This window comes from Carassius gibelio, chromosome A15 (genome assembly GCF_023724105.1).
Source record: "Carassius gibelio isolate Cgi1373 ecotype wild population from Czech Republic chromosome A15, carGib1.2-hapl.c, whole genome shotgun sequence".
NCBI classification, from domain to species: domain Eukaryota; kingdom Metazoa; phylum Chordata; class Actinopteri; order Cypriniformes; family Cyprinidae; genus Carassius; species Carassius gibelio.
The window spans coordinates 16,314,600-16,386,688 of record NC_068385.1 but is presented as its reverse complement, the minus strand read 5'-3'; the positions used below and the strand labels follow the sequence as shown (position 1 = coordinate 16,386,688).

General features: G+C 37.1%; 4 protein-coding genes and 1 pseudogene across 6 annotated transcripts in view; 3 read left to right on the top strand and 2 right to left on the bottom strand.

Moving 5' to 3' along the window:
- The window catches only part of LOC128029356 (dehydrogenase/reductase SDR family member 11-like), a 44,516-nt gene extending 37,305 nt beyond the window's left edge, over positions 1-7,211 (top strand). For 2 of the 3 annotated variants that reach the window (XM_052617118.1, XM_052617116.1), the window contains exons 2-8: positions 5,426-5,572; positions 6,043-6,252; positions 6,342-6,436; positions 6,528-6,657; positions 6,734-6,826; positions 6,903-6,968; positions 7,081-7,211. In XM_052617118.1, the coding sequence (XP_052473078.1) occupies positions 5,441-5,572; positions 6,043-6,252; positions 6,342-6,436; positions 6,528-6,657; positions 6,734-6,826; positions 6,903-6,968; positions 7,081-7,122 (768 nt within the window). In that variant the 5' untranslated portion in view covers positions 5,426-5,440 and the 3' untranslated portion in view covers positions 7,123-7,211. Of the gene's footprint in view, positions 1-5,104; positions 5,573-6,042; positions 6,253-6,341; positions 6,437-6,527; positions 6,658-6,733; positions 6,827-6,902; positions 6,969-7,080 lie in introns of those variants that run through there. The other variant, XM_052617117.1, reaches the window with a different exon arrangement.
- A 3,184-nt stretch (positions 7,212-10,395) lies between these two features.
- LOC128029355 (uncharacterized) lies at positions 10,396-14,562 on the bottom strand. Its single transcript, XM_052617115.1, has 4 exons — positions 13,021-14,562; positions 12,800-12,932; positions 12,265-12,399; positions 10,396-12,147 (listed from the first exon to the last, which is right to left on the bottom strand). Exons 1-4 carry the CDS (start codon positions 13,550-13,552, stop codon positions 10,677-10,679), a joined length of 2,271 nt encoding a protein of 756 aa, XP_052473075.1. The 5' UTR covers positions 13,553-14,562; the 3' UTR covers positions 10,396-10,676.
- Positions 14,563-17,164: 2,602 nt separating this feature from the next.
- On the bottom strand, positions 17,165-22,713 carry LOC128029354 (ras-related protein Rab-34-like). The gene is made up of 11 exons (XM_052617114.1): positions 22,435-22,713; positions 21,872-21,935; positions 21,648-21,739; positions 21,469-21,534; positions 21,249-21,350; positions 21,104-21,168; positions 20,864-20,915; positions 20,691-20,772; positions 20,454-20,544; positions 20,187-20,294; positions 17,165-19,472 (listed from the first exon to the last, which is right to left on the bottom strand). The coding sequence occupies exons 2-11, from the start codon at positions 21,923-21,925 to the stop codon at positions 19,405-19,407; spliced, it is 780 nt and encodes a 259-aa protein (XP_052473074.1). The 5' UTR covers positions 21,926-21,935; positions 22,435-22,713; the 3' UTR covers positions 17,165-19,404.
- LOC128028857 (serine/threonine-protein kinase Nek8-like) lies at positions 21,927-32,804 on the top strand (annotated as a pseudogene).
- A 1,571-nt stretch (positions 32,805-34,375) lies between these two features.
- On the top strand, positions 34,376-67,246 carry LOC128029353 (TNF receptor-associated factor 4-like). The gene is made up of 8 exons (XM_052617113.1): positions 34,376-34,586; positions 34,675-34,819; positions 56,903-56,954; positions 59,054-59,158; positions 59,445-59,606; positions 60,828-60,989; positions 63,725-63,880; positions 65,031-67,246. The coding sequence occupies exons 2-8, from the start codon at positions 34,677-34,679 to the stop codon at positions 65,667-65,669; spliced, it is 1,419 nt and encodes a 472-aa protein (XP_052473073.1). The 5' UTR covers positions 34,376-34,586; positions 34,675-34,676; the 3' UTR covers positions 65,670-67,246.
- Positions 67,247-72,089: the final 4,843 nt, after the last annotated feature.

The following is a 72,089-nucleotide window of genomic DNA, read 5'->3' as shown; positions in this document are numbered from 1 at the left end:
TCCTTGACTCTCGACGACGGGGTCCACAATTGGAGTACCTGGTAGACTGGGAGAATTACGGCCCGGAGGAGCGTTGCTGGGTTAATCGCAACAACATCCTGGACCCCAGCCTTCTCACTGACTTTCACCGAGACCATCCAGACCGCCCCGCTCCCCGTGGCCGAGGTAGACCCCGTCGTCGTACAAGATCCCAGCCGTCAGGAGCCGCCCGTGGAGGAGGGGGTACTGTCACAACCACACCTGCTACACTCCCAGGATCGGACACTTACGCCACACCCACTCGTCCCCAATCACCCGAATTCTAAACACCTGTGCATCATCACCAGCACCACATATAAAGCCACCAGTCACCATCACTCAGTGTCTGGTCTTGCACCGATCTCCTCACTTACCTGAACGACATTAATCTACCTACCTGATCTGCCTTCCCCTCTTCATCCTCATCGGAACTTCTACTACCATCGTCTGAATCACCGTCTGCACCACCACTCACCTGAAGGAAAGTTGTGTTGTTTCTGTGTCCTCCACGTGTCAAGATTCACCTGTGTCTGAAACCTCTGATTCACATTAAATACTGTTTCACTGAATCCTCTGTGTCCTCGTCTGTGTCTGACACTCTTATTGAGCTTTTCCTCAATATTGGACTGTAGAACTATGCAGTTGTTGCCTTTAATTTCACATGGTTACAGTTAATGTTTTCATTTAAGGCCAGTTCTATGTAGTTTGAACCCAATTCAAAAACAAAAGCTAAATGCTGATGTCTGTACATCTATGTTTGTACTGAATGTAGGCTATTTAACTGTGCAGTTACTGCCGTTAATTTCAGATGGTTACGGTTATTGTTTTCAATAGCCAAAAGCCAGTTTAGAAGAATCAGAATGAGCTTTATTGCCAGGTACGTTCACACATACTAGGAATTAGTTTTCGTGACAGAAGCTCCGCAGTACAACATAATGACTGTGACAGAACAAAAAACACTAAATAGAATTAAAAAAAATATATAAATTAAAATAAAATAAAAACGTTTAAAAAAAAATACAAATAGGTAGATAAGGAACGAAAATATACAAGCCTATATAAAAAATATTTAGCCTATCAAATACCAAATAAACATCTTGTTTATGCATACTTTCCTTCTTGCTTGTTTGTTGCTTAAAGATTAAAAAAAAATCGGTTTCGGAATCGGCCAGTTTGCTTGTAAAAAATCGGTATCAGCCATGAAAAATCATGATCGGGGCATCCCTAAAAAAATATCATAATTTGTGCTCTGAAGATGAATGATGGTCTTACGGGTTTGAAATGACATGAGGATGAGTAATTAATGACATGTTTATTTTTGGGTGATCTAGCCCTTTAAAAGCACCTGAACCAGCTATTCAAGTTTCTTGGGAATTTTAAAACAAAAACAAAGTCTTACTAGAAGTTCCAGGCAGGTGTGTTAGAGCTAAACTCCACAGAACAATGGCTTTCCTAGATCAGGTCTGGACACCCCTGCCTTGCATCAAAATACATTGTTCTTGGGAGGCAAATGCATTCATAATCTGTCACTTTATAGTAATACCACATATTTTGTATTTATTGTATTAATAAACCTTATTATGCAAACATCTTCATCTTCAAACCACTACTCAAAAACATTTGCCGACAATTTGTTTTATCGTCAACATTCTCGATAATGTCGACTAACTGATTCAGCCCTAGTGTATATATATATATATATATATATATATATATATATATATATATATATATATATATATATATATATATATATATATATATATATTCTAAAGTCAATACGTTACAGAGAGTCATGCGCTTTCACATCTCCCAACCGCACAAAATCATCTTTTAACGGTGAAACGGTGAAATAACCCGATTACATAATACTAGACTGCAAAGCAAAAGCACCCCGAAAATGAAACTCAAAGAGAAATTAAAGACTTTGACTTACCTGACTGGTACTTCTTGCTCTCTTCCGCACCGTCATCAAATGCGTTGGAAATCGTCACTTCCGGGTACTTTTGAATGACGAAATTAAACCCTTTACGTAAGTTTAACGATTGAAAAGTAAAATTGAAAATTAAACAGTTTAAGTTGATTATGCACAATACAATGGTGTTTTGGCAGAAAACTAAATATATTTGTGTTGTTTTAACAAAAAATATCAGTTTAAAACGAACAGTGCCACAAATCCATTTTTTTGAGTGAAGCCACCGCCCTCAGACAGTGTGGCAGGCCTGCTGCAACTGGGTCTAATTTGCTGGAAAAATGTGCCACAGGTCTCAATTTGTCTCCATGATGTTGCAATAATACAGAAGTCATAAACCCATTTTTCTCATCTATTGTACCATCTGGACAAAAGGTTTGTTGGTGCTGGCAAGAGTTGGCGCAACAGACAGCTGAACCTTCATGTCAGGTCTGTCAGGTCTCTCAGGGGCTGCTCAAGAATCGCATAATTTGTAATATATGTTCTACAATAGGAACACATTCCCATAAATGAAAGCATTTGTTTCTTCGTGAATGGTTTTGGAACTTCTTTTATAGATTTAAACCTTTTTTCAGATAGTTATTTGTTATTTGGTGTTATTACATGCCCCAGCAATGTAACCTGTTGTTTTACAAACTGCAGTTTTGCCAGGCTGACTTTATGGCCCTCCTGAGCCAGATGCTTCAGGACGGTCACAGTGTCAGTCACACATGTAAACTCATCACGAGCACACAAGCAAAGATAATCCATATACTGTAATAAAGCTGTTCCCGCTATCAGGGTCAAATGTTCCTTATTTCTTCTAAAAATACATTAGCTAGATCTACCACTGAGAAGAATGTTGCATCTTGTGGTATCTGTGACAAAATTGTGTTTGGTTTTGGCACTGACGGAGCTCTTTGCCTGACAGCAGCATTCACAGCCTGTAAATCTTGCACAAATCACTACTCTGTGGGCTGACCATCATCCCTTATCTTTTTCACAGGAAAAGTTGGAGTGCGTACTGGAGAATCATTGCATGGCATTATTATTCCCTCTCTAAATAGTGACTCAAGCACTGGTTTTATACCAAGAATTGCCTCTAGTTTTAGAGGATATTGACGATGACACGGTCTGTAATCAGATTTTGGGTTGACCACAACTGGTTCACATCCTTTAATTAAACCCACATCATATTTGTGTTCTGCCCATAACTTTGATGGCACTTCTGCTAATGCGGGATGTATATCTAAGGCACAAATATTTGTCATGCAATGATTTTACCTTTCTCTTTTGTCAATGGGTACCACAACTCTCTCTACCTCGATTTCATGCTTGCACTCCGACATAAATGCTCCCAGACTCTCACTGTGTTTCACTCCCTCCCCTATCTCTCTTTCCAGTCTGTAGCACAAACACAGCTCTACACAAAAAGTCCTAATCTGGGCCATGTCTGTCCCTTGGCCTCGGAGAGCGATAAGTGAGGCACAGAATCTTCTGCCATGAAGTAAAACTTAAGCTGTTTTTCTGTCAGACAAACTGAAACTGCACACGCATTTTCTGTCCAAAACATTTTCTCAAAACGTAAAGGTTCTCCTTTTTCTCCCTCTTTGTCTTTTTCATACTGGTCATCTAGTTCCACTACAACATGTGACATGCGATGCAATTGCACACACATACAAAGAAAACAAGTAGATAGAATAGAAATATATAGAATGTTGAAAGCAATTTTTTTTTTTTGGAAAATAAGTAGTTAGAAAACTAATAGAAAGAGCAAGTAGAGGGTCAAGTGTTTTTATTTAAATGTAAACATGTAAACAAATATGTACAAAACTATGCGAGGTTACATATTTAAATTGTTTACAGTTAAAATTATGTGGCATGATAGGTTAGTCGTAGCCTAGTTCTCAGAAGTGAAGGGGGGGGGGTTGTTCTTGACGTCATGACATATTTCTGTTAAAAATGTTGTATAAAACATATAATTTCATTATAGTTAATTGCTATGTAAAGGCATGTACAGCCGTCTGATCAGCATTAAACTGTAAATACATCTAAAAGCAACCTCATACGGAGCTTCTATCTCTGAAGGCTTGATTAAAACTGATTTAATTGTTAACAGCCTATTGCCATATTACATGTATTCTAATTTAACATTATTGTTTAAGAATGTAACATTAAGGATGACACATATTTAGGCCTTATATGAAATTCTGTTTAAATGGTAAAAAAAAAAAAAAAAAAAAAACACAGTTGCCACTAATGGGAAGTTAATTTCTGACACTGATAGAGTCATTTCTGGTTTATTTCTAGTTGTGAGATTAAATGTAGCAGAAGTTAAAGTCATCGGTTATTTTCCTATCAATACATAGTTGCTGAATTATTTTTAACTTGCTGCCTTTCCAACCTTAAGAAATCCTCCTCTAGACAATTCTGACGAGATCTGATAAAGCCATGACTTTACAGTGCTATGCTTATTTTAACTTTAACCCTATATTGTTATCAGTAATCAATAACTACGGCACAAAGCAGTAGATTAGCTGATGCTAAGGATTAGACAAAACAAGGAATATATTAATTTGTTTCATTTGTACAGATTGACATATAACTGTCCAAAAATAATGTAAATATGTAACTTCATAGTTCTGTACATATTTGTTTACATTGGAACTGTTTGTAAGTGTAACTCCAATTAACTCCAATAATAGTTTTCTGTATTATTTTTCAATTTTGTTGGTTTTGGTTGCATAAAAGCAATGGACTAAATGTAAATGTATTTAGTAATTAATCTTCTACTTAAAATTTCCACCATACCAAAACAAGTTGTTAGCGTTATTTCAAAGGACATTTAAAAAAAAATTCTCATATCGTGATTTATTGTATATTGTACTCTTTATTATACATTACTGTGCATCCGATCCCTCAAAAAACATAACTTGTTACTTAGCCCCGCAATGAAAACGCGGAGGTGACCACATTTTGGATACAATATTATAATATTCCAAATAGAATTATTTGCCTCTACTTCAAAACTTTGATTTGTTATAGCCCTGTTTGCATGAACTTTAAGTTTGAAATTGTTTCACTGTTGCCCCGCCTAATAATATTTCTCAAACCTGTAGCCTACTTTCTGTGGTAAGCTTCGCACTGGGAAAACAGGAAGGAACATTGTAGCCTACATTGTGTGCATGTTGGTAGTGTTTTTGTGCCACGTCTTGCTTCGACGATGGCGAAACGTGATTGGTAAAATTTTGTCAGAATGTTGCAAATAATGTCTGAATTGCAATTATTAAATGTGTCAGCAAAGCCGCGAAAATCTCGGAGGAACTGACAGGATTCGGGGGCGCTAATGTCCAGTAGCAGAATCGGGCATGCATTGTTATTGGCTAGATCAGTACTCCCTGAGAAAGGGGGATACAGTGACTATAACTGCAAGCAGGAGAGGCTCTTCTGTAGCAGTTTTGTGAACTTGTAATGGATCGCTGGAAAGGCAGGGTTGCTCTGGTCACTGGAGCTTCGGTGGGAATCGGAGCCGCAATCGCGAAGTCTCTTGTCCAGCATGGCATGAAGGTGGTCGGCTGTGCCAGAAATGTGGAGAATATAGAGGTAATTTACAGTATGCATTTGTAGCAAAAGAATAAAGCGTTCTGTGCTGTTGAAGTTCTTTTTACTTTTTGACAGCGCCAGTTAAATAATTTACATTTTTAGAAAAACATGCACCGTGCACATTAATCATTAATTCTCCTTTTGGGACAATATAAGAGTGAGTAAATATCATCAGAATTTACAGTCATCTTTTACATTTGACATCTCTGGTTAATATCATTTTAATAATATAATCTTAAAGTTTGAAATGCTATATAATTGCACCTTCTTTAGACAGTATTTCATGTCAAAGAGATCAATGCAGGACAAAGTTCTAAATATTGGTATAATAATTAACCCCTTTATAACTTTGTGCCAGTGTTACATTTTCTGCTTGGTCTGCCATTACTTGCTGTTCCAATGCCAATTTTTTTCTGAGCTTTGTACCCTTCATGAAATGTGAATCTCAATGTCTTTTTTTTCATTTGCAGAAACTGGCAGCAGAATGTGTCAGTAGTAGATTCAGTGGCACTCTGATCCCATATAAATGTGATCTGTCTGTAGAAGACGACATGTTATCCATGTTCTCCTGGATCAAAGTTCAGCACCAGGGTGTTGATGTGTGCATTAATAATGCAGGTTTGGCTCTCCCAGAGCCTCTGTTGAGCGGCAAAACCAGTGGCTGGAGGACTATGATGGATGTATGTACATCACTGGATAAATATGTATTTCTGTTCTGATAACATGCAGCTAGAGATTGTGTTATGGTAGTCCTCTTCATATTTTGCAGGTGCATGTCATTGGCCTGTCAGTGTGCACCCGAGAGGCTTACCAGTCCATGAAAGAAAGAAAAGTTGATGATGGTCATATCATAAATATTAATGGGTACTTGTGTTATTGAACATTTTATACATATTTTATTGCTACCTTTGCCATGCACCAGACAATTCAGTATCTCTAAATATCTTACTTTTAGTATGTGTGGACATCGCGTCCTCCACAACGCTGATTTACACTTCTACACTGCTACCAAATATGCAGTGACGGCTCTCACAGAGGGTCTCCGGCAAGAGTTACGAGAGGCCAAGACCCACATACGTGCCACAGTAAGATAATTAATATGATTATTCAAAATAAATGTGTCTAAACCCTTGCTGGCATTATGTGTTCTTTCTTTAACAGGCTATATCTCCTGGCTTAGTGGAGACGGAGTTAACCAACCGGCTCTTTAGTCAAAACCCAGAAAAGGCTGCTGCTACCTATAAAAGCATAAAGGTATAGACCAATCCAGATACTTGTCCATGTTATAGATCGTTTTTTACCTTTTTAATATCTAAAAATTATATTAAAGTGCCTGCAAGCAACTGACGTCGCAAACGCAGTGGTGTTTGTCCTGAGTGCTCCTCCTCATGTTCAAGTAAGCTTCATACATCAAACTAATGTTTGGTGTCTTTCTGACATTCTTATTATTAGAAATAATAGACTTATAATTGAATTGTAATTTTAGGTTATTCCTTTACTCTCTGTAGATTGGTGACATTCAGATGAGGCCTGTGGAGCAGCTGACATAAACTGAACAGGGAAACAGGATGAAGCATCTCTTTAATAAACATTGTGAAAGTTTGCAGACAATAAAAGATCACAAGAATGTTGTAAATAATATTGTCAAGTCTCTAAATAATATGAAATGCATTTTGTCAAAACACAAAAACACTGTTCTGTCTCATCATGATCTCATAATTACATTTTTCATTGTAGTGACTGAAACAATTTAAGAAAATATGCCAGTGTTAACCATTTTGAGACGCAGAATGCTTTAGGTTCTTAGAAACTCTAGAGAGCTGATATAATACAAAAAAAGGTAACTTTTTATTACTTGCCAGACATGTTTTTATTTTAAAGGAATAGGGAATAGTTGTTCGAAACCTGTATGAATTTCTTTCAGGTGTTGAACACAAAAGATATTATTCTGGAAAATGTTGGTAGCCAAACATTACACATTAGCCATTGACTTCCATATTACAGAAAAATAATATTTAAGTCAACTGCTTGTTTACTATCATTCTTCAAAATATCTTAAGTTCATACAGGTTTGGAACAAGTGGATGGTAAGTGAATGATGACAGAATTGATATTTTTAGGTCTGTCTCTTTAAAGAGTCCTTAAGTATTGACCCAAAAGGAAAGTGGAGAAAGGATAGTTTCAAACACAACTTATTATCTGTTGTCATGTAATAGAATTCACAGCATAACGTCTGAACACGTGATTAGTGTCATAATCACTTTAATTATCCTCGTTTTATGGATCTTGATTTGCTCATATTTTTTTCTCTTGTTTTGAGAAAACTGCGAAAGTTATTTGTTATTGAAATAATGTCTGAGTTCGCATTAGAACTTTAAATCTTGGAAAATCGACTACAGTAAATTGCTATTGGCTGTATTCTCGAAGGTAGTGTTTGTTTACATAAGGGATCGCAGTAAAGCCCATGGGAAACTGATTACAGATTTTCTGTAAGTGTTAACTTGTAATATGGATCACTGGAAAGGCAGGGTTGCTCTTGTCACTGGAGCTTCAGTGCGGGATCAGCAGCAATCGGGAAGTCTCTTCTCCAGCAGTTGCCAGAAATTTGGAGCAAATAGAGGTAATTATACAGTTATGAGGAATAAATTTGCATATGTTGCTTCAAAAAAAAAAAAAAAAAATCACGTGAGACATTGCAGGTAATTTATGCAAGCACCTCACACGAAACACAAGCAGACTACGATGGATGGACGTAAATCAAATAAGCAGTTATTCCTTAGCTGAAATGCAGAATGTGTCATGTTAGTCATGGTCAAATGTTCAAGTGAATGTCTTTGACCTGTCAGTGTGCACCCATGAGGCTTGCCAATCCATGAAAGAAAGAAAAGTTGATGATGGTCATATCATTAACATTAATAGGTATAGGTGTATTTTATTGCACCTTTGATCTGTGTACTGAATTTCTTGTCTATGTGAAGACACAAAAGCATTCAATGTCATTACATATTGAATACAATACACAAATACATATTTTATTTAGTGTTTGTGGACACCGGGTAATCAACAATGCTTCTACAGTGCCGGCTCTCACAGAAGATTTGAAGCAAGAGTTACAAGAGGCCAAGACCCACATATGTACCACAGTAAGAGCAGGAGGATCAGGATTTGCTTCTGTTGAACACTTTATATATGTGATATGATCATTGCATGTCCAAAGACTTGCTGGTACTAAGTGTTCTCTTTCTTTAAGAGTGTATTTCTCCTGGTTTAATGATGACCGATTCTTTAGTGAAAACCAAGAAATAGCTGTTCATACCTACAGAAGTGTAAGGTTATAGACTAGTTTTGAATCCTTTATATACAACATGTTGAAAATCATCATTTACATGTTTAAATATTACAGTGCCTACAAGCAGCTGACATTGCAAACACAGTGGTGTATGTGCTGAGTGCTCCTCATGTTCAGGTAAGCATCATCCATCACTAGTTACATCCATCCATTTTGTGGTTAATGTTTGCTGTCACTTCATCAGTGTTGTAAATATGAGATTAAATAAATGTTTGGGTTAAATAAATGGTTATAAGAATTTGTCAGAAATTAGAATAATCACTATCCTTTGTTGATTTGTATTTTGTACTGCCAGAGTTTATTATGCAAGGAGCGTAAAACAATAGCCTATAGTAAAAGACTCTGACACCTTGTTTTCCTTTAAAAACAGTATAGTGAGGAAAGGTATTTAAAAGCCACTGTTACTTTCCAATGTATTTATAGTGTAAATTACAATCATTCAACTGATTTTTTTTTCTTGCTTTAATTTAAAGACTGCAGCTGTTAAAAATGTAAAGTAAATTAAAATCATTTAGTTTTAAACCAAATAGCCAGATTAGTTATCTAGCCACTTTTTGTACTTTTTACCCGCTTTACATTCATTTGAGTTCCTCTGTGGTATTTAGATTGGTCTGTCTCAGCATGTGGACAGAACACGCAGTTGCTCAGCAAAAACCTCTTGTTCTCATGGGAACACAGTCCCACCCTCTTAACCCCATTTCTATGACCGCAACTGTGCACTGTGGAAACAATCAGGAATTGTCTTTTATGCTCTGTAAGTGATACTATTGTACTGTTTTTGGAATGTATATTATTTCATAATGTCTACACGCTCTGAATGCTGGATTATTATTCTGTGTCTGGGAACCTGGGAGCTGGTATGAGACTCCACATTGTTTTAACACACACTCGTTCGGAAACTGCCGAGTACAGCGGGGTTGGGGAGGAGGAAGCTGGTCTGATGTGAGATGGTGTGATGTACCGCTCAGGCCATAATATGAATAAATTTGGGTGGTCCCTCATTTGAATATTGGAAATATTGAAAAAATGAAACATATATACTTTCAATGGCCCCAAATTTAATTAATCAAGTCCTAATAATGAGGTCCGATCCTCCAAACCCCATAATTCACATTTTCATGTCTAGACCTCTACATAAATTAATTTTGAATATTTAAAAGCAGCTACTTCATATGCATTGTGACACTGATTTAAATCACATCTTCCATTGCATATTTCAAGAACACGTGAGGATCAGCTGATGGGAGATTTGAGTTCAGTGTTACAATACTCATTTAATGTCGGACGGTGGGTTAGGTCCCTAAAGCAGATTATCCTTGGAGAAGAATGTGAACCTTAATTCCACTGGCGAAAACCTAGTAAGGCCAAAGTCTGTGCACTCAGTGCACTCACTAGATTTTTTTTTTATTATTATTTATTTATTTTTGTTTTATACAGGAGAGCAAATGCTGTTATTAATCAGGTTATCTAGAGGAACACTTAACACTTCATTTATTAAAAACAAAACCCATCCTATGAAGCAGAAGAATGTTTTCTCAAAACATTTTATGGGAAGGAACACCAGTTCTCTTATTTACTTTATTCAGCAATCATGTCACGAATCACATGCTTCATAAAAATGATCTGAACTGTCAGTCTACCATAAAGGGAGCTATAAAAACAGAGTAGATAAAAACATGCTGCTTATTAAAACAACGTTGCTGCATATCGCATGGCAGCCTAGAAGATAACCAACCATTTGGAGCTTCTTGAATTTCACTCGCTCTTAATTTTCCCACGCTTTTCTCGGTTTCCTCGCTCCTTGCTTCTCTTCATTTTGGTGTCACTAGGTCTGCGGGTTGCCTTGGACGGAGTGTTAGTGTGTAGAAGAGGAAACATTGGTGTTGTGTTTACCTCTGGACCCTTCAACTGAAACCCAGTGTCTTTTTCGATCAGATTCGGGAGGGGTGTTGTGTCTGTAACGTCGGGCAGAACTGCTTCATAGCAGATTTTGATCACACGCCTTCCTTTGTTGCTTCTTCCACTGGTGTCCTTCGAACTTTCTGTCGGGTTTTCAAGTGGGTCTGATCCCAGGCGCTCTAGTACGTCCGCTGGCCGGACAGTTGCAGAACCCGTGAACAATATTGGATCCTGAGAGCTGATATCACGAGCTGGTTCTTCTGTAGAGGAAACAATGATTTTCCTCATTCTCTTTCTTCCTACTCTATGCCTCAAACTTGGCCTTTTGTTTCTAACAATGGGCGTTTTTAGTGTAGTAGTGAATACAGGTCCCTTTTCTTCCATGTACTGTGTAATTTGCGTCACTTTGTTTCTTACAGCATCAGCTGGACTCTCGGTGGATGACGTTGCGAGGCTGACACCATCAGAAGGACTAGTCGAGAGAGTTTCTTCCTTGAAATAAAATTGGGTGGCCTCTGTGGAAGGGCTGTTTTTTCTTTGCTTTTTCTTTCCGGCTCTTTGTCTCAGCTTAGCTCTGTTCTTATCGCGGAGAGCTGGGGTAATGTGAGCCGCAGGTGAGGAGGAGACTAACTCTGTGTTGTTTGCTTGTCTGTGCTCTAGAATCTCTGGTTCTTTATCTGTCTTTATTGAGGTGGCATTGCTAGCAGCATCCTGATTATCGTTCACTGTCCTCCGAGGATCATCTTTCATCATCTTATTAGAATTTCCTACAGAGTCTAGCTCACTGTTCATGAAATTATTTTCTTTGATGCTAAACCGATTCATCTTCGCTGCTTCCTCCGCAAAGTTGTTCTTACCCATGACCTCCTCTGTTTGACCGTTCGACGGCACACTGGCTGTTCCTTCGTCGACCTTTAACACGGCATCAAGTTTTTTATTCTTCTTCCTGCCTTTACCCTTTCCTCTTTTCCTCTTGTTCTCTTTTTTCTTCTTGCTGGAATTTTTCTTCCTCTTCTTCTCCGATGTCTGGGTTTCTCCTTTACCTGTGTCTGCGGACGAGCTTTGAGAGGTGGAGACTGTGGCGAGCACTTTAATGAAATCCTCTGCAGCGGTCACCACGTTCGTGAGCGAGGGCTCTTCAGGGGTGGTGGTCTTTGATTCAGGGAATGACGACTGTGTTGTGCTTTCAGCGTTCTGATTGTCTTCATCTGACTCTTTCTTCTTAGGAGGAGCGATAGTCAATACGTCAATAACATCAATGCCTCCAAAGTCATAAGCGTTTGATTCTTTAATCACTGCTACGGGAACTCTGTCATACTTTTTACACCTTTATGATGGAGAGAAGAGTTCAAAATTGCATTAATTTGGCTATTAATTTGGCTACTGTAGACTGTACACTAGTGTATATGGAAGGATTTAGAACTAGACAGAATTTGATACTTACACCCCATACCAGTGACGCTCAACACACTGCTCTTCAAATGAAAACTCAAAGCAAGGCACTTCCATCACATTAAAGAAAGCTTGTCCGACCACTCGGGATGAAGTGTCGTTGACATGTCTCAGGCATTCCTTTAAGCTGTAAAATGCAGATATTAGTTTTCATTAGCTAAAATTAATATGGAGATGATTTCAAATTTCAAAATGTCAATTTTTTTCAGCATTGTACATAATGATTTCCATTTGATTGCAGCTCTAACATCAGTTTTTAAAAAGAACTTTCATTCAAAAACAAACAATCAAAAATTGGCAACCTGTTGCAATCTTCAACTGTTTTTTTTTTTACCTTATATACACACACACACACACACACACACACACACACACACATATATATATATATATATATATATATATATATATATATATATATATATATATATAATGTTTTTGAAGTAGTTTTAATTGAAGTAGGCATCTAGCTTGTCATGCTGCTGTCATCCATCAAACACACATATTCTGGACCACATCAAACTTACGCATTGTCGCAGTCGCAGTGGCTAAGGGAGTGCCATTTAAAGTTGGTGTATCCATAGTTGGAGGAAAACGCGTGGATGACGTATGGGCAGTGATCGTGAACGCGACAACATTTGTCGGTCTCTTCGAATTCGCCTGGGGGGAAATGCATCACATGCATAAACACTTGCTACAGTACGGAAATTCTACATTTACTCAAGTCAGTGAATTAAAGTCAACTTACCTAACTGATCATAATGGTCTGCGATGTTTCCTGCACCACACCAAAGTGTCCCGGGATAGGTGAAGCCTCGCTTGGTTCGCGTCTTTTTATTGTTCGCCGCGTCAGAGTTCGGCTCTTTTGCTTGTTTTCCCGTCGCGAAGACGTTTCTGTCGCCTTTTGGTTTCAACTTGTTACAGTTCTCCTTCGCTTCGGACACCCCTGTCAAACTCATCTTCAAATCGGAGCTCATTTGGTTTCTTAGCCCAAGTCTACAAACATGCATGAAGGATTTGACTTGCATTTCGTTTTGGATGACAGAGCAGTCCAGCAGGCGGCCCTCAGAGTCATGCACAGAGCGAACCTCTTGAGCTCCATCGGTGACCTGATGCAGGAGATACTCTCCTACAACCGAGCTTTTGGCGCAAAGAGTGTTGTTGAGCATGTAAAAGAGCTCTTTGCTCAATTTCTCTGCATCTATAGCTTGGCCTAAGAATTCGCCCTTAACAAAGTTCCTGTCTAGATAAGACAGAAACACGAAAAACACGGACCACATCGCGGCGGGCGACACTTTCAGCACCACGGAGTCTCAGACAGCACCACAGCCTCTCCTGTCCTTCGAGAACCGGCTTCTTTCACCGGCTGCCGTGGGTTTGAATATATTCCCGGTCAATGATGGGAGGAGCATGTCATGTAACTAACCATTTCCTCATCCAATGAACATGAATACGCTAATGTGCATCTGTTTCCTCCTCCTGTCATCCGTGTGGCAAGTGTTCATTGTGCAATGATTTCCGATGGATTCTCGTTTCCAATGGATAGAGCATTTGCAAAAGGCAAATTCGTATTTCTCTTATTTGCGAGAGGGAAAGGTTGCAATGCAAAAGCTAACAAACAATAGAGTAAAAACAATACAACTTTAGGTACATCACATCGACAAATACAAAAGCACGATACAGCATAGTTTTCTAAATAAAATGCAAACACAATTTGAGTGTAGGCTCTTTTTAATCAAGTCGTGTTTGTTGTGTGCACGCGCACCGGGATATGAATGGCGGGTAATGGATAGCCTATGTGTGTTTTGACCGTAAGTAACCCCGTCGCTCCCCACACCTCGAGTTTTACTTTGGTGACGCCGCGAGGAGGAGGTTCCCTCGGCGCTTTCCATGGTAACAAGAGATGGGGTGATCCTTCCGACCCAACGAGATTGGGCATTCTAATTTCACAAAAGGAATGGGTAGTGACCTATTGAAACAGTGGGCTTTTTCAGTTCACACCAGTGCAGATCTCCATGCAGTTAATGAACTGCTTTTCCTGTGGATCTTAACTTGTGGAGACTTTAACAGACGCAGGCGCCAAGTGAAAAAGAGTCATTTGAGAAGAGAACGCACGTTTGTCCATATGTATATATATTTTGCAACTGTACATGGCTGTTGCATTCAAACAATTAAATATGTAGCTTCCCATGGCTGTATTAGTTAGAAAAAAAGATCATGTGATTAAAATTGTCCATTCCGGATGAGATTTCTTTGAACTCATTATGATTTATTAAGTTAGCCTATCTAACAATTGGTACAAGATTGCTGAAAAGGGTACAAAAAACAAACTAATAAAATAACCAAACAAATCAGGAATTGAGTATGTGCAAGTCCAAAAGCAAAATATGTATGGTCGGTTTCCAAAGAGTCTCCATTGAGTCCAACAGTGGGCTTTGGCAAAGAAATCGGATTGAAAACAAATGATGTAAAACAAAATCACCAGAGGCAACATGCAACATTGTTGGAAAATCCGCCCGATGTAGTAGGCCTATTAATTTAATTCTCATTAAAAAGTTTGGCCTGGATATTAATCAGCGCGTGATCCGCATAGGCCTACCTGGCGAACTGTTGCTTCACACCACACTGTAATTTTGCAATACGCCTTTTCTTTCAAATGTTTATGATCTACAACATTTCTAAAACGATGGCATGACAGCGCAAAACTGTGCTCATTATATCTGGTGTACAGAGGAATCCATTATCTTAAACTGCACATGATTTTCAGATATACAGGTCAAAAATTTCCCTATATTAATTAAACAAGGAAATAAAACAGCTGCTCAATCAAGATGACATATATGAGAAATCTCTGCAGAAAATACAATGTAAAAGACCAAAAGATTCAACAATAAAATTGTCCATAGAATCATAATTGTGATCTTTTGTGGATCATATGGATGTTCTGTATTAGGCGAGTCCTGCATAATGAGGTGGAAATTCAGTGGAATTTCAATTCATTGGAAAGGCTGCTCCTGGCACCTTGCACTTAAAGACGCTTATAGTCGTCTAAGCTTTTTGTATCAGGTTTCATTATTATAATAAATGTTTTCCATAGTTAGCCTACTGGCATTCATATAAGCAATTAATGAAAGTTATATTCATATGCTATCATCTTACAAGTGTGTAGCCTATAAGAAGCTTTCAGAACCTATCTGAACCTTTTTTTCCCCCTTTTTTTTTTTGACGGTCATTAATTGTTGTAACAATAAAAACTGTAGCTATTTTTTCAAAATTATTGTTAGGCTACCTAAATGCGTTTCTGTTAGCCTACATTAAAGATTAAAGATCATATGAATTGAATTCTTTCCATTTTAAATTCAATATTTATACTTGATTTCTTACAACATGTTGTAGTTCTTTTTGTTTTCTTTATCACAGGTAAATCCAAAATGTCTGAAAAAATTATTGAAAATTATTGAAAATAAAATTATTGCAAAACCTAATTTTGGCCCAACTTAAATACATTTTCAATATATATGTGTGCATATGAACGTGTGTGTACATGTCTTTCTATCCCAATGGGAACTTAAACCTGAATACACACCAACTTATGAGGTTAAGTTAGAAATCTATATATATGAATAAATGTCTATACAGAATTAATTTTTTTTTTTTTTTTGAGAATTTAAAAATGCTGAATGTCTTCTGTTAGGCGTACTGTGGTGTGGAGCGATACAGCTACAGTTGCATCTAAAAAAAATGTTTTAATTCTGATGTTATGACTTACTGCTTAGGAAACTTAAAAAATCAGTATCTCAAAAAAATTTGAATATTTTCTCAATGATCAATCAAAAAATATTTACAAAACAGAAATGTTCAAGATCTCCAAAGCAGGTTTAATTATGCACTCAATACTTGGTTGGGGGTCCTTTTGCGTGAATTACTGCTTCAATGTGGCGTGGCATGGAGGCGATCAGCCTGTGGCACTGCTGAGGCGTTACTGAAGACCAGGTTGCTTTGATAGTGGCCTTCAGCTCCTCTGTATTGTTCGTCAGATGTTACTTATCTTCCTCTTCACAATGTCCCATAGATTCTCTGTGAAGTTCAGGTCAGGTGAGTTCCACTTGGAAGTGGTTGTGTCACTGTGGGAAGGTGCTAAAGTTATGCTGCAAAATGAAATCAGCATCTCTGTAAAGCTTGTCAGTAGATGGAAGCATAAAGTGCTCCAAAATCTCCTGGTAGATGGCTGCATTGACTTTAGACTTGTTAAAACACAATGAACCAACACCAGCAGACGCCACGACACCCCAAATAATCATTGACTTCAGAGACTTCAGACTGAACTTCAGGCAGCTCGGATTCTGTGCCTCTCCAGTCTTCCTCCAGACTCCAGAGATTTCCAAATGAAATGCTGAATTTACTTTCATCTGAAAAGAGGACTTTGGACCACCGAGCAACAGTCCAGTTCTTTTTCTCCTTACCCCAGGTGAAATGCTCCTGATGTTTTCTTCTGGTTCAGAAGTGGCTTGACAGCTGTAGCACATTTTCTCTGAAGACGTCTGAGCGTGATGGCTCTTGATGCGCTGACTCTGGCTTCATTCCACTCCTTGTGAAGCTCTCCCAAGTTCTTGAATCAGCTTTTCCTGACAATCTTCCCAAGGCTGTGGTCAGCCCTGTTGATTGTGCACTTTTCCTACCACACTTTTCCCTTCCAGTCAACTTTCTATGAATATATTTTGATACAGCACTATGTGAAAAGCCCACCCTTTCAGCAGGGATCTTCTGTGGCTGACCCTCCTTGTGGAGGGTGTTGCTGATTGTCTTCTGGACAACTGTAGAGTTAAGTCTTTCCCATAATTTTGGTCACATGTTCTAACCTAGCCCAAGAATTATACTCAAAATTAATCAAGTCAAGTCAAGTCTGCTTTATTGTCAATTCTTCCACATGTACAGTACATACATACAGAGAATTGAAATCGCGTTACTCTCAGGTGCATACAGATAACACTAAACAGTAGAGCCTAAAAATCTAGACCAAATATAAAATATAAAATACTATAGTATAAATCCAGTGGTCTCTCCAGAATGGAAGTTTATACAGTTCCCCAAAAGAGACAAGAGGGCTGGTACCTGCCTCTTATGGCACCAAACACAAAGGGACAGAAGTTTTTATGGCTTGATCCATCAAGAATATATTGCAATTTGCAGTTAAACAATCATTCTTGTTGCACGCCAAACTTTTCTCAGTGTAGACCTATGCATGTACGTTATTGAATAACCTAGCTTTAAAACTGCGTATCTTGAAGTATTTTCTGTCACTCCTAACTTATCCAGGCACTGTCAGATTGTGTAAACTACTGGAAACTAATAGAAGAGTCTGTTAATGTGGTAAAGCCAAGTACTGATGTATGTAAACTCATATATTGTCACTGGTTGAAAATGCATAATCAAATTCATCTTTTTACATATCATATTTGCAGTGATTTGTGATCAATGATCAGTCAACTCTGTATTATTTTACTATATAATCCCATCACATAATGACTGCTTTTTGCATTATTGATGCATCTGATTCTTAGTGACAGAGCAAAATGTGATTCTGATATGTGATGACGTCCTTCAGGTCTGTGGGTTCTTATAGTAGACCAGTGGATTGAGACTGGAGGAACTATGAGAACAGCTATCAAACTGGTGGAGAATCAATGAGCTACTGTTGTGGGTGAGCATAAAAGAGCTAATGCAATAAAAACAAAAGTGTTTTGAGACCTGATGAACTTAACTGCTGCCTCTCTCTACCTGAAAGCTTTGTATCTTTATATGTTGATTCTCCCTTTAGGGCACGATTAAGATACTGACTGGCGAGAGATTATTGACATTCTTGTAACATTACTTGCTGCAAGATGCAACACAAAGGATTTTGACAGCTGTTTTCTGTGAGTGTGTTATAGTTTCTATTCACTTATCACTTATCAGTAGTGTTGATTAAGTTGGTAAAATGAGTGCTGTTATTTCTCTATTCTTTGTAGGCATTGCTGGCGTGGCCATTGAAAACAGTGAGGGAGGAAAAGTGGCTGAAGGAAAACTATAAATATTCCCACTGCATTCCAAATAAGATGCAGTCTCAGATTGACAGTCAATACCTGGAGTCTTTTAAGAACTTTAGAGGTTAAAAATAAAGAAATAAGGGGAACATTTAATGTATTTTTTTTATTATTTTAAAGGGATTTTGCCATTGAATCATTTGCAGGTTGTGACAAAGATTATTGTATGAGAATAAGGATGAATCTTGTGAAGACTGTTCTTTTCATTTCAATTGAAATGGATTTTTCACGTTTGAAGCATTCAGTCATATTGGTCATAAATGGTCTGTTGTTGTTACATAAAATACCAGTAGAGGTCGCTATCAGATTGTAATTACTCGCTTGAAAATGTTAAAATAATCAATAATAATGAATTTCATTTAAACCAAAGATTTGATCAAAATATTAACAGTATTAAGATCAGTATTTCATAAAAAAAAAACATTATTATGATATATTAACACATTTGTGTAAACATTTATGGAGAGGTTTTTAAATAATTAAATAAATGGCTCATTTAAAGAGCCATAGGAAACAAATTATATAAGCCCTAATACTTTTAAAATATTTAAAGCAATAATTTGAACAAGTACCAAAAAAATTCTATATAACTTTTAAAGAAAAATTACCTTTTTAATAAACAGGATTTTTGATATAGAAAAATACATGTATCACTATTATTGCTTTTTGTGCAACTCATGCATGATCCTCTTGTGTACCTTTTAAAACCACGACTGATTGTAAACTAAGCAAAACGTGAGATAAAATGCATTTTTGATGAACAATTGAATAATCACTTATTACTGTGCATAGATCCTTTGGGTAAACCGAATACTGCTTTGCCACAAAAAATGCAAACCACAAGTTTTCCAACAGAGGAATGTTTTCTTTCATCCAGCAGATATTCAGTTTCACCCTATGAATAACAAACCACGCTGCTCTGTGCACAGTCACATATGTGGAATACTGTCCATCCAACTTTCCTTATCTTGTAGATTCTTCCAATGTATGTGTATGTACATTAGTGTGCATGTTTTGCTTTGGTATGTTGGTGCAAATGTTTGCTGTCTTTACTGACAACAGTTGGTCTGTTTCTTCTTGGAAGTTGCAGACATGTTATTTGAGTTGCTGTTGATTTCTGTGTGAAGAAAAATAGAGTTCAATTTAAATTCAAAGACAATATGATCATATATACTATTCTTCAGTGCATCTTTTTCTACAGATAATCACTGCTTCATGATCTTTTATATATAATAACTCTGAAAAGACTTTTCTCTATTCATGAATTCAGAACAGTCAGGCAGGGGAACCAGTAATATTTCATGAAAATACAATTCCAATGGATTAAATAATGTTGTAAAGCAAGAGTTCACTTAAAATGTACTCATCCTAAGGCCGTCCGAGATATAGATGGGGGGGGGGGGGGCAGATTTGGAGAAATTTAGCATTACATCAGTCCAAACAGCTGATAAAAACATCACAATAATCCACAAGAAATCCACATGACTTCAGACCATCAATTAATGTCTTGTGAAGGGAAAAACTGTGTGTTTGTTATAAATAAATCCATTGAGACATTTTTAATTTCTGACAAAAATATGCGTTTATCCATAATATGGCTTTCTCCAGTTAAAAAGCTGAGAAATATCCACAGAATCAGCATCATTTACAAGCGACGTTTTATCAGCTGTTTGGAATCTCTTTCTGACGGCACCCATTCACTACAAAGGATCCATTGGTGAACAAGTAATGTAATGCTACATTTCTCCAAACCTGTCCTGATGAAGAAACAAGATTGAAGGCGAGTGCATTAAACAAATGTTAATTTTGGGCTGATCTTTAATGTACTCACGAACAACTTCCCCAATACGTCTGGATCCAGTTTTCTCCAGTTCTGCCAGAACATTTGCCTCAAACGTTAAAGATGCCACTCTGAAGAAAAACTCTCTTACATTCTCCCCTACAGTCACAGAAAGAGTAACTCATCTAAATAAACAGTAGCAAACCTCGAGGGTTTCCCAAATACTTTGTGACTTTGTAATTCATTATTTACACAGAATTGATACAAATCCCGTTAACATATAATACACTGTAACAACGTCTGTAGTTAGGATCTCACCAGACAAGGCGGACACAGCCCAATACTCTGCTTTCATCTGATCTGCCAGTTTAATGGCATCCTGCTCAATTAGTGTATACTGTGCAGGAGACTGCAGGAAAGACACACATATATAAATATATACATAAAGTATATGGGAGAAAACAGTATTGGATTATGCATGGCCATGAATTTTAATATAAAAACATGTAAGTGTAATGTCAATTCAAAAAAAAAAAAAAGGAGAAGATCACTCACACTCAGATCTTTCTTTGTGCCTACTAAGAAGAGTAATACACTGGTAGGATCATTCTCTTTCATTGCGTCCTCCAGCCATTGCCTTTAGAAGAGGATGATACATTTTCAGTGCTTGAAGCACGCTGTGTATCCGTTAACCCAGAGGGCAGAATAACTGCGATGATGTCATTTACCTCGTATGCTCCAGTGAAGCCACATCAGTCAAATCAAACACAATGATGACAGCTGTAAAACAGGAATGGGGAAATTATATCAATACCTCAAAGGTAAAAAAAACACAAAAAATATTATTATATTTTCATTACTTTTACCAGATTTAGATCTATTATATATTATAGTGTATACAGTGTCAAATATTGTTAAACAAAAAATTATATACTTTTTTAAAAATAATAATCCAGTGAGTCATATACCCTGAGCTCCTCTGTAGTATGTAGAGGCAATGCATTTAAATCTCTCCTGTCCTGCAGTGTCCCACCTGAAAAATTCAAACAAACACTTACTTGAAATAATTATCGAAAATACTTGTTTTAGAGACTGTCATAAGAATGCACTTACAGTTGTAAGCTGAAAGGGACCCCAAGAACTTCAAACCGCTCCATTTCAAAGTCCACACCAATGGTGGCCTTGTAATTTTTGTCAAAGACATCTTTACAAAATCTTATAAAAAAATTAAAACAGTAGATTAAATTACTATATTCAGCCAAACAATAACTGAAAAGCAAGCTCAATTCTTTGATATGGCTATTGAACATTAACCGGTTATAGTTTCGCTCACCTATTAATCAGACAGGTTTTCCCCACCGCCAGATCACCCACTACAATGACCTTTGAGATCTTAAACCTACTGGACAAAACAAGAGGGGGAGGCACAGAATAAAACAATGCTGCATAAACCATCCAAACAGTTCTGAAAGTATCCTCAAAAGACTGTTTGAACAGAAGATATCATCCCACCCCACAGTTCCTGTCCTCTGCTGCTGACAGGCTGTCTTCACCTTCCCGTGGAACTCATCCTCTGTGTTCAAAGCAGCACCTTTGCTGAAGCACTACGACAGGAGTGAACATTAACACCCATTACTTCAGTAAGCGCTCGAGGAAATGGATTCAGATCGGTTCTGTTGGATGGGTTTCAGAACAAACGATGACTTGAGCATCAGTGATTTGTGTAAAGGATGTACCTTGGGAAGCTGGCTGATGATGCGGTCTTTCCGTACAGGGGGCAGTACACTCATGATGATGCTTCTGCAGGAGAAACACAAAGTTAGGAATCACAGCTTGGCATTTTGTAACATGGCACAGCATTAAGGAAGAAATGAGTAATGGCTGCTCAGAATGAGGCTAACTTGCAGGTTTAAAATAAAGGTCTATCTTTCAGTTTAGCGCATTACTCGTGTGTAAGTGTAACAGTCATAAAACAACGAACATGTCGGATTAGTTTTAATTTAAATAGCCTTGTTGCATACTAGAGCTGCATGGGTGTTGACTCACTAATCTGTATCTGTTAATCCTACAGTAAATCTGAGAACAAAGAGAAACCCTAATTTGTGGCAAAACCTTTCTGAGGTCTCTTTTTATACTTTTGGTGCACTACGTGCGTCTTTCGCAGGCCTACATACGTATTAAATATAATAGTTTTATGACTGATGTAGCCAACATAAACATTTTTAAGAACAAAAGACAGTCCATTCTTACTAGTCGAACACAATCCGTGCTACAAACAAACGTGTCGCGTACTTCTTACCTCAGTACTTTATGTTTCTGTGAATTATGTAGCGCTAGTTTCCGGAGACAATGACGTTTGAAACGACTTTAAGGAAAGAAGAATAAAAAGGAAAAGAAACAAAAGAGAGGAGGGGGTATCAGGCGTTTTCTAGCATTCAAGAATCGAGAACAGTTTCCAAGTTTCTGAAGAAAACGGCAGGATATCCCGACCGACGGAAGCGCTGTGAGCGGCGGACAGATGGACTCGTCTGCTCCAGTCCCCCGGTCTCTCCCCACCAAAACCAGGAAAGAGGGGTAGAAGACGCCTCCTACAGTCCCCAGCGTTTTCAGATCGGTTACAACAGATATAACACGGTTGGTACTGTACTTTTCTTCTAATACTGTGATTACTAAGGTACTAATGATGTTACGTTATTTTAAGGCGCAAACGTAAAAAAAAAAAAATATTGAAATGAGTTTAGAAACATATATATATATATATATATATATATATATATATATATATATATATATATATATATATATATATATATATATATATATATATATATATATATTTTACTGTAGTGCTATTTTTAAATAAAAATAAATTAACACTTTCATTCAGAAATTATGCACATGACAGTAAATACATTTTTTTAAATCCAGGCCTGGTGAGCATAGGGGAATTCTTAATAATAATAATAATAATAATAATAATAATAATAATAATAAATTCTTGACGACCCCAACCCTTTTCAGCATTAATGTACAACCATGAAAAAAAGTGCTATCAGGATTGGAATGAGAGGTAGAGTTGAGTGTCATCAGCATAGCAGTAATATGAAAAGCCATGCTTCTGAATGACAGAACTTAGAGATGCTATGTAAACAGAGAAGAGAAGTGGTCCAAGAGCTGAGCCCTGAGGCACCCCAGAAGCAAGAAGACAAGCAGAAGCCCACAAATTGTGATCAACTCTGAGAACTAATAAGGCAAGAATGGACCGGCATCAGTAAGGATTTGGTTATGGTTATGACGAACAAGGATCAGCACTTTTTTTTGCAAATAAGAGCCTTTAAAACGTATGATATGATTATCATTGTTTTTCAGTATAACGTAGAAACATGGAAAAAAAATAATCTACAAATACCAAAGCAGCAAACTTTGCAAAACACAACATTTTTTCACAGCCAAATCTATTGGCCATGACTGTATATTTGTCTTACATTGTCATCATTAGTTAAAACTCTAGAAAATTGCTTTCAAAATAGATTTCATCATAACACAATACTACTGTAGTTTATTTACTGTTAAATCAAACACTTAAAAAAATTAACTTTTCTTAAACCTTTACTCTTAGACCTTATCAGTTCATTATAATATAATGTTTGAAAAAAGCTCGTGATAAATCACTACATGTTCATAACTAGCATGTAACTGGCCGTTTTTTAAAGCTGTGCAGTAAAGCATGCCGTTTCTTTCTCAGCCACCAGAGAGCGCCATATTGCAAAGCCATAAGTTCTTCTCTACTGTTCTCCTGATAGATTTCAAACAACACACTAGACACACTAGCAGGCACCGTCACATGATAAATGAAACGAATTTGTCATCAGTTTTCGAATTTTGAAAAATGGCGACAAGAAGGTTTTATTAATATAATAGTGTTTCAGGGATGCAAAAAAATTATCTGCATACCTATCATGAATGAACCAAGCAGAGAGAAAGTGGTCATCATTCACAGCACAGAATGGACCAGAGCGACAACCAGGTTCAATGTGAATTGGTTGAAGTGTAGAACAGCTGAGGAGAAGAGGAATGAAAAGAGAACAGTTGATTTGGAAAACAGTGAGTATTAAAACTTTCAAAAAATGACAGTGTAGCCTATTGTTTTTGTATGTTTGGAAGAATTGAATGCATCACAAGATTGCCTTTACATATGGGGAGATTTTGATTTTCAGATTTTGATTCGTCTGAGCACAGAACAGTTTTCGCTTTGCCACAGTCAATTTTAAATGATCCTTGGCCCAGAGAAAACGCCTGAACTTCTTGATCATGTTAAATATGGCTTCTTTTTGGACTTATAAATTTTTAACCGGCAACGGCGAATGGCACAGTGGATTGTGCTCACAGACAATGTTTTCTGGAAGTATTCCTGAGCCCGTATTGTGATTTCCATTAAAGTAGCATTCCTGTATGTGATGCAGTGCCGTCTAAAGGCCCGAAGATCATGATCCAGTGTGGTTTTCCTTCCTTGACCCTTACGCACAGAGATTGTTCCAGATTCTCTGTGATAACTTCAAACTCTTTGCAATTTTTCTGTGAGAAACTCCTTTCTGATATTGATCCAGTATTTTTCACGGAGCATTGGGGGAACTGGTGATCCTCTGCCCATCTTGACTTCTGAGAGACACTGCCACTCTGAGAGATTCTTTTTATACCCAATATGTAAATTGGTCTTCCAGCTGTTCCTTATATGTACGTTTAACTTTTCTGGCCTCTTATTGTTACCTGTCGCAACTTTTTTGTAATGTGTAGCTCTCATGAAATCCAAAATGGGCCGATATTTGGCATGCCATTTCAAAATGTCTTACTTTCACATTTGATATGTTATCTATATTTTATTGTCAATAAAAAGTTTATGTATATATATATATATATATATATATATATATATATATATATATATATATATATATATATATATATATATATATATATATATAAACAAACTTATACAAATAAACTTTTTATTCACAATAGAATATAGATGATGTGTAAGTTTCAGCAGGAAGTTTCAGCAGTGTTCCTGTAGCTCAATTGGTAGAGCATTGGTTGCACATCAAGCACAAGGTTGGGGGTTCGATTCCCCGGGAACACATGAAAATTGATAGCCTGCATGCACTGAATGTAACAAATCCACTTATTGACCAGTATCCTGATTTCTGTATCTGTTTCAGGATAGTGCACTTTTGTTGGTGATCTTGAAGGAAATCCCAGTTGAGCAGATGACGTGTGATGAACGCCTCATGGCCCAGAATGAATGGCAAGTCTTCAAGTTACTCAGCCACCCCAACATAACTGAGTATTATGAAAACCTCCTTGAGGACAAGGCGCTGATGATCGTAATGGAATACACTTTCTTCACTCACGTTTTGATGGTCACTTAATGTGTTCCGACAGTTTATTCCAGGAACAGAATTCAGAATATTTATTAATTTGATCCAAAAGTAATTCTGTATTATTTAAATGATAAGGTATGGTTGCATTGGTTGTAGAGAATTTGTAATTTTAATACAACTATTTTGTATGCATTTTGAATTATGATTAGAAACAACATGTATGTAGTCAATAATCTTAATATCTGTAATAATTTGTCTCTGTATGATCATTGTAGGTGGAACCCTGGCCGATTACATACAGAAGCGCTGCAACTCCCTGTTAGTTGAGGACACCATACTACACTTCTTTGTTCAGATCTTACTGGCCCTTTATCATGTGCACAATAAACTCATCCTACATCGGGACCTCAAAGCCCAGAAAAAGACTTTGGAATCTCGAAAATTATTGTCAGCAAGAGCAAAGCCTATACTTTAAGAACCTCACCAATTATTAGAATTTGACTGTATGTGATGTAGTTACAGTTGAAATCTTCATTTTCACGACAGGTTGTGGGGACACTGTGTTATATCTCTCCAGAACTGTGTGAAGGAAAGCCATACAGCCAGAAGAGTGACATTTAAGCCCTAGGCTATGTGCTTTACGAGCTTGCTAGTCTGCAGAGAGTTTTTGAAGCAGCAGTTAGATATATTTTCTTACTGGTTTGAAAGAATCTGAACATCAAAAATGACTTTGTTCATTAAATGAATGTTGAATGACAAACAAAAGAACTCCTCTGTTGTCAGAATCTGCCAGCTTTGGTGCTGAAGATCATGAGATCATGATCACATTTCTGATCGTTACAGCCCAGAACTGAGACAACTCATTCTTAACATGGTAATCTGGACCCATCCAAAAGACTCGACTCAATGAGATAATGGCTCATCCCATCTGCATTAGGCCATTGCTCAATCTCTACACTGACATAGGCAACATCAAAATGTGCAGGTAGGACTTTATCATTTTAATTTTACCGCATTTAATTGTATTGTTTGGGAAGTAATTACTGTATGGTGTTAAGAACTGTAAATGCATTTTACTTGGCCCTTTTTCATCTTAATTTCTTTTTTATTATTTTTTTTTTTACAAAATGTGTACTGTTTTGGACTTGGGTTATGTATTGTAAATGCATTTTGTTTTGCCACTTGTTATTAATTTTCTACTACATTTGATTGTACTGTTTTTGTTCTTGGTTTAAGTAACTGTTTTTGCACTTGTAAATGCATTTTGTTTGGCCACTAATTTAGCTTTTTTTTGTACTGCATTTAATTGCATTCTTCTTTGACATGTTATGTATTATAAATGCATTTTGTTTGGTCACTAAATAGATAACTATATACTTTGTTTGCAGGCCCTCCTTATTTGATGAAATTATTCTCTACACATTCTGTTGTACAGACAGGCTCTCATGGCAGACCTGGTGGACGTGTAACTGGTACCAGACCCAGGGGTGCCACCAACATGAGCAGATGCAGCCCCAGTTTATCTCCCGCTTCCTGGAAGGACAGTCTGGTGTCACAATCAAATCTGTCTCACGTGGCGATCTCTTCACCACCTGCCTAAAAGGTATGCTTCTTACAATCCAGAATTTTCCATGCAGGTCTCAGCATATTGTTGTGACGTCAGATTTTTCCATCCATATTGCAACATAAAACCAAAACAAAGAAAGTTTGCATGTCCATCAGATGCTCTTTTCTTCAGTTATTAGCCTGAAGCTACAAAATGGACCTGTCTGTGTGAAATTAATCACAGAGTAATTTAAACATTTGTGATAAAGTTTGAAAGGAGGCTGTAATCACCCCTTCTCCTTCTTACAGAGCTCATTAAGCACCATTTGTTCAGACTGCCAAAGCTAATCTCTTGTCCCTTGGCACTATAGCACAGCGGTGTACATTTGTGTGCGTCTCTGAGGGGAATCATTAGTCACCAGTAGATACAGAGGATTAAAGGTCCTCACTTCCAGCTTCTCATCCAGTGGTTTGCACTGACGGAGGAACACTTGTTTAATTCTTTGTCTATTAGCAGCAGCTATTATAATCTGCTCTATTTGGTTTTGCAGACAGAGGTATAATCATGACATTTGGAAGAGGAAGCAATGTCTTGAACATGGAAACTTCAAAGATGTGGCACAAGTAGAGTTCGACAACCCAGTATATAGAGACCAATTGTTTCACAATGGAATGTTTAGCGATGCTTGCTAAGCAAGCAAATTAAACAAACGAATCTTAAACATTGACCTCAGGGATTCACAATAAAGATGATCTGCTGGCCTGGGATCATTGGTATTGTTAGTTAAAACTACTATGGTAACACTTTACAAAAGGTTAATCAGTTATCATGAACTAAGAATCACCAATACTGCTAGTTAATGTTAATTTCAACATTTACTAATGCATTATTAAAATCAAGAGTTTTGCTTGTTAAAATTAGTTCATGCACTTTTAATTAACATGAACTGACAACGAATGACTGTATTCATATATTCTCATTTACTACCATTAACAAAGATGAGTAAATATTGTTATATTTTGTGCATTGTTCATTCAAGTTAATTAACTAAAATTAACTAATTGAACCTTATTGTCAAGTGTTGCCACTATTTAAAACAATAAAATGTTTTACGTTAACTGAAATAAAGCTGAAAAAAATATAAATATTTGATGAAAAGCATAAAATTGGAAATGCTGCTTTGGCAAATAAGTGGAATGAATTAAGTTTAGGTAAGAGTACTAATATTACTAAAACTGAAATAAAAAATAAATTAAAACCCATTATAAAAGCTAACACTTAAACTGAAAATGATTAAATAAAAGCAAATTAAAAATATTTATAAATATTAATTATAATTAATCAATTAATAGACTAATTAAAGATAATTAAAGATTGCAGAGTTTCGGGCCGATTGACAGAACTTTGACTTGACCTTTAGGGTTTTACTGTACATGATTGATGTACATTTTTCTTAAACACGGAAATTGTATATTTATTAATTTAGCAATGTCTGTTCAAGTCTGTACAGTCAAAAACCACTTACATTTTCCTTCCCACATGTATAAATCTAGTTTTAATTGTATTTGTGGTTCTTCATGATGCCGTCTTGTATTCAGCCCACAGTGGATGCTCTGCTGGGTTATGAGTTGGTTCAAGTGTCTTGTGGAGCGTCGTATGTCCTGGCCGTGACCAGTGAGTGAGAGCTTTTCTCCTGGGGGCGAGGAGACAACGGTAAATGAGCAACATCAATTGTCACTCAAACGCTGTGTTTCTTTGGGTTTCTCTTTGTACTCTTGTAGACAGCAGCAGCGCCTCCAGGCAGACCTGGCATTTTATGCTCCATCCTCCTCCTCCTCTCTCTCTCTTTCTCTCACTCTCTCTCTATCACACTCACTCTCTGTTATCTCCTCACCGACAGGCCGGCTGGGATTGGCCACTCAACACTGTCACAACTGCCCGCAGCAGGTGAGTTTGCTGATTCTGGCCTGCGGGAATGACAGGTACTCAATACGTCCTCTCATATTACACCCAAAACACATGAAAAATATGATGTTACTTAAAAAAATATATATATTGTTTAGGGAAAACACAAGTCGACAGCATGACGATTTATGATGAATAAAATTATAGTGACAAAATGACAATGTTATAATGTGATGTGTGATCAGGTGATTTTGTTTGGATGTTTATATATATATATATGTATATACACAGATGTACACAACCGTTCAAAAGTTTGGGGTTGGTAAGGTATATTTAAATGTTTTTTGATTAAAAGTAAAAAGAAAAATTTTGTGAAATGGTATTACAATTTGAAATAACTGTTTTCTATTTTAATATATTTTAAAATGTAATTTATTCCTGTGATGTAAAGCTGAACTTTTAGCATCATCACTCCAGTCTTCAGTGTCACATGATCCTTCAGAAATAATTCTGAGATGATGATTTGCTGCTGGGGCACGTGGTTATTAAACAGTTTTTGCTGTTTAATAATTTTGTGGAAACCATGATATATTCTTTGGAGAAAAAAAAAAGCATTTATTTGAAATAGAAAACTTTTGTAACATTGTAAATGCTGGTACTGTCATTTTGATCAATTTAATGTGTCTTTGCTGAATAAAAGTATTTATTTCTTAAAAAAAAAAAAAAAAACTAACTGACCCTAAACGTTTGTGTAGTGTAATGTGTGTGCTTGTGCTTAAACAGTGGTTGTAGAAAGATATAAGACCAACATGTCAGAAAAAAAATAAAAAAACAGGATCACTGAGATGGAAAAAGGATCACCCCCTTGTTTCAGTATTTTGTTGAACAGCCATTTGCTTTAAGCGTTTATTCTGTTGGGATTTATCTATGTCTCTACTAACATTCCACATCTAGATTTTGCTATATTTGCCCACTCTTCTTTGCAGAGCTACTCAAGTTTAGTTGAATTTGATGCAGTCTTCAAGTCATTTCACAGATCTTCAGTGGGGTTTAAATCTGGGCTCTGACTAGGCCATGCAAGGACATTCAGCTTTTTCTCCTTCAATCACTGTGTGCTCAGTTCTGCTGTGTGCTTTGGGTCTTTGTCATGTTGGAAGATAAACCTTCTTCTGTTCTTAATGAACACTTTCTGGCAGAGGGCAGCAGATTTTCCTCAAGAATTTGACGGTATTGTGCCCCATCCATTTTCCTTCTATCCTGAGAAGTGCTCCAGTCCCTGCAGCAGAGAAACACCCCCATAACAGGACAAGATTTCTCTTCTGTAATTATTTACATTTATGCATTTAGCAGATGCTTTTCTCCAAAGTGACTTACAGTGCATTTAGGCTATACATTTTTTAAAGTGTGGTCCCTGGGAATTGAACCCACAACCTTGTGTTGCTAACGCAATGCTCTACCACTGAGCCACAGGAGCACAGCAACACAATATGAGAGTCTGACATTACTTAAAGGCCGCACAATTGACTGAAAGCATGTGGTTGGTAGAAGTGTTGATTCATCACAGGAAATGACCAATACAGAAGAAGAAAATTATATAAAAGTCAATAGGGACCAGAAACTGTTTGTTTACCCACATTCTTCAAAGTATCTTCTTTTGTGTTCAGCAGAAGGACATTTATACAGGTTTGGGACCACATGAGATTAAGTAAATGATGACAGAATTCATGAACTATCCCTTTAAATGTAAACTGAATGCAATGTTTTCAAATGTTTAATTGCATAGAACTTTAGCTTTTTGACCCACTTAAGCAGGACATAAGTACATCTTTATATTTAATTTATTAATTACTTCTGTTATCTTTGAAATATGGTTAAAGTACTTCCCCCATCTCACCGTCAGGTGGAGGAGGTCCACATGTTCCAGCCCGTCCAGTCGGCTCCTCTAAATGTTGAGAATAGACATTGGCACAGCAGCCTCTGTTGCAGTCACAGGTCAGAGCGCTTCATTTACACTACAGTTCAGTGTGCTGTTTTGATTTAGTCTGAGGATCAACTTGAATGTGCCCTAAATGCAGAGAAAGGTCAGTGTTTCACCTTCAGCAGTAACCAGCATGTCCCACCGAAGCAGTCGAGTGCCCTATCAAGTGTCAGGACTGCAGGGGATCATCACGGCCACGTGCGGTGATGCTTTCACTCTGGGTATTGGAGCAGGTAAACAAGACATATGTATTAGTGAATCTCACAAAACGGATCATATTACACCCTAAAATCAAATGAAAAAGCATATTAAAAACACTTTACTTCAAAAAAATATTTAGCTTATAAAAAGATTGAGCATTTAGTATATTCTTGTTTTAGTTTACTTGATAAGATTGCATTAAAAAAGCAATTACTGTGAAAATTACACCTTTTTTGCACAGTGTGTTAATGACAGCTGGAGAAAAATAATGTCACAATACAAAGAAACGTAACTGTGCTAAAACTAGTCAATAAACTAAACATAGTATAATGTAATATTATATAAATTTATACGTTAATGACAACAGGTGGAAAATAATTGTACAATACTAAGAAATGTAATGGTCTTAAAAATAGGCAATAAGCAAAGTTTTTAAGATAGATAATATTCAATTATACATATATATATATATATATTTTATATATAAATAATATAATTGTGTATATGTTTATGACAATTTGGAGAAAAGTAATGCCACAATACAAAATAAAAATAATAATAATTGTCTTAAAATAGGCAAAAAGCTAAATATATTTCAAATAGATAATATTAAATAATACTAATAAAGTAATCTAATCTAATATAACACACACACACACACACACACACACACACACACACACACACACACACACACACATATATATATATATATATATATATATATATATACATATGTATGTATGTATATATGTGTGTGTGTGTGAGTGTATATTATATAAAAAATAAATATTTTTAATTAAATTTCATTTCACCTGGCAACCAAACTATACAGGCAACTAAAATAATGGCAACGCAGTTCAGACAAGGCTGTTATCAAGGCCTTAACTGCTTCAGACACAGAATGTGCTCTAGTGGGGGCAGGTGGGTTAATTAATGTGACATGTGGCTAAAGGTCAGAACGTAACCCCGACTGTGTCCCAGAGGCTTACAAGACTCCCAAGACCTTTATTGTTTCATGTTGTCTTTGTTCATTCATGAATCTTACAGGATCTGACATGCAAAGAAACACAAGCACACAGATGCCATTCAGCCAAATGATGTTCAGGATTGTGGGTAAATGCTCTGCTGCTTGATTCGGCAGAGGGGGAAGTGTTCACCTGGGGTAAAGGGGCATGTGGTCGGCTTGGATGGAAAGAAGAGGATGAGAGCCAGCCTTACACTGTCACGTCAGTGGCTTGTTGCCATGGAAACACACTGTTGGCTGTGAAATGCAATGTGTAGCCATAATTTCTTTTATGAATGTAAAGAGTTCTTGAATAGATATTTATTGTAATTATCTACTGTTGATTTGGACTCACAAAGGTTGCTGTCATTGTTAAAACCAGCTGAATATATTCTCGCTCATAATTTCTCTCCTCAGCATTTTTTGAAGAGTCAGTTTCAAAGTGACATCACTTCCTCTGCCCAAATTCCTGCACACACTCGGCAGGAGAGCAGCTCAGCTCCTGTCCATGAGGACACTCGTGTGGATTCATTAAGACTTTGTTTATCATGTAACAGACACTGTGTGTGAAGCTTTTTATAACAACAGCAGCAATAATAATAATAATAATTATTATTATTATTATTATTATTATCATTGTAAATAATGGCTGATTTCTCAATTAGGTCAGACTGCCTTGAAGAAAAAAAAAACTGAAACATCCAAATCAATAACTATGTGAAGATAATTATGTGCTGCTTATGTTGACACATAATAGAACAATAACTGAAAGTGTTAAAAACACAATTTCTATAGTGTATCAGAAATATGTGCCTGGGACTTACAAAAATAAATTATTTAAAAAGCATGTTAATTAATATTACTACCTGTTAATTAAATTATATAATTATACTGTAACAAGCAGTGTACCCAAAACTACTATTTTATAGCTAGAACAATCACAATACATATTAATATTAATGCATATGAAAAAGCATACTCGTACCATCAACATGGCAGGACACACAGAGCTCGTGCGTCCATCATGATGTAATTCTTGTGCAATATGTGATGCTCACAAAGTGTCACTAATGTAGCGCGCGCTTTTCTATGCAAAACACAGTAAACGTTGACGAGACTTTAATATGTTTACACGAAGACGAACCATTAAATAGTCTATCTCGAATAAACTATATAAATCTAATTCCATCACCTTTTGTGCTGTTGTTCTGTTGACGTAATGTCTGCTCTTGCACGGATCTCGCGCGCTTTCCACCGACAGAGGGAGTCGTTTGCCTAACTTTTTGCAACCTTTTGTTACCAAAAATCCAGTTACTGCCTGTGAATGGATGTTTTTAATAATGAAAATGTTTTTAATAAATATTTTCTGCACTTTGTATGTAGTATTATTAGTTTACGTTCTAAATTTGCATTTATATTAATGTACATTTATTACTTTTCAATATTAATATAAAATTGTGAAGCAGTAGGCTACAACTATACAGTTATATTCAATTCAGGCTGTGCATAATGAGGAGAGGGGATTTGAATATAAGCACATATACGTTCATACAATCTTGTGTTAAGCACAAAGATAGCCTGCTGAAAATAAATAAATACAAACATTAATGCGCAAGCTAAAAAGAAGTTTGGCTGCCTTTAGATGGTCTTTCAGCCTGGTCTTAGCTAATTTGCAGGCTGGTTTTAGAGGAGATTTGACCACTTCTTTAGCTGGTCAGACTGGGAGATGGGCACTTCCGATGAAACAGTTAAAACCAGCCTATGCTAGTCTTAGCTGGATTAAGCTGGTCTTCAAGCCTGGCCAAGCTGGTGTTCATCTGGTTTTAGCTGGTTGGTCAGCTTGTCTTCTAGCCTGAGACCAGCCTGAGCAGCTAAAGATGTGGTCAAAACTTATCTAAAATCAGTCTGCAAACCACCTGGCTAGACCAGCCAAAACCATCTTAGGCTGTTTTTTATCCCAAAGTGATATTTTGTTCATTATTTTTAACTTGACAAAACATGCACACATTGCAATAATACCACATTTTAATAAAAAAGGTTGTGAGAAGACCCTCAAGACAAATCCTGAAAATTATTTACAGTAAAGCATTTAAATAATCCCCTTACTTGTTACAATCCTGTACAAAACTGTAAATAAACCTGACTCTCTGATTTCTGCCCGTCTGAGAGAGATTTAAATTAGGCTCCTCCCTCACGCATAGTGGGTGGGGCTTTATATGACCAAACAGACGTGATCCGAGCTTTGTCTCCAGGCTGGCTGTCAGTGTTGCTCTCCACAGGCGCTGTGAGCGTCTCCCTCTCATTTTGGTTCATCGACAGCCTCTTCTCACACACGGCTCGCTGGGTTTAAGCTGTCATCCTGATGCTGGATAGAGCCGTGTTGCTCGAAAGAGACAGCTGAGACGGAACAATACCGAAGAGAGCTTGTGTGTCTTCGGTAAGTGAATATCAGCTTTCGTGAAGGACTCTTTCCAAGCGGAGGACAACGAAAGACAGTTCCTATAAACACTTACTGTAAACCTCAGCAATGCCCGGGTTTGACTACAAGTTCCTGGAGAAGCCCAAGAGACGCTTTCAGTGTCCTCTGTGTAGCAAAGCAATGAGGGAACCCGTCCAAGTTTCCACATGTGGACACCGATTCTGCGATACCTGTCTGCAGGAATTCCTCAGGTAAGGAGCCACGTCTGACAGACACATACTGTGTGTTTTGCGTCAGGAATGAAGCGTGCCAACAACAACAACAACAGAGGATACACATAACCAGTATTTAAAGCGATGGAGTCGGCGGTTTAAAACACTGGGAATGATAAACAGTTCTGTCAATCATCCTTTCAACACGCGCATGTCTGTCATCTGCGCGTATTGACAGCTTTATATCTGCCCCGGGCCTTGAGTTGATCTGGCAGCCAATAGGATGCCAGGGATGTTTGTATGCAAATATGCAAATGAAGTTAGTCAGGAGACACATAATGACAGATAGAGCAGCTACATGTGTTCGCCAAGGAAATGCAACATGAACCGTTTAGAAAAGGAAAGGAAAGGACAGGATGGTAAACAGTTTAATGTAATCACATGATCAAACGTATAGCTTATGCTTCAACATAATGGCAATAGTTATATGAGAGCAGTTTTTGTTTGTAGTACCATAACGGAGTAGTTCCTTTCTTAAAAATGCATTTAACTGACAAAAATAGTAGCCTAAAAAAACTGGTTTTATTCAAGTAAAAACTATTAATTATTTACTAAGTCAACCTATATACACCAGCAAAACTCAAGTCAAGTAGAAGAAGCTCTTTAAGGTCACAGTTTGCCAGTGTGTTTGTGGAGAATGTAAATATTTGAAATGTTTTTGAGTAAATATTTTTTGCTTTACTAGATCCAGTTGTGGGCTAGGTAAATAAATGTGGTAGAAAAATATTTTCAGACCCGTGTGTGTGTGTGTGTGTGTGCACTGTCTGGCATTTTGACCCTAGGCACTACAAGGCTCTTGGAGGGGTCCTCATGTTGGATTAGAAAGCAAATCCTTTATTGAATCGCTGTACTGAAAGACTGCCAGATCGTTTGCGCGGCACTAATTTGTGTTATTTGCAATTAGTTTGCTAGGTTGTGTAGGACAGGCGTAGCAATGCATGGAACAGAGATGCTCAAAGCCATGTGAAAAAAACCTTTAAGCATTTATAAGTTCTGCTATATAGTGTAATGCTTATTGTCTGCATTGTGAATTGAGTTTCAGTGTAATAGCTTTCGTTGTCATCTAGCAGGAAATTCTAAACAAGTACATTTACAGTATCAACCAAAACTGCTTTACAAATTAGTTTATAACCATCAGAGTCAAGTGTATCAGCTATAAAGACCGCTATAATGCAGGAGTGCCCACAAAGAACACTTCAGTGCTAGGAGTATAGTGTTATGTGTCATCCGGTCATTTGGATAGTTAGTTGCTTGGAGAATAACATGTTGACACTGTAAACATGGCACACTGGTTTTAAAACTGAATGATTGACAGCTGAGATGCACATTCTCCCCTGTGACGTTGTAGTCTTCCGTCATGAGTCATGCATAAATAAAAATGAAATGTTCACTGTAAAGAAATAGGTGTTAGAAAAATAAGTGTTGGTACTCCTGCATACACTACCGTTATATGGATCATCTAGTATAGTGAAATATTATTATAATTTAAAATAACTGGTTTCTAACTTTCTATTGTAATATATTTTGAAATGTAATTTATCCATGTGACGAAAAGCTGAATTTTTTAACATCATTACTCAAGTCATCAGTGTCACATGACCCTTCAGAAATCACTTTAATATTTAGATTTGCTGTCGAAGAAACATTTATTATCATCAGTCTTGAAAACAGTTGTGCTGTTTAATATTTTTGTGGAAAACCTGCTTCATTCTTTGAAATATAAACAGCATTATACATTTCTTTACTGTTACTTTAGAATAATTTAATGTGTCTTTGCTGAATATAAATATTAATATTAAAAAAACTTTTGAACCGTAGTATATATTTTTAGGTGAGTTAACTGGCAGCCTCACTCGAGTCAGATTTGGAATATAGAATATCATTGTTTTTATATTTAGAGCATTGACTTATTATTATATCATGCCATCACTGATATCCGGACACAGCAGGGAACATGAGAGCCTGAATTGATTTTATTAGTTTTTTAATGGTTTTGAAAATACATGATCAATTCGACAGCATCAATGGCAAAGTGCGAGTCACAGATAGGGCGCAGATCTTATCTAGATTTTCCACTCATCCAAACAGGTTTTGATTCTTTCTTGTCCTCGTGCTGTGGAATATAAACAGAACTTGTGCTGATGCTCTGCTCAAATACAAAAGGTCACAGGGTTTGAATGTCCACTATAGACTCTCACAGAAACCCTGAATTAACATGTAGGTTTTGGGATAGAGGGAGGAAAAAAGGAAGCACATGATGCATTTTGCCTAAGGCTCTTTGTGTTTGTGTTTGTTCTATTCGCAGTAAACCTCTTTCCTCTCACGCCTACATAGGAGAAAGTTTCTTCTAAAACGTGAAGCTGTGCTCAGTTTTCTTTTTTCTCAGAACTGCTCGAGATAATACAAATAAAAGAAGACGAAATGCAAGCAGACAATGCTTATGAATCATTAGGTCATTACTGTGTCACTGGGAAGAAAGCCAATCTACGTGTTTGCGTTATAAGTTACTTTTATTCACCATCTTTTGTCTTCAGCTAATGAGTGACTTTTTAAAACTAGTTAAAGCTACGCCTATTTAGAGTGTACTGTGCCTATTATACATAAACCAGGCTTTCCACACATTTGGCAAATAGCCAATTTCTGCCTTTTTTGCTGTAATTCATGATTACATGAGTAAGTATCTTTTAGATTTTAAAGAGACTAGATGCACAAATTGCAATTTCTGGAAGAATAGTTTGCAGATTTCTTGTGTCCTTGTAGAATCATTCAGATCAGTTTTGTGAACTGATTCAATTGATTCATTGAAAAGATCCGATTCAAAAGAATGGAATTCACTATTCGTGAATTCATCATCAGTCTTTTGAAAGTTCTGTGCATAGGCCTTCATTGATTAGAAAATTATTTACTTATAATAAATTATAAACTTCATTAAATTGAATCTCCACGGAATGAGAAATTGATCTTTTAAAATGACTAAAAATCAAGATATTTTGTATTTTAATTCACCTCCACAACAGCTGTTTATTTATTTTTTAATAATTATTATTCTTTGAAGATCCAGGAGTTTTTACGGTCTTTAAAAACTTGGATATATGAGGTAGCTTAATTTTAAAAGAGGGATTTCAAGAACTGGAAAGATCATGCTTTTATGAAATACATGGGTAATTTTAGAAAATAAAAATAAATATTTTTTGTAGTTATGCCAAGATCTAAAATGTCTGATCAAAAATAAATTTTGAGTAAAAATATCCAGTAAAGTACAAACTGCTGGAAACGTTACCCATCCTCTGAATATTGTTGTGCACAATGGTGGACCTTACAGTCAAAAAGTTTGAGAACCACTGATCTAAATGTCATATTATACATAACTTGTTGAATTTGTTTTCAGTTGATGTTTGGATCATGGTTTTCATGTATTGTGAATATCAGAATCAGAAACTCCCATGCTACGTGTTAAGATAAGTATGTGATTTCTTGGCATTGCGTGATAACCGAGCCGTCTCTTCTTCATTGTTGTGTGCTGTAAACATTCAAAGTTATTCCATCCGTTACTCCAGTCAGCTTCTGATCAGTTCAGACCTGCCGTCACATTGGGAAATTTTGGATTTGCACGGGTTGTGCTCTTGTACAGCTATGAATCACCATCTGCTGTGTTTTATTCATTATTAGGAAAGGGCCTCCAGCTACTTCAGCTTGAGTTTCACGCTGCATGCACACATAGACTCGTAAAAGTCCGTTTCAGATTCAACCCTGAATCATCTCAATCAAACGCCGTTCACTTGGATTTGTCCCATGCATATTGACTAGGACGGACATTGACTTGGCCCTCCATGTTGGTAATTGGAGTGTGTTTCTGCTGAAGGGGGAATGCTTAGGGAAGTCTGTTATCTCACAAGGTCTAATCCGCTCCGGGAGGGTCAGGAGGGGCCGACCCTCAGGCCTCATCACTCTGGCAATCAGCTCGAGTCACATGACCGTGACGCTAATGCAGAATAGATGAACCTTGAACTGAGGGCATTTGGTTCACTGCCAGCACACAAAAGAGCTTCTCATAATATGGGCTATCATCTCTGAATGCACATACAAGGGCACCCTTTACGTCATCGAGCAATGGTTTAGAGGAGTCAAGTCAAATAAACTCCTGGATTTTTTCATGTGGTGCTTTGTGAGATAGTGGGTTCTGGTTTGTAGTCTGTTATTCAAGCTTTGTTTGGTTAGTGTCTGAACTTCTTGTGTACATATTCTATTAATGCTTATGGACTTCAAATAGTGTAAATAGTGCTTTCCAGTAGGGGCGGAACGGTTTGACTTTTTCACGGGTCGGTTTGTTTTACGGTTTTGGTACGGTTCGGTATGTGCTATGTTTATGGAAAAACAATACTTAAAAAAAAAAAATTATATCTAACTACAAGCAAAAGGCAGAAATAAATACTATAGAGTTAAGATACAAATAAAATAAACTGATTTCGGTTTTCTTTTTTTCTTTTTTAGGAAGGGCTAGCATTAGTTTTTAGGGACAGAAATTGAATAAAGTGATTAAATGTAAAACAGCATTGCATACTGAACTGTAAAGATTTTTCTTAAAGTTACAAAAGCTTTTCAATCAAGAGCAGTGAGTGATTTCTTTGTTGTTGTTGGATTAATATAAAGACTGTCACTTTAAGAGAATGCACTGAACTACATTTTGCAGAAAGGTGATTGCCATCTAAGATGGGTGTGTTTTTTTTCAGCGCACTTTTCACAGTGCATTCTGGGATTGCCTTCTCTGCAAAGGAAAAACATGATGGAGCTTTAGAATGTGATCTAAACAGTCGCTGCGTCCAAAATTGCATACTGTCTAGTACTGTAGGTACTACATTTGGTTTGAAACTTACTTTGTGACTGTTAAAAAGTAAGTTATATATAGTATGAAAATAGGGGCCTATGATTAAATTCTGAGGGACTTCATTCGCCATGTTATGTTGCCTATACCAGCATTAGTTGGGTCACTTCACAAACCCTCTCCCATGGCCTCATGGGATAGTAAAATCAGATGTGCACCACAGCATCTCTACTCTTCATCTACTGTATTATGAATAATCATTTCACATACTATGGTGGTAGGGAGGTAGTCATATTTGGTCACTGGGAATGTTTCTTAAAAGGCAGCATGATGTTTCTACCTAGGCCACCTTTTGGTACTAATCTGCTTAAAATGACAAGAACTGCATTTTTTTTTTTGATTTATAAGAAATACATGACAAGGCCACCATACAGAAGCCACTTGTATCTAAAAGTACAAAAGCTGACTGTCCTGCTCTAAGGAGCATAAAACATTCACTTCTCTATTAAGCTTCAGTTTTCACAGCCTAATTGTCTTAAACAGAAAGTCTTTTTTTTCCTAGAGAGTCTGAATAGAGTCCTCTGTGTCTTGCATTGAAGTCAAGTCCTCCCGTGTCTCTTGAGAGCTGATGAAGCCTTGCAACGGAAGGATGGGTTTAACCAGGGTAGAATGGAGTAACTGGTGACAGGCAAAGTGGGAAAAGAAAGACTGACTTCTTTCCAGCCAGGGCCATCTGTGTGAACAACATCTTTTTTACATTAAAGCTCAAATTAATTGCCCACTGTCCATTGAGATACAAAAAGGAGCCTCTTTGGCCTGCCACAGATAGTGAGTATAGTTCTCCGAGCAAAGGGAGATTGAGGGGAAGCATTGGTGCCCAGTGTTGAGAGGAAGCCAGGGTGGGAATGACAGCCAGGAGTCTGGGTCCCTCTCCAGGATTCACACCATTGAAGCAGATGAATAGTGACCGGGCGGGCATCCTCTCTCACTTCCTGCCCAGCCTCATCAAAGACCCTCACATCCTCACACAGGTGCCACTGGCCACAGAAGTCATCCAGACAGACTCATTTGTTAGCTGGGTCAGTGACACACAAGATCTGAGCAGGCAAACACTGTTTAAGAAAACTAAATGAAATGGCTCCAAATGTGTTGTGTGGTGCAACTGTCGAGTAAAAATGGATCATATACTTTTTGTACTTGATAATGACACTGCATGACTTGGTGTACAAAAGTTTTACAATATTAATAAGCAATGCAGCAGTTTTCTTAGAATTTAAAATAATACATAGTCAAAATAATGAATAAGATTTTCTTTTTTATGATATCAAGACAGTTGTATCATGCTGACTTTTTTTACTTGATGCCCTCAAAAAAAAATAAAAAAAATAATAATAATTCAGAAATGAAAGAATGAAAGATTTTTTTTTTTTTTTTTTCTTTGTAATGAAATTTTTTTGGAGTCATATTAAATTTTACAGCCGGAGCCATGTCTTTTAATCAAAAGGTCAAATTATGTGATATTACAAGAAGAATAAGAATAAGAGATAATAATGAATTTATTAGAAAAATGTAAAACATTGTGTAAAGTGGTGCATTCAAACCATTATATGTATAAATTATATTTTTAATAACTATGATAATTTTTTTCTGCATGTTGATCACATCGCATGACTTTGATTTGGTCAAAAGAAGTTTTCCAAATATGAATAAACAATTTTGTTAAAATAATTTTATTTTTGAAAAAGAATACGATTTTATTTTAGATTTTAAGGTTGTTGTTTTTTTTTTTTATCAAGAATTGTATTATAATAATTAAGTTGTTTTCTTCATTATATCACGTTAGTTGTGCCACCTTCATATTTAAACTTTTTGCTGCTCCTAAGAATATCTAAATTAATTTCAATTTAAAATAGAAAAACATTCTCATGATATAAAAGGTATATTCTAATCATTGTACAAATGAATTGTAGTTTTAATGTATTTTTGAATGAATAGAACATTAAATAGCGTCACATGAGTTCCCCAGCCCCGAAGAAGAGCGGAGCTATTTCACACAGTTGTATGTTTGCCAATACATAGTTTAGAGAAAGTAAGCAACAGCGTAATATTGATTTGTATTCTTGAAATAAACCGTGTCGGCGAGATGTTGCTTTAGACTGCGGTCCAACAAATGAAAACGCCTCGGGTGCTTCACTGTCCTAATCCACTTATATGTTTCCGCAACTTCAGCCGAGGGAAAAAAACAACAACCAGGAATGCTCATTAGCCCTGTCAAGTACATTCAGATCACTTCAGTAGATGAGGAAAACAAGCACTACATAAATGTGTCCTTGAAAAGAATCAGAATTTGATGTCAAGCGACTTGCGAAGTTTACAGCAGTTTTAATATCTTTGTGACGAGTACAACAAGTCCCACATACGTTGTTTTTTTTCAGATGAAAGTCTGAAAGACTGAGTCCAGATCCTAGCCGAGTGATGTCATCTAGAGGGGTGTTTGGGGAGGTTACACCTCGGTCCAGCTGTGAATGGGACATTATGGACTGAAAGTTCTCCATCCGTTCCACACAGCTGCAAGCTGATGTTGGGTGAGGCTTTTACCAAGAAGCTTGCATTTCATTTAAATGTTTTGCATCGGCGCTTCTTTGGTTTGGAGTGCCATGAAGCTTCTTTGTTAATTATCATCGTAGAGGGTGTTATCAGGACCTAAAGGACATGTTCAATGAGGGCGACACAAAAAGTGGACAAGCTCTTAACATTCCTGACTGGATTTTCTGCTCTATTCAGATGTCCATCGTCTGCAAGCGCACAGACAACATTCCTTTGTGAAAAACTGTGGTGCTTGACGGCCTTGGACGCTCGCTGGGGCTCATAAACAAAGTGGATAGAACGGTTTGTGGGGATCCGGGACTTGTCTGGGCATGCTTGCATTTAGAGAGAAATCTCGCCATCTTTCCTCCCCCTGGGTGCAGATCTGCAGGGAACTATTTCAGTTTTGTAGTATAGCACATTGTCACTCGCTCCTTGCATGCTGAGACCAGCTTGTTTTATACCTATACCTGTCAGAAACACATCAGCTGACAGGAATCAAATGATAGTTAATCTGCGCTACTTGTCAAGGCAAACAGTAACAAACGGTGATTTGGAGCGTCTAGATGCAGTTAGTTTCTCTCGGCTGCACACTGTGGTAATGTAAACATCTCAAACCCAATCCCATCCTGTTCTGCACGTGCAGCTTGTGTGTTTTTCATTTAGCTGTAACTCCATCATGCCTCACCTCGTCTTCATCTAACATGTAACATGGTTTGATCAAAACTGAATGCATGTGCATGTACTCGTAAGGGGTCTCGGACAGCTGAGAGGGCACTGGTGTGAGAATGCTGTCCGCTGGTGAGGGGAGCAGCTGGGGTGGCCAGATCTTGAGGAAGGAGGAGGGCACCTGTCTCAGTGAAAGCCTCTCTTTTAGAGCGCAACAGGTGTTGGCAGAGTGGTTAAGCTCTTGGGTTTAAGCGTACACTCATTTGGTGTTATTGACTGTCAGTTCCGGAGGCCGAATGGATTGAAGGTCACAGCCACTGCTTCTTCTTTGTGAAAGAGGCACTGTGCTGGTTTCCTTCCTGCTTTACCCTGTGCAGATCCGCTCTATATAGCAGCTCAAACTCACACTCCCACGTCCCAACTCGGAGCAAAAGTGACACTGATCCCATGAAAGAGGCCGGAGAAATCCACTTCCTCAACTTCAAGGCCAGGCGTATGGATTGCGCCATATCCTTAAGTCGTCTTATTTGGCTTTTGAAAGGACCAACAGTGGTAATTTAATAGTAATTTGTGTACCCATCTTTATCATTATTTTCATTAATAAGTATTTTTAAAAATAAACAGACTGATTTCCTGCATGGTTGTGCTACTATCACGTTTTGCATATTACTTGTTTTGTTTTGTTTTTTGCAATATATATGTAATATAAGAATTTGCACGTAAATCTATGTACTTATATGTATGTATATTTATTTCTTATTTTTTATATTTAATATCTAAAGTTTTATTGGAGGTATGTGTGACAGTTTGAAATGACTTTTTCCACGCCTTTCCTGTGATTCTCTTTTCTTTTCACATTATTATTATTATTATTATTATTATTATTATCATTTTTTAAAAATATATATTGCATTAATTTGAAATTATATTTTCATATTTTTATGTATATATTAATAGCTTATATTAAAAGATAGACACTTAATTTATTGATATTTAGGACAAATTAAAATTTATTGAAATAATATTTTTAAACTAAACCACTTTAAAATGAATATTATTTAATAAAGAGTTTTTATCACACACACACACTTTTTATTAGTGGTTGTCTATGCAGTAGAAATGCAAAAGAATGTTTAAAATCTGTGCTACATGAGATAAACCACGAGAGCCATTTCTAAAAGTTTAAACAAAAGCCTTGAGCTGTCAAAAGTCTGCTGGACGATGTAGGATTACACATTGTGCATTATCTGGTGGACCTTTACATGTATTACAGACATTAACAAAGATGGAGGAAAATCTGAAAACTCATCCTATAGATATCTACGGAAGTCCATTTCCACCACTGAGTAAACAAGAAAACAAGGTAAATGTGATTTTTCTCTCACAAATCTGACTTTATTTCTCAGAATTCCGAGCAATAAAGTCAGAATTGCAAGTTAAGAAGTCGCAATTCTGAGTTGTTTTCTTGCAATTGCGAGTTTATATCACACAATTCTATAGAGAGCAGAGCAGACGGCTCCTTATGCATTCAAATCACTCTCTTGGTATATTAGTGTCATATAATGATCGGTGCGCAGCGACGCTTCAAGTTAAATGAACGAACAAACACCTAACATGTACGTGTATTTGCATTGCTCTGATCGTTCTCTGTAGATCTCACCTTCTCACACGCCACGATTGGTTGATTATGTACCATACCTGCATGTTATTGGTCAAACTACTTTGGATGTTTTGGGCAATATAGAAATCTTGGCAAGGACGCGTCCTGGGAAAATGGCTCGTATGGTCACCCTAAATTACCTTGTTTTATTTTTTTACTCCGTGGCGGAAACAGGCTTCCATAGATATCACTGTATGTAGGATACAGGGAATGAATTCTTATTTTTCTACACGGGCACAAAACTAAGAGTTCTCATCATTGTACCTTAATGATACGTACAAAAAGAACAGCCCATCATTCAGATAGGCAATGCCAGTACGGTTTCATAGCAGCATGTCTGCGTGCACAGGAGTCCTAACATGTTCTTATCAGCTACATGAGTGCACATATATCAGACTCGCCGCTCCCTCACACACCTCTCTCTCCAGCATAAAGAGCCTCACCTTCACCCCGTTACCATGGCCACTGAAAGTTTTGGGCCTAGCCAGTGGAGTGCAGTGCACACACACACACACACCAAACACACACACACACAGAATCTGTGATGAAGAGCTGACGAGCTGCCCGCTCTGTTTCTTTGACTGTCTTCCTCTTATCATTGAACTGAAAGAGGAGAAATCACATCATAATTATATAATCCTCCTACACAGGGAGTCACTGGGTTTAACATTGGGTTGAAAAGTTTCTGAAGTCAGGAGCAGGAGACAGGCGGAGAGCACTCAGGAGGTGTTGTCTCCGGACACTGGAGGTGACTCATCGCGTGTACGGTGCGTAGTTTGTTTCCACCGGCACGCGGTGACTCAGACAGCTGATAACCAGGGTAAAATCTTTCAGTTTCACAAAGAGTTTCACCTGCTTTCCAGTTACTTTTACAACACACTGACTCAACTGCAATACAAAGTGTAATGCGGCACGCCGCTGTCCGTATCTGCAGCACTGTGAGCTGGCGGTGGATATTCTCACCCACTCTTTCTGGATGATTCCTGGGCGCATGAGGAAATAGATGGTATAATTAGATGATGGAACTGTGCTGTCGGGGTGTGGTTGAGTTTTTCCCTGAAGCGCCTATGGAGTCGAGCTAAATCAAGCCTCCTACACAACACACACATTCGTTTATTCGTTCAGCACCTGCTGCTGTACTCTGTCTCATGCAGAAAAGCACAATGAAAAGCTCTGTCCATCCGTTGGGTCACGCTCAAGTCTTGCTTCAGAAGTTAATTTAGAGTTTATTCAAGCCGCGTTTAGTGTGGCATTATACTGTTGGACTCACTAAGAAGCTTTTGTGTTGATGCTTAACAATATTCTCACTCATTGGATGACAAGGCAGCTATGTATTTTTTATTTTTTTCACTCACTGAATGGGATTTCACTCAATGTCCTCTAATAAACAACAGGACACTAACAGGAGAAGAGCTATTGTGACTGGGAAATATAAATGAATGAATGAAACAAACAAACTAATGAATAAATAATTAATTGGAAACAGTTAATTGGATTAATACATTTTGGATTAATAGATGAAAAAAATTATTATTGAAATAAATAAATTGACCATTTAAAGAAATAAATTGGTTATTGAAATTAATAAATACGTGAGTGAATGAATGAATAAATGAATACATTTGTTATAGTAATAATACAAATAAAATAATTAACAGATTATGTAAATAAAAGATTATTTGAATTGACTATTTAAATAAATAATAAAAAATACATGAATAAATATTATAATAATAAAATAAATAAAATGGATTAAATTAATTAACTTATTGTAAAAAATATTTAAATATTTAGAGTAGACTTATTTAAATGATAAAATATATTATATTATATAATAATGACTAGTGTGATACTAATGAAACTAGTGCAGCTATGTAGGAAATCAGTTGCCTGCTATAACTGACACTTAAACAGTTTAGTGGTCATTATTCAAATATCTTTTTCCATACTGACCAGTCAGAATCAAGTATTTTAGAAAGCCGTGAGTCACTGTTGTGCTGTGAGGAGAGAAAAGTCTGGCCGCTGCAGGTTAGTGGCGGGAATCTCTGCCAGATAAGTATTTGTTGTCCGGGATTATCTGTCCGTTCCACCTGCTGTCATGGTAGAACAGCGCATGACATTAATCCACCCATCCTCAGTCACCGGCGCTGAGGATTAGCACGCTGCTAATTTGCCACTAGCGGAGCCCGAGGTCGTGGCGAATGTTTTGTGTCCCCAAGTCCTGTTTCTTTTGTATTTTTCAATACAGAATCCAGCCTGGAGTGTGAGACGATCGCAAGATAATGGAAACGGTGTCGAATTGCATTACTTATGGCACACATGCTATTTTAATGCTTCACTAAGTCTATGCAGGCTAAAAGAAATCGATCGGGAACAAAGATGCAGATCATTTGATATCCACTCCTATATATGCTGGTGTCTCTTTAATGAGATCATATCTCAAATTGCATCAGCTCCTTTATCTTTTGGACCCAACAACAAAGTTGAGAACATTTGGAGCTGCCCATAAACTTCATATATTGCATCCGCAGCTCTGAACCTGCTCAAAGGCTCTCCATCTTGCTTTTCCTCCAAAATGAAGCTGTTGTGAGATTATACAACAGACATTATCCGCTTGTTCTTAGATCTCCTCATTTTAAGGAATTATGTATTCCTCTCAGAATGAGCTGCGAGAGCGTCCTCTATTACAGCTCGCCTCATAGCCATCTCAAAATACCCCAGACCTTTTACAACATCTCTTCTTCCCACCGACTGAGAAACTGGAAGAGAAGTCAAGAAACGGCTAATCCTGCAGTCCTTTATGCTTAAACTTTTGCTACTAATTCCCACATCATTGACCTCACATTCCTTTCAAACTGTTAAAGAGCTTTTTATTTCAGACTGGCTTTGTCTTTGTCGTCTGCATTATGTAAGTTTTAAACTTTTATCAACGCCTCAGAAGTGACAGATGAGACGTGAGAATGTGCCCTAAATGATGTCATCATTAATTAAATGCTTTGTACTTCAGTATTTATCACATTCAGGGCTTCATCAGGCTTCGCCTTCTAATACAATGAAAGCTTGACAGCTTTAAAATATGTGGCCGCCCACTTTACCTCAATCCTACAGACCTTAGTCAGAATAGATGCACTATTTAATTTGGCACCAACAAACTGTACTGTAACATACTGTACAAGCGATGACAGGAGATGGCTCTTTTATTATACAAACGGTGCATTTGTATGCACAATTATTGTACAGTTATAAATCCACATGGTCACACAGTCTCAATGTTTTGAAGCAAGGGACTACAAAATGATGTGAGTGAATCATTCAGAATGACTCATTTGAATCACTGAAAAGATCCAACTCAAAAGAGATTCATTAACAAACTGGAAATCTTTTCGTGTCAGCGCACCAAGGAGAGCTAGAGCAGATCAGGGTAAAACTAAAACCATTTTTTGTTTAATGGAATGGGGGGGGGGATACAATATTAATATTAGATACTTAAAGCAAGATTAGAAATTTTGCTTCAGCAGCTCACTGAAAGCACTAAAATGACTGGAAACTGGAAATAGATAAAAACGTACAAATAAAGACAAAATGAATATAATGACAAGCACATTTTGTAAAATTTTTAATGAATAATATAAAAATAAAAGTTAATTCAAAATATTAATAAAACCTATAGGCTAATAGTATAAAAGTAATTCTAAACTTAAAGATTTTGGTATCTGGGATTAGTGTGTTCTTTAAGGTCTTGTGTTACTTTTAGAGTTGGATTCCTCTTTCTTGTGCCTCGTCTTACCCGATCGTGATAGTTAGCAGTGCGATGCCTTTTGACAGCGTTAAAGAGGGGGATCACTGAGGCACATCAAAGTGCTCTGCTGCGTATGGACAGTGTCTCTTTTAATAAAACTGTCAGCGTATCTGAGGCGTCATGCGCTTGCGTTCTTCAGGAATCTATGGCTTCACTGCGAAACATTTGCTTTCTCATGGATGAACATCCTGCAAACATCTGCCCTTTACCGAGGAGGCTAAAATTAGACTTGCCGTCTGTAATTAAACAGCAAATGCAGTCAGGCGGAGGAACTTTGTTTGCCATTCATGCCATTTTTCATGATTGTGAGCCAGCGTGTGCATATACATGCATGGTTATGTAGCAGGGAGAAAGAGCGATACGAACAAAGGAAGTGACGGTAAACGAAGTGGGGGAAAGCAGAAGAAAAAGAGATGACATTTCGAGTGAACATCAAAACCACAGGCCATTTCAAATCTGCACTTGACTGCAGCTTTTAGCACCTCTCAACACGGGCCGGTGTCTCCTTCTCATATGTGTGCCAAGTCTAATGTAGAAACACTCCTTAACCACTTTGGACGTTCATAGATGAGATCAGGCTCTTTCAAGCTACCATTAAAGCTCGCCAGGAACCATTATACTCCATTGACACCTTTCCTAGGTTCTTCGTTCCCAGGTCTAATGCCATGCCAAGTTCACAGCTGATTTGAATAGCCGTCTGTCTCGGTAATCTGATCAAGTGGACAGTACTAGGTCACCTGTGTTCTCATCATAGCACTTGAGAAGGTGTTTAGGACCATCGCAGCACTTACATTTACAATTTGAGTGAATGTTTTGGAAAATTTAGTGAGTTTCATAATGTCTTAGTTTTGAGGAAATCTATTTGCTTTAATGACAGAAGCATTTGAGCTGCATGAACACTGCAGGTTTGACATAAAGCATGCCACAAATGTGCATATATTTGATTCGCAACCTACAAATGGTGCAGAATCGTGCAGAACTGGACATGTTGGTTGTGCTGGACTGAGCTGGGATGAGATTATAAATGCGTGGCATCTCCATCGGGACTAATAACAGCCGCTTGTTCCACTGCAACACATTTAATGAGATGAAATTGATTTTCCTTTGCCTCCCTCATGTATCATACTCTAACCAAAAAAAGACTCCCTGGGTTAGCTTTTGCTCTCAAAACCTTTTACAGCTATGTTCAGGTGTTGAAATCAAGGTTAATCAAGCAGCCTTGATGTATTTTGCTACACTTGGGTGCTTCCTAAAATGTATCCATGCATTTGAAATGAACTTGAATGAATATTCAGTTCACACTGCGTCCAGATTTGAATACTGTTGTTATCATTCCCGTTATGGTGAGCAGGGTTCCATACTGCGACTAAAATATTCATTTGCAAATGTAAAGTTTTGCTAAGGTCACCAATGGTGACTATATAAATCTACATGTTATGATTTAAACACTGACATGTACGATCACATATTTTGTTATGTTGAAAATAAACTGAGACAGGTCATTGCCTACCGTTGTGATTTTAGAGTCATGCCAGAGACCACCACACACTTCCTCTGAGTGCGTCATCATACATTTACAGTCGATTCAGCTTCTCAGTGCACAGAATTTGCATGATAAGTGCATATTAAAGCACATCAGCAAATCATGCTTAGGACACTGCAATAAAGGGTGGGCAGCAGTGAGTGAGGAACAGGTAAGTGCTGAAGTCAGAAACTTTACTGCACTTGTAGTTCAGAAAAGTTAAATACCTGGTTTTCTGTTCTTTTCTTACTTTGTTAATAATCTAATTAAGAGTGAACCGAAGGCAATTGGGAAGCAAGAGCAGAAATGAGATCAGGAAATATGACCGGGTGGAATCAAACCTGCAAATCCTGTGTGAGCGCGACTGGAGCATGGATGCTAACAATTTAGCCCAAAATATATAATCTATTCTATTCAAGTTTAAAATAATAAATAGTCACTTTGTGAGATATAAAGCCACAATTACAAGAAATTAAGTCCCAATTGTGAGGTATAAAGTCACAGTTACTAGAAATAAAGTTGCAAATGTGAGATCAAAAGTGATAATTACAATAAATAATGTCACACTAACAAGAAATAGTTACAAATGTGAGAAATAAGGTGACAACTATAAGAAATAAAGTTGGGATTACAAGAAAAAGTTGCAGAAGTTGTAACTGTGAGATCTACAATCACATCTGTGAGATATAATGAAGTCTACAATTTTTACAAGAAATAAAGTAGCAGTTAGGAGATCTAAACTGATAATTACAAGAAATAAAGTGAAAATGATGAGGAAATTGTATGAAAAATAAAGTGAAGATGTTGATAAATTCACAGTTATGAGAAATAGGCATACATTTGAATCTCAGTTGTGACATATACAATCATATTTGTGAGATATAAAGCATATTTAAAAGAAATGAAGTGATGATTGTGAGAAATGTATTTGCAATTACAAGAAACTGTCACAAATTTAAATAAGGAGAAATAGGAGGAAAACGATGTTTACATTTACAAGGAAATACAGTAGATGCAAAATTAAGAACACTGCAATTGTGAGCTATACAATCCCAACTGTGAGATAATTACAAGAAATGAAGCTGCAATTTGTAAGATCTAAACTAAAGATTGCAAGAAATTATGAGAAAACAAGGAAAAAATAAATTTGCAATTATAAGAAATAGTTAGAAATGTGAGGTCACAGTTGTGAGATATAAAGTTGCATTTGTGAGATATAAAGTCACATTTTGAGACAATTACAAGAAATCACAAAACAATTACAAGAAATGAAGTTGTAAATGTAAGCTCTAAACTAACAATTACAAGAAATGATACAAGGAGAAGTACATTTGAATATAAGAAATAGTTGGAAATGTGAGAAGGTCACAGTTGTGAGATATAAAATGGCATTATGATAAAGCTGCAGTTTTGAGAAATATTCAAAGAAGTATAAATGTGAAATTTGTAGAAAATTAAGTGATGATTAGGAAAAGAAATTCGCAATTATGATGCAAAAATGAATTAAATATGATGAAAAATTTGACATTACACGAAGTAACATGAAAAGTGAAAACTATGAGAAATTATTTCACAATTGCGAGAGATAAAGTCACAAATGTTAGAAAGCTGCAGTTGTGGGATAAAATATACAGTCACATCTGTGAGATTTAACAAAACAATATGAGAAATAAAGTCTATATTTTTTTTTTTACTGTGAGGTAGAATCGGGATCCGTCAGAAGCTTAATAGTGAAATGAACAAGAATGATTTTGTAAGATCTGAAATCTCACACTTGTGGTTCCTCTATCCAAGTGAACATGCAGTGCACTTTTCAAGGGCAGAGATTCATTTAACTGCCTTCAACCGTCCTCGAGTGCACTTACTATTCAACTCAGTTCAATCGATGACTGTACACCTTCACAGTTCTGCGACAGAAAGAGAGATCTATTGCTTTCTAAAGAAGCCATTCAGATTCACTCTCTTCTCTCTAAGTTTCCCTTTGTTGAGCTTTGTCTACAGTGATTGGCCACTTCCCAGTGGCCTGCCTGTCAAAGGCGATGTTGAAGGTGTGACGCTTGTCCTCATCTGTATCACTTTACCGACAGTCGGCTCAGTAATCTGACCTGGGGCCATGGCAGAGAATCTTAAGGAGTTTGGGAGGCCGTCAAGAATCATTGATAAGAAGTGAAGAGCTCTGTCAATACTACAGATCTGACCCTGATGTGCCCACAGGAAGTAGAAGACGATGTTCAAGAGAGATCAGAGGGCTGAAGCTCTGTGTTAGATGAAGGGTGAGAGACATGAATATGTAATTAGTCTGCAGGCATTCTCATCTGTCCTGCTGTTACAGCACATGGGCCTTCATCTCTTTCTAGCAGAGCATCTGTCAGTCCGGCCTGCGTGCTGGAGGAACGCCACTTTCACTTATTTGCCCCAAGGCTCACATGTGATTTAGAGTGGGGGAGTTTTGAGTACCTTAAAAGGATATTGTGACAGGAAACAGATGATTCTTCTGCACAATCTGGAATTGAACTACTGGTTTCATCTGGTCAGAGGAGAACTGGCCCCCCGACTGAGCCTGGTTTCTCCCAAGGTTTTTTTTCTCCATTCTGTCACCGATGGAGTTTCGGTTCCTTGCCGCTGTCGCCTCTGGCTTGCTTAGTCGGGGTCACTTCATCTACAGCGATTATCGTTGACTTGATTGCAAATAAATGCACCGACACTATTTAAACTGAACTGAGCTGGATGATGACATCACTGAATTCAATGATGAACTGCCTTTATCATTTTGCATTATTTACACACTGTTCTCCTAATGAATGTTGTTCAGTTGCTTTGACACAATCTTTTTTGTTTAAAGTGCTATATAAATAAAGGAGACTTGACTTGACTTGACTGCCATATTGTATTATATTGTATTGTGTTATATTATATTGTAGACATATTTTTTTTTATGTTTCTGAAAGAAGTCTCACTAAGGCTGCATTTATTTGATCAAAAATACATTGAAATTGTAAAAATATGATTACAGTTTAAAATAATTGTTTTATATTTAATATATTTAAAAATGTAATTAATTTATCTGATGAAAATTTCCTTCAGAAATTATTCTAATATGCTGATTTGTTGATCAAGGAATTATTATTATCAATGCTGAAAACATTTGTGTTGCTTAATTTTTTTTTTTTTGGAAACTGTGATACATTTTTTGCACAATTCTATGATGAGTAAAAAGTAAAAAGAAAATAAATCTGGAGTTTATGTGAAATATAAATCGTGTGTGTGTGTGTGTGTGTGTTAAAAATGATTAAAACAGTGAAATTTTTTTTTTAAAGAATATCAAAACAAGATAAAATAAGATCAAGGACTGCATGTTGGTGAAAAAATATCTGAAACATGTAATTTGTTTTATTTATAGAACTGTATGTTTATTTGTTTTTCTTTCTTAATGTTTAAAACTAGGGCTGTATTTAGAAAGCAGAATGAACCAGTAATATTATAAAATTTGGTAAATATCTGTGTTAAACAATATCTTGATTTAACACATTAACTTTGACAGCCCTAAAAATGAGTTAAGCTTAGCGTTAGGGTTAATCTTTAACAGACATTTTTGTGTGAGCAGCAGATTGAAATGTAAAGATATGCATTTTTCTTTTTTACTGACTCACACTTTGTGTCTTGAATATGTGCAAGCGTGAATGAGATTTGATGTTTGGAGCAATGTTAGGGGGTCTGCACGATGACAGACTTTTGACTATCCCTTTAACTCAAATCTGTCAGATCAGCACTCTTGTAAAGTTAAGAGACAAAATGTAAGAGATTCCCTTAATGCGTGGCTTTCAAAGCATAGAGAAGGGGCCAGACATCAAGGGTTTCGAAGTGTTTAGCATTGAAGATGAAGTGCATTTGCTGATGTTGTCCTTCTTACACAAATGTTAATACGGCGCTGGAGCATAACAGCGCTGAGTCTCAACAAATGAGTCAGTTCCTCAGAGTCAGTCCGAATTAGAGGCGTGCAACAGATTAATGCATGGCTGCCGGTTGTATCTTCGTCTCTGGAAGGAATCAGTCTGACAAGTCATTTATTTACACGAGAGTTTCCGGTGTACCTTGTCCACCTCTCTGTCTCATGTTTGTTCATCAGTCAAGAGGCGGTTCTCAGTTGTAAATCAGAGCGTATCTGAAAAGCTGAACAGAACCACATTGATGGTCTAGAAATAGTCCAGTGTATTTGCATTAGTAGGCCTTCCTCTTGTGGGTAATTGATTGACTTTTTTGTTAAAGCCTAATGTATTAATTGCTGCCCTGCTGACACACTGTCACCTCAAGTGTTAAAAGCCTCTCCATCTGGCCCCCAAATAGGTTTGGGACCGTCCAAGTAAAGTGATGTGTCATTCCCTTTACATCAGAGGAGATATTGTGGCCTTATTTTTTAAAAGTCAGAGAAGAAATGATTTTTGATTTGTTTCGCCTGTCACAAGGTTTCATCATAATGCAAAATGCATTTTTTTTTTTTTGACTATACATACAAATATTGAACTCGCCGTGCACTTTTCCTTTTAAATAAATGTTCTTATTGTATGTGGTAGGGTTAACTATTAAAAATGAATCATTATCATCTATCGTATTAATTGTGAGTCATTAACTGAAAGGAAGCTGAAATATACATACATAAGATAATAAAAGTGTAATATGCAATTAAAAAATGTTGTTTATTACCAAAACTTAAATATACATAAATTAAAGCTAAATATATATATTATTAAAAAAAAATACACACAAATGAATAGAACTGACAAAAGGATATAAAATTGCTTAAACTTCACCTGAAATGATAATGAAAATATACAATATTAAAATAAATGCTCATGCAGAAATTACTCTGTAATTTTATCATTTATTTTTCCAGTACAAATATCTAGACATTTTAAATCAAGATGTAGTCTGTAAGCAAACTTATATACACCAGATATTTAGTTTTGATTTCTGAAAAATGTATCAAAATGTATTGTATTTCCTTTTGATTGAGTTTATTTTTACCTTATTTGCAGAGATTATTTCTCGTTCTCAGGATTTACTTACTTGATATTGATACTGTATTTTTTCAGAAAACAAGTCTTAATATCTTAAATCATTTTGCTTTTCTGTTAAATGTTGTATATTGATGTTTGTACTGGAAAACAAGACAAAAATCAGAGTAAGAAAGTTATGTACACTGGAAAAAAAAAGATTGCTGCACAGTTCAGTTTTTCTGCCCCAAAATTTTATTTTTTCATTCATTGTGTTACTTGCCATTTCTTCCTAATTCTGAAATGTACTATTAATTTTAGACTAAGTTAGAGTTAAAATAGTTTTTGTGCTGAATGTTTTGCAGTGTATATAAATAATAGTAAAATAACACTGATCAGTGCTGTTTAATGGCCTCTGTATAGAGTCTGTAGGCAGTAGAGGGGCTGTATTAACACATCTCTTGGGACGTTTCCACAGATGGTCCTTTTGGATTCTTTTTTATGTAAATAACAGCACTGTGCAGTTGGACACAATGACACACACACACACACACACACACCTCCCCCTACAGCCGTCACTTCCATTATTAACCATGTGAATATTTCATGGTGACATCAGTGTTCTGGACGGCCCATGCTGCCAGAGGGGCCCCGCTAATGAGGCACGACGCCCCTCTCAGCTGGTCGCCTCACAGCCGGGACGAATCTCATGTCTTCTTTTTTTCTTTTTTATGTCCCACCACAGTGTCTTTCTCTCTGCTCTTTTTCGGCGTTGTTGTAAGCAGTTCACAACTAGGGTACATAATTAACCTTCATCCTAGTTTGAGAAAAAAGGGCAAAGAGTGCAGATTAGGGTGCTCCGCGAATCAGACAGAAATGTTTAGTGGTGGACTCACTACTACTGGTGTACATACTTAAAGTGAGGGCTTTAAACAAACCACCAATCATGTACCATTTGTGCCACAGACATGAATGGCACCCTTTTTTTTGTCCCATTGAATGAATTTATTCAAATTTACCTTAAAAGGTGCAATTCATGCATGTAATAATAAGCCTCTTCTATGTTGAGCAGGTTTTTAATTTATGTGTTTAAATTAATTCAGATATATATTATTGAGGTATAAAATAAAACGTTGGCTTGATTCATCTGTCATGTCCATGATTCAACTTAAAAAATAAAAATAGAAATAATAAAAACTTGGTATCATAATGAAGAAAAACATGAGTGATGTGTGACCAGACATTATTAGATATTATTTATATACTATTTATTAATATTTTCAATTTGCATTTGTTTTTTCTCTTTCATTTTTAATTCAAGTTTTATTTTAAAAAATGCCTGTGATTTTATAATTCTTAAATATAATTCTTACTCTTTTTAGTTTTACTGTTTATTTCGGTTTAAACTTAAAAAAAAAATATTTTATTTAATAAAATATTTTGCTATCTCTATCTGAACTATTTTTTTTTTCCTTTTTAAACTTTTAAAGCTTAAACTTTTTATTTATTTTTATTGCCAAGGCAACATGTCTAATTTCCATTAAAGTTTTTATCTAATATTTATATTTTGTTTCAGCTTTAAATTAATGAGAGCTCTTTTTATTAGTAACCATGTAGAGAAAAACAAACAGGAAATGACATAGAAAGAAAAGTTTCTTAAATATCAGACAATTGGACCTTTTTAAAACTAGGGAGGGTTAGTTCAGGTCGGAAAAAAAGCCATGTATGACAAAAAAATAAAGAAATAAATGTATAACTTTTAAAACCTTTTTGAAAATGATTTTAAAGATGCATACACTCATGTATTCAAGGAAAATATTAGTACATTTTACTTTATGATTATACTCGCCAGCTTCTTCAAAAAATCTAGTTTCCTCTTGCAATATATTTTCAGATGCTTTTACTCTGAATCTGCTGTTTATGACAGACCTGAACAGAATCCGTTATTTGTATCTGATCTGTTCTGTGCTGCTCAGAAGCTGAAAACACCACTTTCTCTTCTTCTGCTTGCAGTGAGGGGGTCTTCAAGTGCCCGGAGGACCAGCTCCCACTGGATTACGCCAAGGTAAGAATGCACTCAGCACGAATCTCTGGTCCATTCTGCTGTAGACCAGATTACAGAGCAATCTCCCACAGTTCTTTACATCCCAGTGGACTTACAGCGGCCTCGCTCTGGGCCTTGATTTGCAGTACAACTTTTCTCGAGTGGCTTTGCGAGAGTGAACGAAATGCTAATGTGTCAACAATAGCAGGCTATGTTTGTGAGTCACTGACTGCCCCGGGCACTCGCCCCTCGTCCACGCTTCTCAAACCACCCGAGTAATCCCACTAATGAACTACCACAGGCCACGCATTTCCCTGGGACTGTCAAAAGAGACCGAGAGGACAGTTCAGAATATAACCGAATATATATAATGCTGCTTTAATGCGGCAGTGTGCTATTTCTGATGATATGTATATACATATAAAATATATATATAATAAACTATATTATATATATATATATATATATATATATATATATATATATATATAATAAACTATTATATGTATATATTTTAATAGCAAAAGTATATATCTAAACAGCTGTGCATTAAGTAAAAAAAAAAAAAGTATTTATAATGTTCCTAAACTGAAGAGAACAGGGGAAAAAAATGTGTGTGTGTGTTTGTGTGTGTGTGTGTGTGTGTACACAAACAAACATCAGGTTGAGAATCACTGATGTGTGGCAAATTTTTTTATAATTTATAAAGGAGAGTTTAGGGTTAATCTCTTCATGAAGGAGTTAAATATTAATACAGTAGCCTCCTACTTGCAAAATATTTCAGTTAGGCAATTATTACTCTGCGGTTTAGCTAATCTGCACCATGCCACATTAAAGGAGGAATTTCACCAAATCTTTAATTAAAGTATTGGCTGATTTTTCATCTAGCTCTTTAGTTAATTAATCAGGCTGAGCTGGGAAAAGTGTCGGCGTTTAATAAAGAGTCATTTTTCTCACTGCCCTAGTGTGTGAGATTATAAAACCTCTGAGCAATCAGATGATGATGAGCATACCTTCAATTTAACAAGAGCTACTCTGAATGAGTGATTTATTTTTTATTTTTTGATGGTGGAATGAAACCTAAAAAATGTCTGCAAGTAATAGAATGCAACTATGTAATCATACATAATTGTACAGTAAATTACATATAATGTGTTCAATCAAACTTTTTTTTTTTTTGGTGGGGTGGGCATGAAGTCATCTCTCACTTATCCAAATTCCAGCACTATTACGGTGTTCTTTAAAAAAAAAAAAGTGTGTTTGACATGCTTCTGTAAGAGCACATGCACAGAGTTAAACCTGTTCTGTGTTGGAAAGAGCTTTAGTGCACGAATCCGTTGAAACTGTGATTTGTGTGAAGTTGTTGGGGTAACTCTACTCATCCTGGAATATTGATGATTATAAGAAATGTTTCTTATACTGAAAACTACTCGCCTGCTTAAACATTTAGTTCTTTATCTAATTTGTTGTAGGGGTTTTTCATCTACAAATCTTCCATAAATGTTCAGCCGTCGTTTGTAAGGCAGGGTGGCACAGTTGGGAGAGTTTACCTCAGTGTGACAGAAAACATGTCAATGAAAATGAATTTGTATGTGTGTGGTTGGGAGGGCGAGGGGGACGCTGCATATGGGACTAGGAGTGAAGGAGGAGGAGGACTAAGGATGGAGAAGTGAATTTTTGGATGAAGGGAAGATGCAGTATCCTCTGGATCTATCGTACACACACAGTTGCACTTGTACGCACTCGTTTCACCGGGCTCTAGTTGAGTTCACCGAGCAATTGAATTTGATAGTGTAGAAGTGTATTTGTGTTTTGAACAAAACCGTTTTCTGTTCCCAGTCTTTCAAAATCCACGTTCACGGTTTTGCATGTTACACAATTATGTTTTATGGTCAAGCACTGCTGTCATTTCCGAGCACTTGAATCCTCATCGAATGACGTGACTTTACAGTAATCATATCAACAGACAATCCCCTTTTAGCATGGGAGAAACCATAAGCGTATACTGTGTCGGAGTCAATATGTGAACGTTTAAATCCAGACGTCTGTCCTGTCCTTGAGTGGTGAATAAATGTGTGTGTTTGAAGAGAGGAGACGACGTTGATTAATGTGTCTTCCAGATCTATCCTGACCCTGAGCTGGAGCAGCAGATCCTGGCGCTGCCCATCCGCTGTATTCACAGTGAAGAGGGCTGCCGCTGGACCGGCCAGATGAAACAACTACAGGTAATAATGCTTTCACCTTTTACAATTACTGACTCCCAATGTAGCTATTGCCATTTACTCTCCCTCATGTTGTTCCAACCCTGTATGACTGACTTTCTTCTGATGAGCACAAAAGAAGATATTTTAAAGAGTGTTGGTAACCAGACAGTTGACGGTAGCCGTTGACTTCCACAGTCGATGGGTACCAGCAACTGTTTTGGGGGAACTAGGTAGATCTGGCCTAAAACGGGAACTATGTCACCATAAATCTATACTACAAAAGCATACTTGTCCGTTTGTTTCCCAGAGCCACTTCTCAACCTGCGCCTTCAATGTGATCCCCTGTCCCAACCGCTGCTCCGTCAAGCTGACCCGCAGAGACCTGCCCGAGCACCTGCAGCACGACTGTCCCAAACGCAAGGTCAAGTGCGAGTTCTGTGGGAGCGAGTTCACAGGAGAGGCCTACGAGGTACCGCGCTCAAATCCCAGCCGAGACGGGTTTTCATTAAACGAATTCGCATTGAACATTGTTTTGGTTAAATGCTGAAATAAGGTGTGTTCGACACTAGCTCAAGATATTTTCAGGTTTTATTCTACAATATAAAATACTCTTCTATTTTGTGGCTATAAAATAAATTCAGTAATACCCCACGTGGGATATTTGTACGATTTTATAATTTTTCTGTTTGTTTGTTGCGTGCTTTTCGGTTTTTAATAACCTAGTGGAAAGCTCATTGGTCGACGGAAGTTGTAATTAATTGTGTTATATAAATAAATTGTCTTTGTCATTTTGAGCTTTTCCATGTCTTGAAAAAGACACTTGATAATTTGCTAACATGTGGCTAAATGTGATTGTCACAACTAGCGCACGTGCAAACTTCTCTAACTTTCCATTTTGTGAATTTTTAATAAAATCTGAAAGTTTGTTGGAAGCCTTCACAGCCTAACTTTAGCTTTCACCTCATGATTTTATTTAGGCGTTGTGTTCATTTCTGAAGACTCTCTTGATGAACAAAATGTGTTGGACACAGAGCTTATTTTCTGCAAATGGAAAAATCGAATTGGCTTTTTGTTGAGGGAACCTGTTAACGTCATCCATGCCATAATCTATTGTTTAAAATATAAGCCTTTTGGATGCATTAGCATATTATCAAAGACATATTAGCTTTCTTATTTGATTATTGTCTGTTTGTGCTCTATAATAAGGAATTCTACACAAAGAAAGAGGCTTGTGTGCTTCTCCATGTTCTGAAATGTGTGATTTCATTATGAGCAAATTGGCAATTTGGTCTTGTAGTAGCACAAGAACGGTGGTAGTTTGCTAATATAGTGGCACTTATTTCTAATATAAACCTCCCAATGTATAAAGAGACAATTAGGCCCTTTTTATTGTATTTTGTGTTTTGTGGGTAAGCTGCAAAATTGCACTAAATTGTTTCAGTTTATGATTAAACAACCTTTATTTGGAATTTTCTGCTTTATAGGAAGTGGTCTTTTGTGACATGAAAGCATTCTAGTTGCAGCTGGAATACAGTAGATGACTTTTGCCCTAATTTGCAGTCTGGGTGGGTCAACGCCTGTCAAATCAGAGTCTGTCTGCAGATTTTGGGCTGTTAGAATTGACAGATCTCATAATAAATCTAGTTTCTTTTCTTCCTCTGACGTCTCCATCTCCTTTCGTGTCTCTCAGAACCACCAGGGCATCTGTCCGCAGGAGAGCGTGTACTGCGAGAACAAGTGTGGCGCAAGAATGATGAGAAGACTATTATCCCAGCACACCATGACCGAATGCCCCAAACGCACACAGCCCTGCAAGTACTGCGGCAAAGAGTTCGTCTTCGACACCATCCAGGTGAGAGACACGGCACAGCAAACCCCTACATCGAAATCCTGCAGCACTCTGACTACAGCTGTGGCCTTGCATCTGTACGATAGAAAAATGGATGCAGATAGTGTTGACTGTTGATCTTTCTATGCGCACGGCCAGCGACAAGTGTGAATGGAACAGTAGCCGCTCAGTGGTGAATTAAAGGGGTTTTGAGGCTGCACAGAGTGGGATGGCAGTGGGCCTGTGACTACATAAACACTGGCTTTCAAACTAAATTCTGGGTTTGGTGCCAACCACAGCTTGGGCTGGCCTAGCTTCTTCTTATAACACCTGCGTTCGCACACATAGCGGTAAACATCCTGGAAACACTGTGAGATTCAGCTGCCTGGCTGATGGACACACCAGCTCTGTTCTGAAGCCTAGTGCGCTGCTTCGCTACATCTGTCCTCATTAGTGACCAACTTCAGCGCTCTGAAAGAAAAACTAGACTTGTTGTTGATTTCAGTGGATTCTGATGTTAGTATGTCTCTACGCTTACAGGTTGATAGCCTACTGAGCATAAAATCCAGAAAACACGAATATTTTGTTAAATAAAGTGTTTTTAATTACACTGAATAGGGCTGCAATATTAACCCACATAAAACAATGATTGCAATGTGCCTTAGTGTGATTATTAGATCTCGACTGTTGCAATTTATTTCAATAAAATGACATGCGAGCAGCTCATGATCCTGTGTTTTCAGTGTTTCAGAGCAGCTTGGTTCTCAGTAAATGCTGCTCCGCATGAACTCTATTCATCTGCTCGAAGTTTGGGTCCTGCTTATAATGTGCATTTGGAAATGAAACATCCATAAGCCATTTTTCCAAACTTGTGTTGAGCAGAAGCGCTTAGAAACTGGCTGTTATTAATAGAAGAGACACTTTAACATTTCTTTTGCGTTTTTATTGATTTATAAAAAATCTATATAAAAGCTCAATGGTTAAATGTTCGAAAATGCAGAAATTAAGAGAGGCATAAATATTAATGTTGTAATTTTGGAGCTGTACTGTAGAATAAAATTATTATTATTATCATTCGATTTTCTTAAGTATATTTAGATTTAACAGTGAAATATTAGAATAGTTCAGTATTAAATAACACATTAATTTCACATTTGTTTTGTTTGGTAATATTACATAATATTATATTATTACAAAATTGGAGCTGAAGTTTATATATATATATATATATATATATATATATATATATATATATATATATATATATATTAGTGCTGTCAATCGATTAAAAAATTAATCGCACAATTTTTTAAAATTAATCACGATTAATCGCGATTAATCGCAATTAAAAGACTGAAACTTTTTGGATATGTAAATGTAAAATGTAAATAATTAATGTAAACTCAAGACAAAGAAACTATTTAAATTCAAAATATGATTGTTTATTGGAATTTTTGTTTAACTTGTAACACAGATTTTCTCATGTAAACAACATACCTCCAATAAACCATCAATATCCTCCAAATTAACTGTTGGCTTCAAAGCCATATTTATTACAGAAATAAAAACACAGGCATGTAAGTACCATTTGAATTTCAAAACAATCAATGCCAATAAAAAACAAAAATGATTTCCATGTTGAATTCTAAGTGGACTGCAAAAAAATTCCAAAGTATAGTCATTGCCAGTGCTTTAAGTGGGCCGGTACGTACCGCCACCTCTCCGTGCGCCCAGAACGTGCTTGTAGCGTACCGGATCTTTTTTCTAAGTTCTAAACAAATACCGTAGACGGCAAGGCACAAATTTAGATATTCATTTATCTAATTAATCTATAGCCTATGCACAAAGACAATATGATCTTTTTGTCCCCTTTTTGTTTTAAAGCTTGATGAAGAGAGAGAGCGCAAGTTGCTGCAGCTGAGGAGGACAGTGATGCACGCGCACAGGAGTGATTGACAGTTCGCGGCACTGTGTACAAAAAATACTCCGCTACACAATTATTTCTTTAAGCTTATTAACGTTAGCGTTACAGAAAGGTCTGATTTACGCACTGTTACAGTCATTGTGTTTTTTGTTTTTTAAACAATGACATTTGAGTTCATGATTTTAATGTTGCTGTTTCTTGTGGCAGACTAAATGAAGAGTAATGTTTCTTGTGGCAGACTGAAGAGTAATCCGGCAGAGTTTTATACTGAAACTTTCCGTCTAAAAGTCCTTCCTTGGTCTTATCCATATTTCTTTGCACGTTGAACACACATAGGCCACAACTGGAAATAAAAAAAACTGCAACCGCGTTAATTGCGTTATTTTTTTTTTACGCGTTAAATATTTCAAATTAATCGAATGCGTTAACGCGCTAATTTTGACAGCACTAATATATATATATATATATATATATATATATATATATATATATATATATATATATATATATATATATATATACACAATGAGGACGATTCACATTTGTGTGCTTTTTGATGCATCATTTATGACTGATATTTGACCAACGCTTTAATCCAAAGCCTAAATATTTATCAGTGTGTGTTTCCTGGGAACTGAACCCATGGTGTCATGCTCCAGCAGTTGAGGTACAGGAACACGAGTTCAGTGATTCTTATAGATGAACTCATGATGATTTCATGAATCCATGCGTATTTTAATTCTCACGCCTTAATGCTCAAGCTGTTATTGCTAAAGAAATCCCAGCTCAACCTACAGATTCACGTCAATTCTGACTGTTGCCTTTCATCCCCCAGAACCACCAGTACCACTGCCCTCGCTTCCCTGTGCAGTGTCCTAATCAGTGTGGCACCCCGAACATCGCACGTGAGGATCTGGCCAACCACGTGAAGGAGAGCTGTGGCAGTGCGCTGGTCCTTTGCCCCTTCAAGGAGGCTGGCTGCAAACACAGAGTGAGTCCTGTGCTGTAACTTCACTGAATTCCCCTGATTCCGATGCAGTTTTCCTGTTTTTTACACCTGTAAAAATTGTGTCCATGTTAGTAAACAAATTCTTTGATGCTTAAGGATGGGATGTCTGCTATGATATTTCATCTTTTCTAGTTTTTGAGATCAAGGGAATTTGGGGAAATAAGTTTTATGCATTTATGCATTTCTGGTCTCTTGCCTTTACTTGCAGTATATAGACCTGAAAGTATAGAAGAATAGCAGTGCTACTTAAAATTAAAAGAAGTTATTAATTTATAATTTAAAAAAATCTATAAAAGTGCAAATAAGTCACTTTTAAATGGAAACAATAAATAAAAAAAACATGTTAAATTCATCATGTTTAAAAACTTTGTAAAAAAAAATACTTCATTAATTTATTTACATTTTTACTTGAAGTAAATGTAACAGTAAAATAATTACTAAATCACTTTTTAAGTGATCAAATAAATAGACATAGGACAACGGTTTAATGTTATAAATGTAGTTAAATGTAACAGTAAAATATTTGTAAAAAAATTAAAATAAAAACAGTAAAAGATTAATGAATCACTTTCCAAATTGACAAATATTTAAAATGTTTTATTTAATAATCAGAAGCTATTTTTTTTAACTTTTATTTTTTTTATGTTTCATTTTATTATTTGACAGATATTAAATAATAATTTTTAAATGTTTGTTTGTATATTATTAATTATTATATTATTAATTTATTTACATTTTATTGTTTCAGTAATACACTGAACAATGTAGGTAGATAATAAAATAATAACAGTAAATAAACATACATATTTAAAATTGGTTTATTTAAAAACAAGTAATTTTGAAATGTTTTATATTTTTAAATGATTTATCAAATAATTTATTCTTAAGTTATCTACGTTACATTTTTAAACAAATTTAAGAAAACGTTTTGAATACGGCTGTTTATTCTCAGTAAAAAAATGTTGTATATTTTTTAATTATTACACTGATACATTGACTAACTGATTGTCATTGTCTCAAATTAAATATGATGTCTATAATGATGATCAAGGTCTATAAGTTATGCTAATAGCATTATGCAGATGAGAACTGCAAGCCAATTCACACTATGCTTCTTTGCTCTGGTTTATAGTGCCCAAAGTTGGCAATTGGACGTCACCTGGAAGAGAGCACAAAGTCCCACCTGACCATGATGTGTAATCTGGTGGGACGGCAGCGGCAGGAAATCATGGAGCTGAGACGTGACATGGAAGAGCTGTCGGTGAGTAACGACGGCGTCCTCATCTGGAAACTGACCGACTACTCGCGCAAGCTGCAGGAGGCCAAACTCCGCAACAACCACGAGTTCTTCAGCCCGCCTTTCTACACGCACCGCTACGGCTACAAGCTCCAGGTGTCCGCCTTCCTGAACGGGAACGGCAGCGGCGAGGGCTCGCATCTGTCTATCTACATCCGCGTGCTGCCCGGCGAGTACGACAGCTTGCTGGAATGGCCCTTCTCCTACAAGGTGACCTTCTCCATTTTGGACCAGAGTGACCCGTCGCTGTCCAAACCTCAGCATATCACGGAGACCTTCAACCCTGATCCCAACTGGAAGAACTTCCAGAAACCGTGCAGCAGCAGCAGCCGAAACTCGCTGGACGAGAGCACGCTGGGTTTCGGTTACCCCAAGTTCATCTCGCACGAGGAGATCAAGAAGAGGAACTACATTCGCGACAACTCCATCTTCCTCAAAGCTTCCATAGAGATCCCGCAAAAAATCATGGCTTGAGACTGTTCGAGTGACGATTTGTCTTGACGTACGTCTTTGTGGACCCTGTCTGAAACTCTGCCGAGACTCGGAGCTCGTCTGTCTGGTTATTCAACTGGGGTCCGTATCTCCACGTAGAAGTGTTTCGCAAAGTCATCACTTTTGGATTTGCTTTCCAGCACTCTCTTCCTCAATCTACAGCAATGCCTTTGGACATTCAGTAGTGCCTAGAACATTTATTTTAATTTAAATGTTATTTTACTCACATATGTAAAGTAAACGGTTAAAGCGGATTGTGAAAGGCTATTCGTAAGCTTTGCACTTTGAGAATGTTTTTCGGAGCTCTGGGATACGACTGCAGGCATTCGGCGTACACACACTAATCCTCTTTTTACCCTTTTGTGTACACACTTTCGCCCAGCATCGGTCCTTGAAAAGAAACTCAACAGAACTTTTTTCCAGTTTAGCTAATTTTACGTAAACTAACTTCAACGGCTGTGAACTAAATGTATAAGTTACTCTAGCAGTTCGAGACTTGTTTGATGCATTGTAGTACTTGACAAGTTATGTTTTTTAACATTAGGACCGATTCCGAGGTGCTAAAGCTTTTTTTGTTACTGTACGTTGGAAAACGACACATTTTTGAAGTTCATGCACTCCGGTTCGGATCGAAAGCCATGCGAGAGCTTGTTTACATTCAGTCTGAGGGTGATGGTGAGGTTGTGGACCAGGTTTTGTACTGTAACATATATTCTTAACCAGCGTGTGAGGGCTTGTTGTGTTGAGACGGATGGACGAGCGAAAGGAACCAAATTTTTTTTAATATGTGAAAAAACTAAAATGTGAAAAACATGTCATAAACGGAGGATGATTTCGAATGTGAACTCTGAACTCACATGCTCAGTTGATTCTTTCTGTTCTTTGTCTTTCTCTGGCAGAGGATGAATAGAAAGGTGCGGGCATTTGCCACGGCCGCCCTAAAGCACGTCGAGTGCAAGGTCGTATAGCTGTTGTAAGCGCGGCGCTATTAGCCATGGTTACCCTTGCCTGTTAGCGCAGCATGTGAACGAGAAGAGAGTTCTTCCATGTGCCTGAGGAAGATGAGCCTTGTGCAATATGGCTGCCATTGCTCCATACAGACCAGTGGAGGACTTTGTTGATACTTATTATATATGTGAATACTAATTAAAAAAAAATGCAAAAGCACATTCTTCTTCAACATTTAATCTTGCTACGATACCAGCTAATATTTTACAATGATTTCAAGAAAACCTGGAAAAAATAAAAAAATATAAAACCTTTTTGCTAAGATTCTGTATTTTACAAAATTCCCTGAGATATTTTCTACAACTCTTTTTGGCGATTCGTTTCGAGGGCTGTGTGTTGAAGTTTTATGGACCCTTTTTATGTTTCACCTCTGTGGCATTTTGTTTTTGTCTGGTTTGGATTTTGCATATTATGTCTGTATTGTTTGCTCTCGAGAAGTATTTATTTTAAAGCGCCATGACATAACTTGACACGAAATGGTGCAGATGTTTTTATATGTTGATCTGATGATTGCTTGCCGAATATCAGTTGAAATAAAACAATGTCTACAAGATCTGTTGTCGTCTCTCACTGAAACAAACCTCTCTGAGCTCTCAGTTTCTCTCACGTGACCGTTGGCTGTCTCAAAGTTTACATGGCCCACAGTCGCAAAAGTTTACCAATCCCGCAGGAACCGCCCACAAGACCAGCAACACGAAGCTTTTGTTGAAGAAACAAACTGAAGAATAGCATGTCCTCCGATTTAGTCTTCTTGTGAAGCATTAGTGTCAATAGTGTAGAATAAAGTAAAATGATCTGCAGCCAGTGTTTCCACAGTTGTGGAAGATTTGTGGAATAACAAGGAGGTGAGTCTGGAAAAGTAATAAAATGGAAATTTATATTGTGAATAGTCATTTTCTAGTTGCAGTTCGCTTGAAAATATTGCATCAGCTGCTCAATTTGAGTGCAATCTCTATGAAATGGTAAAAAAAAAAAAACAATCAGATCAAAAACAGCTGGAAAGGTTACAGAAATGTGAAAAGGTTTGTAAAGGGCTCTACAGCTACAGTTTGGCTGAAATGTCTCATAATCTCGCAGCTTTAATTTCATTCACGCTACTTCTTAGCATCCATGACGAGTGCCAAGTGTGCACAAGTTTTTTTATGGCTTTGTTTTACAACGCTAAGTGAGAGGGGGCTGGATCTCATTACTACGCTCACATCGCTGCTCCATGTGCCGATCTCCCCCTGAGATGAAGAGGGAGGAAGTGAAGCAGACACGTGCTCAACTTTGATGTTGTGCCAGAGGTTTGCTCTGGACTCTGTATGGATGTATGGGAGGTTTCTTTCTTTCTTTCTTTCTTTTTATAAGGCATATTAAAGCTACTCAAGTCCCCCTGAGGAGAAAAGCTGTTCGATTTATTAGTGAGACAGGCCCTGAAAAATCACTTGAACATTTTTTTTTATTATTATTTTATATCTATATGATTTATTTGTTTTATTTAATTATATTATGTATAATCTCAGATAAACGTATAATAATCTTCTAATTCCCTGGGGATGAAATATGACTTGCCCATGTTTTTTGTAAGAAACTGGGACTTTTACATTTGAAATGTATTGTAGATGTGAACATGGCGATTTCTAATATATAAACTTTGTAATATGGGAAATCATGTGGATCTATTTCAACACATAATAACTGAAAGAGTGGCTTTGAGAGTGTTCTGAGAAAGTTTCTTCAGCCGTATCGTTTTCCACTGCCGGGCTGAACACAGAGTTATGTAAAGTTAACTGCAAGAGCCCAAAGCCATAGTGATGGCCCCTAAAAGTTTCCTGGCACAGGGAGTTCAAACAGCAGCTCCTCTAGCGCAGAGCTCTGTGAGAATAGTAACATCTAATTACACTTTAGATCATGAATGTTTCCCATTCGGAGCGGAAAAGTCACGTGCGATGCAGACGCAGCTACAGCTCAGGCGTCTCGTGGCTCACTGACGAAATATGTCAACAATAAAGCCTGTCTGTCAAATTCTGCTTGTGTTTTCCTACCGCAGGTGAGGCCCTCGGCAAACTCCTTCACAAAATGTTACTGTGTGATGTGGAGAGGAATAGGATTGGATGCATGTTAACTGACTCACTAATGAAGGGTATTTTAATGAAAAACATTCTTAAGTCCTGAATTTGACAGTTTAACTCTTCTGTTGTGATGCATTCAACTGGAAAACATTAATTTAGCACATAAGCTAATACATTTTGTTAAAAATTGCTGCAGTAAGATGGTAGGTTGATCATGTACATATGATGTTATTAAAGTGCCAACGATGAAATAGCTAAATAAATGGACATTAAATATTAGTTAGAGACACCATGTGAACACCTTTTTGGGAAAAAAACAAACAAATAGTTTTGTTTTTGTTTCCCTCACAATGAAAATGGTTTCAGCATATTCTTATTTATTATATATAACAAAAATCGATTTTGCTCTTGGCTATTCAGTGAACAACTTGTGTCTGTTGTGTTTATTTATTTGCCACAGACCACATTATTGATGGAAGCCGTTTCCATCAGATGTGATTGTGAGGAAATGTGAATGGTGCACGTCTGTCAAAATAAATATTCTGCATGGTTGCCAGCGTGTTGTTAAGTGGTTGCTAAGGTACTCTGAGTGTTTTAGCACATTGCTACGCTGTTTCAAGGGTGTTAATATCAGTGGATGCAAGGATGTTCTCAATAGTTGCTAGATGGTTGATGGGAGGTTAACCCAATGGATAGCATCCAGTATAATCTGGTCTATTCATCTCAACAACAGTAATGTTTTTATTGGTCAGAATGTGTAATATGTAAATTAAGCATATCACTGGCGTTTCATCTGCTTCCAACGTGCTTTCAGTAGGGTCTGGGTTTGGGACTGTCCTTGGATGCTAAAATGCTTTGAAATAGAAGTTCAAAGGATGTTCAAATCAAAGATGACGTCCTGTAGTGTGACAACGGCAGGGGGTCAAGAGCTTTCTATTTCAGTTTCCCTTTCTCCATCTCTTTCTCTCCTTCACTCAATCTAAGTTTTTTTTTTCTCTTTCACCAACAGTGGCAGTTTTTAACATGCACATGAGAGTTTCCACTACCTCACATATAAACACGCTCTGACGGAGGTGTGTTTCTAGACAGATCAGTTCAACTCTCAATGTCTTTTGATAGCCTAAAAGAGTTCACTGGACAGTTAATTTCTTATTAGAGAATGTTGCGGAATTGTTTAGAAATTATGTTCGTTTTTTTTTTACAGAGTCGACACTATGCACCATGAGAGCAAAAGCAGCATGCATACATTTACATTTGTTATGCACAACATGTTTGACGTAAAAATCCTGACGAAACAATTAAATATCCACTTAGTCCAATGTGCATGACTCACTTTCTCTGTCTCTCTCAGATAAGAATAGACATTGACTAGTGATGTTTTATCCTCAAACAACAGCCTGATTACGCACTAGTGTACAGTGATGCAGGTCTTTTGTGAAGTTGAATTCGCACACATGCTTCCTGGGAGCAGACATCATGTCTTTTTCAGTCAGTTTGCGTCAGTCATGCTCTCTGCTCTTTGTGGAGGGCACTTTATTTGGGTATGAGAGACAGAATGGCATTCTCACAGCCTGTGGGCATGAGTTTCATTCTCACAAAAGCTGAATGCCGATGATGGGTGAGATGCATCATTGAGCTCTTATTTTAGATTATAGAATAAATTGAATTGCAGTGCACATAATTTCTGAACCCCTCTCAGCTGAAGTGTGTATCCCTGCTAACTTAAATGAACTGTAACTCATGGAAAATGAGCCTTACTGACGGGCTGAATGTGTCTTTTCATGCAAAACTGGGAGTTGTTTCTTCCGAGCCAGGAAACTGTTGGCCAGAAGCTTTGTAAGTTTAAACGAGGTAGTGTTGCTTTTATAGTTGAAGTGAAGATGAGAGATGAAGGACAGGTTGTTAAAAGAAAACTGAAGTCTCAGTTTGGGATTCACAAAAGTATTTTACAGGTGTGACTCTCAAAATGTTCCATTCACATGAAATTGTTGGCAAATATACAGGTGCATCTCAGTAAATTAGAATGTCGTGGAAAAGTTAATTTATTTCAGTAATTCAACTCAATTGTGAAACTCATATTAAATAAATTCAATGCACACAAACTGAAGTAGTTTAAGTCTTTGGTTCTTTTAATTATGATGATTTTTGCTCACATTTAACAAAGACCCACCAATTCTACAATTGCAGGCACTTGTAGCAAATGTAGCACTGCCAGTTGTCGTTGGAGATTCTTAGTCCTCCTTTCCATTCATACAATCGCTTTAAGTATACAGTATTTTAACATTTCATGTCTATTACTGTGAAACCCGTGACACACAACAAAAACACAGCTTCGATCATAGCGTCATAGCGTATTTCATCCGACCAATAAAAGAAAAGTGTTTTTAATACAAATAAGTCAACCTTCAAATAATTATGTTCAGTTATGCACTCAATACTTGGTCGGGAATCCTTTTGCAGAAATGACTGCTTCAATGCGGCGTGGCATGGAGGCAATCAGCCTGCGGCACTGCTGAGGTGTTATGGAGGCCCAGGATGCTTCGATATCAGCCTTAAGCTCATCCAGAGTGTTGAGTCTTGCGTCTCTCAACTTTCTATTCACAATATCCCACAGATTCTTTATGGGGTTCAGGTCAGGAGAGTTGGCAGGCCAATTGATCACAATAATACCATGGTCAGTAAACCATTTACCAGTGGTTTTGGCACTGTGAGCAGGTGCCAGGTCGTGCTGAAAAACAAAATCTCCATAAAGCTTTTCAGCAGATGGAAGCATGAAGTGCTCCAAAATCTCCTGATAGCTAGCTGCTTTGACCCTGCCCTTGATAAAACACAGTGGACCAACACCAGCAGCTGACATGGCACCCCAGACCATCACTGACTGTGGGTACTTGACACTGGACTTCAGGCATTTTGGCATTTCCTTCTCCCCAGTCTTCCTCCAGACTCTGGCACCTTGATTTCCGAATGACATGCAAAATTTGCTTTCATCCGACTTCCCACTGAGGTGCCTTGATACAGCACTCTGGGAACAGCCTATTCGTTCAGAAATGTCTTTCTGTGTCTTACCCTCTCGCTTGGGGGTGTCAATGATAGCCTTCTGGACAGCAGTCAGGTCGGCAGTCTTACCCCTTATTACGGTTTTGAGTAATGAACCAGGCTGGGAGATTTTAAAAGCCTCAGGAATCTTTTGCAGGTGTTTAGAGTTAATTAGTTGATTCAGATGATTAGGTTAATAGCTCGTTTAGAGAACCTTTTCATCATATGCTAATTTTTTGAGATAGGAATTTTGGGTTTTCATGAGCTGTATGCCAAAATCATCAGTATTAAAACAATAAAAGAC

Excerpts from the sequence above, each read along its gene's own strand:
- LOC128029353 (XM_052617113.1), top strand. The coding sequence starts at position 34,677 with ATGCCCGGGTTTGACTACAAGTTCCTGGAGAAGCCCAAGAGACGCTTT. Across the intron at positions 34,820-56,902 it reads TGTCTGCAGGAATTCCTCAG|TGAGGGGGTCTTCAAGTGCC; the intron begins GTAAGGAGCCAC and ends TTCTGCTTGCAG. Across the intron at positions 60,990-63,724 it reads TCGTCTTCGACACCATCCAG|AACCACCAGTACCACTGCCC; the intron begins GTGAGAGACACG and ends TTCATCCCCCAG.
- LOC128029354 (XM_052617114.1), bottom strand. The coding sequence starts at position 21,925 with ATGAGTGTACTGCCCCCTGTACGGAAAGACCGCATCATCAGCCAGCTT. Across the intron at positions 21,740-21,871 it reads TCATCAGCCAGCTTCCCAAG|TGCTTCAGCAAAGGTGCTGC; the intron begins GTACATCCTTTA and ends CTCCTGTCGTAG. Across the intron at positions 19,473-20,186 it reads ACGTATTGGGGAAGTTGTTC|AAATCAACAGCAACTCAAAT; the intron begins GTGAGTACATTA and ends TTCTTCACACAG.
- LOC128029355 (XM_052617115.1), bottom strand. The coding sequence starts at position 13,552 with ATGTGGTCCGTGTTTTTCGTGTTTCTGTCTTATCTAGACAGGAACTTT. Across the intron at positions 12,933-13,020 it reads AGACCATTATGATCAGTTAG|GCGAATTCGAAGAGACCGAC; the intron begins GTAAGTTGACTT and ends ATTTCCCCCCAG. Across the intron at positions 12,400-12,799 it reads CACTGCGACTGCGACAATGC|CTTAAAGGAATGCCTGAGAC; the intron begins GTAAGTTTGATG and ends TGCATTTTACAG.